The 72,089-nt window shown below is 48.7% G+C and overlaps 1 protein-coding gene and 1 pseudogene across 1 annotated transcript; both read left to right on the top strand.

Annotated features, from left to right (window-relative positions):
• Nucleotides 1–21,564: 21,564 nt before the first annotated feature.
• On the top strand, nucleotides 21,565–22,912 carry LOC136478326 (uncharacterized; annotated as a pseudogene).
• A 34,310-nt stretch (nucleotides 22,913–57,222) lies between these two features.
• Nucleotides 57,223–58,860, top strand: LOC136478327 (cinnamoyl-CoA reductase 1-like). Its single transcript, XM_066476733.1, has 4 exons — nucleotides 57,223–57,496; nucleotides 57,609–57,763; nucleotides 57,859–58,394; nucleotides 58,501–58,860. The coding sequence occupies exons 1-4, from the start codon at nucleotides 57,361–57,363 to the stop codon at nucleotides 58,673–58,675; spliced, it is 1,002 nt and encodes a 333-aa protein (XP_066332830.1). The 5' UTR covers nucleotides 57,223–57,360; the 3' UTR covers nucleotides 58,676–58,860.
• The last annotated feature ends 13,229 nt before the right edge of the window (nucleotides 58,861–72,089 follow it).

Below are 72,089 nucleotides of genomic sequence, written 5' to 3'. Positions count from 1 at the left end.
TTTGACGAAACTAGGTGTCGTGCGGCAGACGCAGGTTTTAGATTGGCTTAATCGTGTTTATCTACACGTTCCTTCTTCATGGACCCCAACTCGGCTGGATTGCTGAGCTTGGATATGCATTAACGCATAATCAATTTCACTTGCTCAAACATGTCTTCTCATGCATATGCATTCGGCAATCGGATCTTTATGCATGTCCATCCTACGATTAGCCGAATGATTTATAAACTTGTTGGCAGACGGCTTCCTATAGCTGTATGTCGTTGTAAGTGGCTTCAGGGCCGTATATACGGAACTGTCTGGTCTCACCCGACATGTTCCGGTTTGACAGTTAACTGTTTTATCCCTTGTCAGTTTCTTTCAGGTCAAACTGACTGGCACGTTCCGGATCACAAAGCACCCGGGCACCCGATTGAAGCTACGCTTTTTGGCTTGCTGTGTGTGCGGCACAGTGCGTCACATTTTGTGTCAACACCAGTTGACGAAAAACTAAGTCCTTCAGCCTTGCCCATGAAGGGTCCGATACAACCCCCCGGGTGACCCTATGCGAATCACCCGGGGGCTCGAGGGCTACACCCATCGGGTGCGCTCGTGCACACCCTCTGGCAAAGTAACTCCGATGGAATCAAAGGCACCCCTAGGTGATTCTATTTGAATCACCTAGAGGCTCTGGGGCTACCGTCAGGGACCTAATACCAGGGTACCCCAGAAGGTGAAACCAATAACCATCGGACGTTAAAAACATCTAGATGGACAAGGGCGCCGCTATGCTCCTTGCCCAAATGATGGGAGTTTGGTTCCGCCTCGCCCGATACCTTTGGGACGGCCCCGCCTCGCCCGAGGGCTACTGGCTAGTCTCCGTCTCGCCCGACGCCATTGGGCCGGCCTCGCCTCGCCCGAGGGCTACTAGCTAGTCTCCGTCTCGCCTGACGCCTTTGGGTCGGCCTCGTCTCGCCTGAGGGCTGAGAGATAGACTCCGCCTCGCCCGACCCCCGAGGGGTGGACTCGGTCTCGCCCCAGGGATAAAGACTGGTTCCATCTAACCTGACAACTTCTCCTCAATTCCTCGTGATGATGAGTACAGGGCCAGACGAGACGTTCGGGTCAACCACGGCTTCAAGGACCATACCCTGCGCCCTGGCAGGAAAGGTACTGCCAAGGAACGATGGGACGGGTGCTTTAGACCCTTCCGGGTGCCGTAGAGATTGAAAAGTATCGCGAGTACGTGCTCCTCGACCTGTAGAGTTGTAGGCGCCGCCTTCAACTCTAGGACACGGGACCCGATGAAGATATACGACAACCGCTACGCTCCAGAAAGGGATTTGAGATCTTCACGAATGATGAATATACCGTCCCCACGCTATGGACCCAAGGGAGCGGCACCCGCTTCCCGACCCCTCGGGTCCACCAAATCAGAAGACCTTGCCCACGGCGCTACTCTGGACCCCGACCCCGCGTCCCTCCGACAGGGACTCATGGGAACCAGAAGGCGTGTGGAGCAAGGCTGGGGGAGGCTCATAAGTCAAAACCACTATGCTATAGCCCATACCCTACGTAGGGTAGCATTCTGTAACCGACCTAACATTCTACAGAGGCCTCAACAGTATTGTAGGCACTTATCATCCTTTCACGCCCATCAGAATGGGTAACCGGGCTAGGTTGACGTGAGCCACAAGGCTAGGTAGAGCACGCATCCTAAGCCCTCACCCTTGTAAAGCCATCCCCTTCATCTATAAAAGGGGAGCGGCTTCCTCCAAAAGGGGGGGACCGAAAATAATGCAACACACACACATAGTCAAGTGGCTGCCAAGCTCTTGGCTTCCTTTTGACCCTTCCACTAGAGACTTGGGACCTGTCCCTCTTTCGATCGTTTGTATCCCCTACTTTGAACCATTCACGGTGCTAATAACACGAGCAGCAACAAACTAGACGTAGGGATATTCGGCCCAAACCAGTATAAATCTTGTGTCCTTTAGCACACCATCTGAGCCTAACGCGCATTACTATAAATTTACTTGCCGGTGCTTGTACGAAACACCGACACTGTCATTGTACATCCATAGGGTATAACGCGTACAACCGAGTAGTGGCATCAACTGATAAAGAGGATGGAGCCCCTTGCCGAAGAGAACAAGAAACTCCAAGAGGCAATGAACCTATACGAGAAGAACATCTAGAGGGCCCGACGTGAGCGAGACCTTGCAGAGTCCAATTCGCGGGACCTGGAATATCAGAAGGGGGTTCTGTCCGAGCAGTTAGCAGCTGCAACAGAGTAGCTGTAGAGGAAATCTGATCATCTGGCAGCAGCATCCGAACAGCTATAGAAGAAAACCGAGCAGCTAGCCGTTGCATCAGAACAACTGAAAAATGCTTCCGACCAGTTGGAAAAGAAAAACCAGCAGCTGAAAAGCTTAGCCGATCAGAACACAGGTATGATTATCGGTGAATTTACTTCGTATTTGTTTGAACAACCATCTTTTGGGTGATAACTAATTTGCCTACAGAGCGAGATGCGGAGCTCGGCTAGCTTCGCAAGACCATCGAGCAAATCCAACAAGAGAAAGCAAAAGAGTCGGAGTGAGCAAACAAACTGGCCGAGGAGCTGAAAGGTGAATACCTCCTGGTTGAAATTACTGCTGAAGTATTTTTTTGATATGATGAAACATTGTAACTTTTGCAGGTTATCATCGTAAAGCCAAGGCATAATTCGATGTGCTGGTGCAGGAAGCCCAGGTCCAAAAAGACAACTTCAATGTTGTAGTTTCTGCAATAAAACCAGTGCTTGACTACGTCGACCTAGAAACGGCACCCCGACTTGACGGTAGCAGGCAAGGTTCAGATACCATCATCCAGAGGTGCAAGGCAGCATGGGAGAATTTCAAGATCTTCAACCGCGACGCCATTATGACCGTTGCTACTCATGTCCTTGCGGTTGTTCGGTCCCACTACCCAACCATCGACGTTCAGTCGATAGGGGGCGGTTTCGCCGAAGGACTGAGCGATGCGGAGACCTAGAAGCTGGAGGATGAGGTGGAGGATGCAGCGAAGAAATTGGCCGGCGACATAGATCTGTTTGGTGAGACGGATGGCAGTGACGTAGCCCAATGATCTACTTGGCTGATATCATCTGTAATTTCTGCGCAATGCAATTAGAACGCGCGAAAGCGCAAGAACACTTATATATACGATAAATGTTATAAAGTGCATGTGTATATAGTTAGATTATATTTCGGCAAAAAATCTTCGTAGTTATGACCATAAGATATTTATACGGAGTATAAGTAGAGTCCGAGCAGTTAGTTTGCTACTAACCCCCATGGCCTCAGCTAGCCCATAGTCCATGACGTTGAGCGTGGAGCCTGAGCACGTGTAGGAGGAACAGGCGTGACCAAGGAACCGCAGCCGACCACCCATAACGCAGAGCGCGGAGCCCGTAGCACGTGTAGGGAGAGATCAGAAACTGGGTCTTCTCTATAGAGAAAAAAGCAAAACGTATTGTTGACACCGTTTTTTGTACGTGATAATGATCGGAGTGGACTAATCGGCAAGGGGAAAGTTACTGTGTACTTTGATAGCCGATGAAAGCCAGCTTGTAAAGATGGTTGCCGATAGCTGGTGATGGTCAATGGAAAGGTTGGTTTAGACTCGGGCGTTGCCGATGAGGTTGGAGGTGTTATTGCCGATGCAACAGTGAGTATGACGATGAAGGAAGGCTTGAAGACTACTGCCGATGCAGCAGTGAGTATGCCGATGAAGGAAGGCTTGAAGACTACTGCCGATGCAGCAGTGAATATGCCGATGAAGGAAGACTTGAAGACTACTGCCGATGAAACAGGGGATATGCCGATGGGAAGGAAGATGGCGAGATTTTCATCGTAATTGAGGCGGACAGGGAAATAGATAGGAGTTGATTTCCTTTTCTATATTTGTTAGAGTATGGTTCATGTAAGAGTCACGTGTTTCCTTAGATATGGGCTTGGTGTCCTAGTTGTGTTCGGTTGTGTCTCTTTAGATCAGGGTATAAATATGGAGTAAGGGGCAATGTAAGAAAGGATCAATCAATAACAAAACCAACTTTTACTCCTATTTGCATCTACTTACTTTTCGGCGACTTCGTCAATTTGCATATTTTTCCTTTTTACGAGTTCTCATTGATTCGGCGAGCTGCATCGTTTTAGTGCGACCTTCGGCGATTCTCGAGTTCCGCGTGAGCACCTCTTGGCCGTGACTTCCGGGCGTATCGCTGTTGTCAGGACCAAAGTACTCGTATCTTCATCCTTGTCGATTAGCAGGTCAAATCGACTGGCACGCTTTGGATATCGATTCGGGTATTAGCCCTTTGTGTTTGCAGATTCACTTTTGCATCAACACATCTTTTGGCACGCTCGGTGGGACCATCAATCAATATGTTCAATCCCGAGATCGATTCAGGGAACATTATCGCAGTATCAGAAGAAGATCTCAAGGAAGAACAGAGGCAGGCTATGGAAAAGGCTGTAGAAGAATACAAGCAGCTTTGTCTGAGATCGTTTAGCTTGAACAAGAGTGGACAAGTCATCCAGAAGCAAGATTTGCCGTTGCCTCGGCAGGTTACCTTTGACTCCAATCCTGGTAAACTTCAAGAGATGGTTAATTCTGCAGTAAATCATGCTTTGATTAATCATTCCAATATGCTGTCCAATACTGTTCATAATGCTGTGGTTCGAACTCTCAAAGAAGGACAAGCGGCACCACATTACGTTGGGCCTGCCTATCATCAACCAGAGCCGGCATCTGTCAAAACTCCATCGGCTCCCTCGGCCGTTGTGGGTATAGAAGTTACTTCCCCTCCAGTATTGGCAGGCTTACCTAATATTCAATCTACACCGATACGATCAGATCAGGTACTACCAGGAGGGCGAGTTCAGCTTAATACAGATCTATCAGCATCAGCTATGTCAGGCCCTGTGTCTCAGAATAGCCAGATTCCTACTAATTGGTGGGGATATGGTATGCCTCCGGAGTCATCTGCTTTCAATCCTAGATTACCTCAAGTGTTTGATGTAGTAGGAAAAGCTCCTATACCATCGGCCGTTTCACCGATGGCTCAAGTGCCTCAATATGCCGCAACTACTTCTGTGCAACCAACTCTAGGAGGTTTCCAGATGCCTATGGTTCAAACACTCAATTCAAGTCCATCGGCGAGCTTACTGCCGATGCAGCAGAAAGCCCCTGCTATGAGTCAAACTGGGGTTCAGTTCATGCCTCAAACCGGTTATAATTATCCAACAATATCAGCAAATTACCAGCCATCGGTAAGTTTTGTACCGATGAGTTCTAATAATGATTGGTCAGGACAGTTACCTGTTCAACATACAGTTCAGCAAAATCAGCAGGTTGCAGGGATTCAACAAGGTCATATGCAAGCTGGTTTCCAGAATCAAGCATCGGCAGCTCAGCCGATGAATCCTTTCCAACAGGCTAATGGACCACAAGTAACAGCAAATATGCCGATTGCTGGAGATCGTGGGCCACAAAGATATGTGGAGGGATATCAGCAGGCACTTCCTGTAGAAATTCAACCAGTTCGTCAGCAGGAGGCTGATGCTTTTTGGGCCGATAAGATAGCAGAAATTATGAAGGATCAGTTTGGGATAAAGCCCAAGGTCAATACTTATTCTTATCGGACTCCATACCCTCCTGCATATGATTTAATTCCTCTCCCAAATCGGTACAAGGTACCAGATTTCACTAAATTCTCTGGGCAAGATGATACATCAACAATGGAACATATCAATCGCTTCATTATTCAATGTGGAGAGGCAGCTAACAGAGATGAATTAAGAGTTCGATTATTTTCATCATCTTTGTCTGGATCAGCATTTACATGGTTCATTTCATTACCACCAAATTCTATTATTACTTGGGTTGATCTAGAAAAACAATTTCATAAGTATTTCTTTGCTGGAATCCATGAAAAGAAGCTTACCGATTTAGTAAAATTGAGACAGCGTAATGATGAATCGGTAGAAAGCTTTGTGCAAAGGCTACGAGATGTAAAAAATAAGTGCTACAGCCTGGTGCTGGATGATCGGCAGCTTGCCGATCTGGCTTTCCAAGGATTATTGCCACATCTTAAAGACAGATATGCTTCTCAGGAGTTCGAAAGCCTCAGTCATCTTGTGCAAAGGATCTCTGATCAAGACACTAGGGTTTTTGAATCTAAAAAGAATTGGAGTAAAAAGGTATCATTTGTTGAAGAAGTAGGAGATTCTGACTCTGATGAAGAACCAGTCATCGGCTTAGCTGAGTGGGTTAAGAATAAAAAGCCGATATCATGTCCCTTTGGTCAAAAAGAGCCAGAAAAGTTTACCTTTGATATCACCAAGGCCGATAAAATATTTGATCTTCTGCTTCAAGAGGGCCAAATTAAGCTGTCACCTAATCATGTGATCCCATCGGCAGAAGAGTTGAAGAAAATCTTGTACTATAAATGGCACAATGCAACTTCACACAGTACAAATGAGTGCAAGGTGTTCAGGCAACAGTTACAATCGGCTATTGAATCTGGGAGAATTAAGTTTAGTACTTCCAAGGCCTAGAAGCCGATGAAAATTGATCAACACCCTTTTCCAGCAAATATGTTGGATGCCAAAGGAAAGACCAAGGTATTGACGTCAGAGGCTGCCGAGAAAAACGCGTCAGTGGACCCCCAACATCGGATAACTACCAATGATGCAAAAAGTAAGGGTTTGCTAGGAGAAAGCAGTAGTTCCAAAAATCCTCCTCGACCTGGCATTGTGATTACTCATCGAAGGCAGCAGGAGGGTTGGCGTCAACGTAATGACCGATATCGACAACAGCAAGAAGTGAGACGTCAGGAAGAATGGAATCGACATAAAGATCATTGGAGGTGTCCGTTTTTCATCCATTGCTGGGAAGAAGGTATTAAATTGCCAACTGTTGAAAATTGCCCTGAGTGTAATGGTTATTACGGGGTCAATCGCTCAGAAAGGAGGTTTCAACTTGGTAATCAGGGTTTGTCTATCAATGAGCCGATCAGAGGCAGAGCATCAGTGCATGATCGGCTGGGGGGCAGACTTAGTGTACATGAGAGGCTTGGTAAACGCGCTGGATATTTTCCAAGGAATCAAGAGGAGCTTGAGGAGATGGCAAACGCAAGAGTTCCCGATGAGGAAATATTCTACAGGGACCCTAATATACGTCGTGTAGAACCAACTAGGACTTGTTATCAGCCGGTTTGGAAAACCAAGTTTCCTCGATGGTGCCCAGAGGGTCTGACAAAGACGCAGAGAAGGAGGATGCAACGTGAGCGTCAGGAGGATTTATACCAAGAGGAAAATTCCTCCAATGAAAGGCCCGGTCATCAGCAGTGGCAGGTAAAACACAAAAATAAGGGTCCATCGGCAGAAGTTAATATGGTATTCATGTTGCCGATGGAGTTTTTAGCACTATCTGATAATGAGGAAGAAGTTGTTCTCTCTGATCAAGTAGCTCAGTTAACACTAGATCCAATGATGGCTGTTTTTGAGAAACCTACCGATGACGAGAGACAGCATCTTAAGGCTTTATTTGTGAAGGGCAGAGTTGATGGGCAGCCTGTGTCTAAGGTACTTATTGATGGAGGGGCTGCGATTAATATTATGCCTTACGTGATGTATCGGAAACTTGGTAAGGGAGATCAAGACTTGACCAAAACCGATATGATGTTGAAAGATTTTGAAGGCAATGTGTCACCGGCTAAAGGGGCAGTGTGCGTTGAATTGACCATCGGCAGCAAAACCTTGCCAACGACGTTCTTTGTTATCAACGGCAAGGGTGCATATAATCTGCTTCTAGGGAGGGATTGGATTCATGCTAATTGTTGTGTTCCTTCTACAATGCATCAATGCCTCGTATAGTGGATTGGGGATAAGATTGAGGTCGTCCCTGGTGATTCTTCTTATATCATCGCATCGGCAGAATCAGATACTTATGAGCGAACTAAATGCATATCAGGAGAAGCTTGGGAAAAAGAGTTCCTTAGAGTTGCTGATTATGAAATTCCACCGATCCAAGCAGTCGGTTCTGAAGAAGAGTTTTAATGGATAGGTTTGCCGATGATGGAAAATTAGGTCAAGGGTTCACATCGGCAGATGATTTAGTAGAAGTAGATATTGGTGATGGCGATAGGTCAAGACCTACTTTTATTAGTGCTAAGTTAGATTCCAGGTGTAAGCAGCGAATAACTGATTTGTTAAAAAAGTATAAAGATTGTTTTGCTTGGGATTATACTGAGATGCCTGGATTAGACCGATCAATAGTTGAACATCGGTTACCTATCAAATCTGGATTTCGGCCACATCAGCAGCCAGCGCGCCGATGCAACCCTAATGTACTTCCTGACATTAAGGCCGAAATAACTAAATTAATTGAAGCAAAGTTTATTCGGCAATGTCGATACGCAGAGTGGATATCTAATGTGGTTCCTGTTTATAAGAAAAATGGAAAACTTCGTGTCTGTATTGATTTCAGGAATCTCAACAAAGCCACACCGATGGATGGCTATCCAATGCCGATTGCTGATTTGTTGATTGATGCTGCGGCTGGACATCAAATTATCAGCTTCATGGATGGTAATGCAGGTTACAATCAAATATTCATGGCTGAAGAAGATATTCCCAAGACTGTTTTCAGATGTCCAGGTCATGTGGGGTTGTTTGAGTGGATAGTCAATTATAATACTCTTATGAAGGATGAGTTGGAAGATGTGGCGGGTCATCGGTTAAGGGCTTTAGTTAGTATCGAAGAAAATAAGAAAAGAATAGCCAGATGGTATGACAAGAAGGTGAAAATAAAGGAGTTTGCCGATGGAGATCTGGTTTGGAAATTGATTTTACCGATTGGGACTAAAAGTTCAAAGTTTGGAAAGTGGTCTCCTAATTGGGAAGGTCCATATCGGATAAATCAGTCTGTTCCTGGTAATGCATATATTTTAGAAACCCTCGAAGGGGTTGTGTTTCCCAGAGCGTTAAATGGAAAATATTTAAAGAAATATTACCCTAGTATCTGGATAGATGCATAAAAGTATAAGTGACGATAATAGTACTATCGGCTAGAATTATGCAAGGATGTCAATGTCTCATAAAGTGCCGATACAATAAATAAGATTACAAGTTCAACAAGGATTGGATAGCTAATATCGCACGCAGGCGAATCTGGTCGGCTTCCTCCATTTCTTTGATATCGTCATCGGCAGTACCCTCCATAGGCTTGAGTTTTTTCTTCATGGCCAAAGCTTTGCGAGCCTGGATATCTCTTTCTTGCTGAAGGGCTTTGACGGCATTGGGTAACTGGCTTTCTTCTTGTTGAGCATGAGTCAAGGCTGCATCGACTTCTTTCAATTCAGCCAATAGAGCCATCTTCCTTGCTGATAAATCCAAGATTTTCTGCTTAAGTTCAGCACCCGAAGTCTGCAAGTTGCCGATGCCCTTGTGCTTCTCATCGGCAATTTGTTTCAGTTGTAGCATCTCTTCTTTGAGCTGAGCTTGAGCTGCTCTATCGGCAATGCGCTGAGCAGCCCATTGATATTGCAGTTGGTGGCTTTCTAAATGAGCTGCTGGGAAGAGTACTTCTTCAACATCGGCAGGGACCTGGCCACGAATTGTTTTGAAAATTGCCTTTGCGGGGTCCGAGTCATCTACCAGTTGGGCGGTACTCTGCTGTAGCAAGTTCAGGAGGGCTTCCAACTTGGATTTAGTTTCTGCCGATATTGTTCCCAGTGCAAGGGAAGAACTTGTCTCCTCTACATCGTCGTCAGAAATATCAATGGCAAAGGAAAATAGGCTGTTCGGGGAATCTTGTTCCTGAGAGAGAGAAAAGGAGATCAGTTAAGGGTAAGTATGAGTATTGTAAATCAGCTAGGTTGATCGGTTTACCTGTTTCAAGGCAATTTCCTGTGCTTGACTGGAGGAAACAACCTGGAGTATGTCATGTGGGGGATTGGCTGAGCTTACCGATGGGATATCCTCTGTGACTTCATCGGTGGTTGGCTCTTGAGGTATGATAACCAATGACATTGGGGCAGATGTAGGGATCGGCATAGACCTTTGTCGTTTTGGCTGTGCTTCAGCATCTGTTAAAGCTTTGCGCTTTGCTTGGGCATCGGCAACGATTGGCTGGGGGGCATCGACACTTGTTGGTTGTGAAGCTTGGACATCTGGTACGTTTGCCGATGTACCCAATTGTTGCTGCAAAACAAGTGTAAGATATGATATTTAACAGATAAAATGTAAAGTCAAGAAGCTACCTCTGAAGGTTCATCGAAAGAAGTGGTGCTTGATATCGGCGGAATTGCCGATGACGATCCAGTAGCAGCTCTTACCCCCTGATGATTAAGGTTAATACAGTTTGTGATCGGCATAAGTAAAAATAAACAAGGTTGTTACCTTGAATGCCTTGACCAAGGTTGAAGCAGCAGCCGATGGAGTAGCCCTGGATGTAGCCAATTTGGACTTGGAAGTGATGGTCTTGGTACGAATCTTCTGGTGGGTCAAAGCGGCTAAGGTGGGAGCGTTGTAGCCGATCGGCGATGTTGGGGAACAGGCCGAAGATTGAAGGGTTTCCCACTTTTGCTCACCGATGGTGCTGGATTGTTAACCTGTTACAAGAGAATCAATTACTGATATATGAAGGGAAAAGCAGAAGGGAGTTAAAAGAAACTTACTGCGTCGTCAGGGATGGCATATTCAGGGTCGATCATGTGCCGATATGTGTGAGCAGAAGTTGCGAACAGTTGTTCTTTCCACTCTCGCCACCATTGCTTATATGACTCGGTGATGAAAGATATTGGTGTCCAGGTGGATATATCAACATCTGTAGTATCGGCATCGGGGGAGAGTTGTACTACCTTGTTCCAATCTGTTCCGCAGGTGATTGTTTCCCTGGGTTTGATCACATCGGCAAAGCAGAGTTTGATTGGCAGTTGCCCAAAAGCCAATTGGCGGGATACTGCCGATGGGTTGTAAAATTCATACGTAATGTTGGTGTTTTTCCCGCTGCCGAATGTGTTTACTGGAATTGCCTTGGGAGTGATGATAGCCATCATGAGCTTATTATCTTGATTCAGAGTGTCATCGGCAAAGTTGAAAAGAAGGGGGAATCTGTTTTCTTCGTCAATATAAGGCACCCAGGCCCTATGATCACGAGAAAGACCATTGTAGAAGCTTTGAAAGAATCTGCCGATTTGGTCTTCGTTGGCTTCTGTTCCAGGAAGGACAATTATGGCTTCACCAAAATTGAGGGGTGAGCGTGTTGCCGATTCATCATCCCCAAGCACATAGTCTTCAGCAATTTCTCGTGGGAATTGTTGAGCAAAAAAGTCCCATTGCAAACGTTTGTGCATATGGGCATTCAGCCACATGTTGATAAACCACCACGGGCCTCCCAGGTTGCCGATGGGTTCGCCAAGCAAAAGTTTCTGAGACACTTGATGAAGAAGATGATAAGTGGAGCTCAGAAGGTATCGGCCAAGAGGAAACCTTACGCCATTAGCCAAAAGTTCAGCTGCAGGGAGGAAGGCGTTGGTTGGTCCTACTGATCGGCCACAGAAGATAAATTTTTCTAACCACATATTCAGGAATGTGGCATGTTCCCTCTGGTTAAGTGTCCCGGTCTTCTGGTATTCTTGAATGTATCCCGTCCAACCGCCGATGTTGCGGGTATTCACCCTATATTCAGACTTTCTACCATAGATGGAGCCTTCATCGGCAGTTGAAATGTCCAAGCCAGTAAGCATGTGGATATCGGCAAGGGTAGGAGTAGCTGGGCCATGTCCAAACATAAAAGTATTGGTCATGTCTGACCAGAAATAAGCAGCTGCAATTATCATTGATTCATTTTTCTGCATATCGGCAATAGATAGCCTAATGCATTGGTCTAACTTTCGTTCTGCCCAGTATACTTGCATCGATCTATTAACCCTCAAGTACCAATCTTTCCACCCTTTGGTGGTTTTGGGCCAAGATCGGAATGTGTCTTTCCACAAATTCAGAGAGAAATTTTGGGCTCTAAAGGGGATTCTGTTAACCTCTGCATTGATCAGATCGGTTGGATCTGGGTTGCCCATTGGTCCAAGGCATTGGACGTGCGGCTGATCGGTTGGGATAACTAATTTGTTGCACAGTTCCTAAGGTTATAGAATCCAGAGAATAGAAGAAAGGAAAAATCACCAACTGAATGAATTTGCAAAAAGATCAAAGTAAAAGGTAATGGAAGTGGAGCGAACCGCGGGGACGTCGAAGTTGATGGCCATTGTGTTGAGGAAGATGGAGGTACGAGCCGGGGACTTGAAGTTAGCGCCGGAGAAGAGTTCTTGTTGGTTAAGGTCGCGCAGTTGTTCGTCGGAGTCGCCGCCGGAGAGAGAGAATGCCAAGGATTGGAGGCTGAAGGTAGAAAATGAGGGTTCCGAAGAAATCTATTTATAAGCCGCCCGGAATAAGGGTATTTTGGACTTATCTCTATGTCGCGCGCATATAGGTCAAGGCGGTTCAGATGGATATGGTAACTGTTCGCGCGATAATCAGGGGATTGTACAGATGAGTTGATGACAAGTAATCATGACTTGGAAGAGATATCGATACAGAATATTTTAATTCTGAAAATGGCAGCATTATCATGTTAAGATCTTGCCGATGGGTTATTGTTTCGGTATCTTGACCATAATCAAGGCAAGAGTGGTTGGCGATTGTGCGATATTTACTGAAGTGCGTGAATCAAGATTAGATTTGATTGGATTTGATAACAAATCAAGTTTTGGCTTGGAGAATGAGTTACGGTAATCGGGCAAAGGCAAGCGTTATCTGGAATAAATTTCGGAGCATTAATGGTTTTATACTCCGAAATTGGGGGGCATGTGTTGACACCGTTTTTTGTACGTGATAATGATCGGAGTGGACTAATCGGCAAGGGGAAAGTTACTGTGTACTTTGATAGCCGATGAAAGCCAGCTTGTAAAGATGGTTGCCGATAGCTGGTGATGGTCAATGGAAAGGTTGGTTTAGACTCGGGCATTGCCGATGAGGTTGGAGGTGTTATTGCCGATGCAACAGTGAGTATGACGATGAAGGAAGGCTTGAAGACTACTGCCGATGCAGCAGTGAGTATGCCGATGAAGGAAGGCTTGAAGACTACTGCCGATGCAGCAGTGAATATGCCGATGAAGGAAGACTTGAAGACTACTGCCGATGAAACAGGGGATATGCCGATGGGAAGGAAGATGGCGAGATTTTCATCGTAATTGAGGCGGACAGGGAAATAGATAGGAGTTGATTTCCTTTTCTATATTTGTTAGAGTATGGTTCATGTAAGAGTCACGTGTTTCCTTAGATATGGGCTTGGTGTCCTAGTTGTGTTCGGTTGTGTCTCTTTAGATCAGGGTATAAATATGGAGTAAGGGGCAATGTAAGAAAGGATCAATCAATAACAAAACCAACTTTTACTCCTATTTGCATCTACTTACTTTTCGGCGACTTCGTCAATTTGCATATTTTTCCTTTTTACGAGTTCTCATTGATTCGGCGAGCTGCATCGTTTTAGTGCGACCTTCGGCGATTCTCGAGTTCCGCGTGAGCACCTCTTGGCCGTGACTTCCGGGCGTATCGCTGTTGTCAGGACCAAAGTACTCGTATCTTCATCCTTGTCGATTAGCAGGTCAAATCGACTGGCACGCTTTGGATATCGATTCGGGTATTAGCCCTTTGTGTTTGCAGATTCACTTTTGCATCAACACGTATGCTGCTCGGCAGTTATCGAAATGACTGTAGATGGCATAAACGGCGATCGAGCAATAAATTCTGCTCTGAGCTCTCGGCCTCGGATAGCCCATAATCTATAACGTCAAGCGCAGAGCCCATGCACGTGAAGGAAAAACAGGCGTGACCAAGGAACCATAGCCAACCACCCATAACGTAGAGCGCGGAGCCCATGGCACGTGTAGGGAGAGATCGGAGGCTGGGTCTTCTCCGAAGAGAACAGGAAAGAAAGTAGGCTGCTCGCTGATTGGCAAAATATCTTTAAAGGTTTACAGCGAATTATTCGGTGGTTTGGAGAAAAACATGTGGCAAGACACATTGGTGATTTGGAGGAGACGTGTTTGGAGAAAAATTATTCGGCGTTTTTTGGTGAAAATGTGTCGGCGTTTTGGAGAAAATGTTCGGCGTTTTTGGAGAGAACCGTTCGGAGATTTTGGAGATTTGGAGAACTTTATTGGGCGAAATCGTGGTCGTCGATTTGGAGAAATCGTTCGGCGATTTTGGAGAAAACCATTCGGCGATTTTGGAGAAAACTATTCGGCGATTTTGGAGATCGTTATGGAGTATCGTAATACTTGGTGACCATACCTGGAGATCGAAAGTTAAAGGGGAAACAATGGAGACAAATTATGGAGACCAAAACTTTATTCATCATAAAATGGAGAGTACATATCTGGAGCATTTCAAGGGTAGAAACGTATAAGGTGCTCGATGTGCCATGAGTTTGGAACATCAATCCCATCTAAGTCACATAAGCGATAAGATCCTAGTCGGGTGACCTCTTTGATGACGTAGGGCCCTTCCCAAGGGGAAGAAAGCTTGTGCAACCCTTCGGTCTTTTGTTTTCTGCGGAGAACGAGGTCGCCGATGGTGAATGAACGACCTTTTACGTTGCAATTATAGTACCTTCGCAGATCTTCTAGATACTTGGTTGTGCGGACGCAGGTGATCAGGCGTTCTTCCTCGGCCCGGTCAATGTCCTCTGTCCGAACAGCCGCGGCTTGCTCTTCAACATAATTTTCTACCCTGGGTGCTCGAAAGGCAACATCTACTTGTAGTATGGCCTCTGAGCCATAGACCAAAAAATATGGAGACACACCGGTACTGCGACTAGCTTGAGTGCGCAGTCCCTAGACCACAGCCGGTAGCTCTTTGAGCCATCTGCCCGGATGCTTTTCTTCTTTCTGATATAGCCTCTTTTTGAGGGCGTCAAGGATCATACCATTAGCCCGCTCAACCTGGCCATTAGCTCTAGGATGAACAACAGAAATCTATTTAATGGAGATGCACCGGTCTTCACAGAAGTCCCAAAAGTGATGGCCGGTAAATGTGGTTTCGAGGTCGGTGATAATGCTGTTCGGGAGACCGAACCTATGTATGATATCTTCAAAGAGGTCGACTGCTTTCTTTGCAGTTGCTGAAACAAGCGGTTTGTACTCGATCCACTTGGAGAACCTATCAATGGCGACGTATACATACCGGAAACCTCCTGGCGCTGGCTTGAAAGGCCCAATCATGTTCAGAACCCAGCATGCGAAAGGCTAAGAAGCTGGGATGGTCTGCAGTTCTTGTGCCGATACGTGTATTTGCTTGGCGAAGAACTGACATCCTTCATAGCGCCGGACGAGGTCTTCTGCGTCAGAGATGACCGTGGGCTAGTAGAAGCCAGCTCGGAAAGCTTTACCAACCAGGTTTCTTGAGGCCGCGTGATTGCCACAGGAACCAGAATGAATTTTGTGAAGCAGCTTCACTCCTTCGTCTTGAGGGACACACTTCTGCAATACCCCTTCCTTGGCACTCTTCCTCATCAAGTTACTGTCTACCAACATGTAGTGCTTACTTCGGCGGATTAGGCATTTGGTGTCGGTCTTGTCGGCGGGTACTTCAGAGTTGGTGAGGTACTTGATGAACTGCTCCCTCCAATCGACGACCGGCGAAGGCACCGCAAGTACCAACTGCTCAGCAGGGGGAACCTCCTCAACTTCCTTTTCTTCTTTAATGATGGCACTAAGAGATCTTGAACGAAGACCCTCAGCGGAACCGCGGCGCGAGACGAACCTATTTTTGAGAGCTGGTCGACTAATTGATTTTGATCTCGTACCACGTGGTGGTACTCGACACCATAGAACTTCCCTTCAAGCTTCCTGATTTCAACGCAGTATGCGTCCATCTTCTCACTAGAACATGACCAATCTTTGTTGAGCTGGTTGATAACCAGAGCGGAGTCCTCGTACACCATAAGTCGTTTGACGCCGAGCTCGACAGCTATTCATAGACCATGGAGATATGCTTCATATTCCACGGCGTTGTTGGAGGCCGGAAAGTGTATCCAGAGGACATAGCGGAGCTTATCTTTGGTCGGCGTAATGAATAGAATGCCCGCACCGGCACCGCTGATGTTAAGGGCGCCGTCAAAATACATCACCCAGTGCTCGAGGCAAGTGACGGCAATGGGTTCTTGGATCTCGGTCCACTCAGCGACGAAATTAGCAAGTGCCTGTGACTTAATGGTAGGTCTGCTTCTGAATTCAATGGAGTAAGTGCCGAGCTCAATAGCCCACTTAGTGATGCGGCCGTTGGCCTCTTTGTTGCGGAGAATGTCCCCTAGAGGGAACTTGGTAACTACAGCGATCTTGTAATACTCAAAGTAGTGTTGGAGCTTTCGTGATGTAATTAGAATTGCGTATAACAACTTCTGTACCTGAGGATAACGAGTTTTGGGCTCATTAAGCACCTCGCTGATGAAGTATACCGGACGTTGCACCTTGTAGGTGTGCCCGGACTCTTCGCGTTCGACGACAATAGCCATGCTGACGACACGAGAAGTGACGGTGATGTAGATCAATAGAGTTTCATCTGGCCGTGGCGCTGTCATGATCGGAGGTTTTGTTAAGAACAACTTGAGTTGCTCAAAAGCTGTGTCTGCCTCCTCTGACCAGGAAAAATGCTCGGAGGCTTTAAGGAGCTTGAAGAAAGGTAGCCCTTTTTCACCGAGGCGCGAGATGAAGCGACTTAACGCAGCCATGCAGCCTGTAAGCTTCTGTATATCCTTGATGCATGTCGGCCGCTTCATGTTGGTGATGGCAAAGACCTTGTCAGGGTTTGGTTCGATGCCTCGAGCACTAACGATGTAGCCCAGCAGTATACCGGATGGAACTCCAAAGATGCACTTTGAAGGGTTCAGCTTCCATCGGTATTTGTTCAAGTTGGAGAAAGTTTCTTCAAGGTCGGCGATAAGATTGTCGGTGGTTTTGGTCTTGACGACCACATCGTCGATGTAGGCTTTGATGTTGTGGCCGATCTGTTGGTCGAGGCACATCTGGATAGCCCTTTGATAGGTCGCCCCAGCGTTTTTGAGTCCGAAGGACATAGTGGTGTAGGAGTATGCACCAAAAGGTGTGATGAACGACGTCTTGACCTGGTCTTATTCCTTGAGGGAGATCTGATGATAGCCAGAGTAACAGTCAAGAAAGGAGAGCAGTTCATAGCCGGTGATGGAGTCTACAACCTCGTCTATCCAAGGCAGGCCGAAGCGGTCTTTAGGATAGTGTTTGTTAAGATCAGTATAATCAACACACATTCTCCATTCTTTATTCTTTTTTCAAACGAGAATAGGATTAGCTAACCAATCTGGATGATACACTTCTTTTATAAATCCAGCAGCTAAGAGCCACTTTATTTCTACCCTAATAGCCTCCTTCTTGTCTGGCGCGAATCGGCAGAGTTTCTGCTTGATCGGTTTGGTGGTCGGCGAGACATTCAAGGATGCTCGATCTTCTCCCTTGGTACCCCCAGCATGTCAGCAGATTTCCAAGCAAACACGTCAGCGTTGGCACGTAGGAAGGAGATGAGCGTGCTTTCCTATTTGGGGTCAAGGTGAGCCCTGATCTTCACAGTCTTGGAGGGGTCGTCGTGGCCGAGACTGACCTCCTTGTCTTCCTTGGACTTGGCAGAAGCACGAGGAAGCTCTAGCTTTGGGATCTCCATGTCATCAACAGGAGCCAACTTTGCTTCAGTGACTACGCTAGCCATCTGGATGGAGAGGTCGGTGGCTTCGGCGAGGGCAAGACTCTCTATCTCGCAAGCGTAGGCGACAGAGAGGTTGGCGCGCAGAGATAGGACTCCTGCAGGCGAAGGCATCTTTAACACCAGATACGCATAGTGCGGTACGGCCATGAACTTGGCCAGAGCCGGCCGACCAAGTATGGCGTGGTAGGCGGTGTCGAAGTCGGCGACGTAGAAGTTGATATGCTCGACGTGGTAGTTGCTTGCCGTGCTGAACTGTACTAGTAGGGTAATCTCTCCAAGTGGTCTAGATGCCCTACCAGGTACCACGCCCCAGAAGGAGGAATCCGAGGGCGTGAGATCTGTTGTCCTGAGACCCAACTCTCTTAGGGCCCCAGCGAAGAGTAGGTTCAAAGCGCTCCCACCGTCGATGAGGACTTTTCTGAAGAGTACCTTCTGGACAGTCGCATCGAGGACGAGGGGAAAACGCCCTGTGTAGGGTATGTCCGTCCATTGGTTGGCCCTGCTGAAGGTGATGGGGACCACAGACCATGGGCGATAGCTCGAATTGGCAGTGGTGTCTTCTGGAGTGACGGCGAGCACTCGTCGGGCAGTGAGCTTCCGTTCCCTTCTACTCTCAGTGGAGGCGAGGCCCCCAAAAATAGTGGCGACCACCTTGTCGTGGTCCTAGAAGGCGTTGTTGTTATTCCCAGGCTGTCGGTGACCCCCGGCTCCATCGTTGGCATCATCATCAAGCCTCTTGCCCTGGAACTCCCTGGCCAGACCGATGCAGTCCTTCATCTTGTGTTTGGTGTTCTTGTGAAGAGGGCACGGACCATCGAGGATTTTTTGGTACTGTTCGTCGTAATTACGCTTGGTGTGAGGTTGACTAACGGCGGTGAAGATGTGTTCTGGTTGGCGGTGGCGATTTTGACCAGGCCTGTGTATTGTTAGATCACGGCCGCTATCACGATGATAGCTGTGGTCGTTAGGGCGGCGGTTGCTGTGATGTCGGTCGTCGGGGCGATCGTCGTAGCGGTGAGGTGGTCGCTAAGTGCCTACATCCTCATTGAAGCGCACCTCGGCTTCCTCGGCGTCGGCATACTGGTTGGCGGTAGTTATCATTTCGCCGATACTGGTCAGTGGCTTACGGTTGAATTTGGAGCGAAGCTCACGATGGTGGAGTCCTCGGATAAAGGCGGTGATGACTTCAGTTTCCATGATGTTGGGGATAGAGTTCCTCATCTCAGAGAAACACCGGATGTAGCTGTGGAGGAGCTCGGATGGCTTCTGGTTGATGCGGCTAAGGTCATGCTTCGTGCCGGGTCGAGTACACGTGGCCATATAGTTGTCGGTGAAGACTTTCTTCAACTCTTCCCATGAGCCGATGGAGTCTGGCTCAAGGCTAGTGAACCAGCTCATGGTGGGTGGCGTGAGCATGATGGGGAGATAATTTGCCATGATGCTAGTGTCTCCTACCATGGCATGGACGGCAGTGGCGTAAGCCTGCAGCCACTGAGTTGGGTTCATCCTTCCCTCATAAGGCTCAACCCCGGTGATTTTAAAACCATGGGGCCACTCGAGTGTTTGGAGAGCCCTGGTGAAAGCTGGAGGACCTTCCGGGTTGTTGGCGCCATTGTCGGCTGCGTTGTCGACGGCGATCAACTCTAGAGCTGAGTCTGGATCACCGTACTCTCGCTCGTACTCCTGACGGCGACGTACTTCGTCTTCATGGTGGCCAAAGCGACGCTGCTCGATACGCCATCGTGCATCCCAAAGGTTACTAAGGTGCACTTGAGCGTCCTATTTGACTTCCTAGTCATGCTGGCGATGGTGCTCGGCGCGATGACCCCCAACTCCACCCTGGAGAGGTAGTGACTGGTGTTGATGCAAAATGTGGATCTGCAAACACAAAGGGCTAATACCCGAATCGATATCCAAAGCGTGCCAGTCGATTTGACCTGTTAATCGACAAGGATGAAGATACGAGCACTTTGGTCCTGACAACAGCGATACGCCCAGAAGTCACGGCCAAGAGGTACTCACGCGGAACTCGAGAGTCGTCGAAGGTCGCACTGAAACAATGCAACTCACCGAATCAATGAGAACTCGTAAAAATAAAAGATATGCGAATTGACGAAGTCGCCGAAAAGTAAGTAGATGTAAATAGGAGTAAAACTTGGTTTTGATATTGATTGATCTATATTTTACATTGCCCTTCAATCTATATTTATACCCTGATCTAAAGAGACATAACCAAACATAACTAGGACACCAAATCCATACCTAAGGAAATACGTGACTCTTACATGAATCATACTCTACAGAAAAGGAAATCAACTCCTATCTATTTCCCTGTCCGCCTCAATTACGACGGAAATCTCACCGACTTCCTTTCCATCGTCATACTCCCTGTTTCATCGGCAGTAGTCTTCAAGCCTCCCTTCATCGGCATCGACAATAACACCTCCAACCTCATCGGCAACGCCCGAGTCTAAATCAACCTTTCCATCGACCACCACCAGCCATCGGCAACCATCTTTACAAGCTGGCTTTCATCGGCTATCATGGTATACAGTAACTTTCCTCTTGCCGATTAGTCCACTCCGATCATTTTGACACGTGCAAAAAACGGTGTCAACACATGCCCCCCAATTTCGGAGTATAAAACCATTAATGCTCCGAAATTTACTCCAGATAACGTTTGCCTTCGCCCGATTACCGTAACTCGTTCTCCAAGCCAAAACCTGATCTGTTATCAAATCCAATCAAATCTAATCCTGATTCACGCACCTCAGTAAATATCGCACAATCGCCAACCACTCTTGCCTTGATTATGGTTAAGATACCAAAACAATAATCCATCGGCAAGATCCTAACATGATAATGCTGTCATTTTCAGAATTAAAATATCCTGTACCGATATCTCTTCCAAGTCATGATTACTTGCCATCAACTTATCTGTACAATCCCCTGATTATCGTGCGAACAGTTACCTTATCCATCTGAACCCCCTTGACCTACATGCGCTCGGTATAGAGATAAGTCCAAAATACCCCTACTCCAAGCGGCTTATAAATAGATTCCTCGGAACGCTCGTCTTCTACCCTCAGACTCCAATCTTTGACATTTTCTCTTCCCGGCGGCGACTCCGACGAACAACTGCGTGACCTCAACCAACAAGAACTCTTCTCCAGCGTTAACCTCAAGTCTCCGGCTCGTGCCCCCATCTTCCTTAAGATAATGGCAATCAACTTCGACGTCCCTGCGGTTCGCTCTACTTCCATTACCTTTTACTTTGATTCCCCTAGTTTTTGCAAATTCATACAGTTGGTGATTTTTTCCTTTTTCTTTTGTTTTCCGGATCCTTTAAACTTAGGAACTGCGCAACAAACTAGTTATTCCAACCGATCAGCCGCATGTCCAATGCCTAGGACCAATGGGCAACCCAGATCCAACTGATCTGATTAATGCAGAAGTCAATAGAATCCCCTTTAGAGCCCAAAATTTCTCTCTGAATTTATGGAAAGATACATTCCGTTCCTGGCCCAAAACCACCAAAGGGTGGAAAGATTGGTACTTGAGGGTTAATAGATCGATGCAAGTATACTGGGCAGAATGGAAGCTAGACCAATGCATTAGGCTATCTATTGCCGATATGCAGAAGAATGAATCAATGATGATTGCAGCTGCTTACTTCTGGTCAGACACAACAAACACTTTTATGTTTGGACATGGCCCAGCTACTCCCACACTTGCCGATGTATACATGCTCACTGGTTTGGACATTTCAACTGCCGATGAAGGCTCTATTTATGGCAGAAAATCTGAATATAGGGTGAATACCCGCAACATCGGCGGTTGGACATGATACATCCAAGAATGCCAGAAGACTAGGACAGTTAATCAGAGGGAACATGCCACATTCTTGAATATGTGGTTAGAAAATTTTATCTTCTGTGGTCGATCAGTAGGACCAACTAACGCTTTCCTCCCCGCTGCTGAACTCCTAGCCAATGGTGTAAGATTCCCTCTTGGCCGATACCTTTTGAGCTCCACTTATCATCTTCTTCATCAAGTGTCTCAGAAACTTCTGCTTGGCGAACCCATCGGCAACTTAGGAGGCCCGTGGTGGTTCATCAACATGTGGCTGAATACCCATATGCACAAACAGTTGCAATGGGACTTCTTTGCCCAACAATTCCTACGAGAAATTGCTGAAGACCATGTGCTTGGGGACGAGGAATCGGCAACACGCTCACCTCTCAATTTTGGTGAAGCCATAATTGTCCTCCCTGGAATAGAAGCCAATGAAGACCAGATCGGCAGATTCTTTCAAAGCTTCTACAATGGTCTTTCTCGTGATCATAGGGCCTGGGTGCCTTATATTGACGAAGAAAACAGATTCCCCCTTCTTTTCAACTTTGCCGATGACACTCTGAATCAAGATAACGAGCTCATGATGGCTATCATTACTCCCAGGGCAATTCCAGTAAACACATTCGGTAGCGGGAAAAACACCAATATCACATATGAGTTTTACAACCCATCGGCAGTATCCCGTCAATTGGCTTTTGGGCAACTGCCAATCAAACTTTGTTTTGCCGATGTGATCAAACCCAGAGAAACAATCACCTGTGGAACAGATTGGAACAGGGTAGTGCAACTCTCCCCCAATGCCGATACTACAAATGTTGATATATCCGTCTGGACGCCAGTATCTTTCATCACCGAATCATATAAACAATGGTGGCGAGAGTGGAGGGAACAACTGTTTGCAACATCTGTTCACACATATCGGCACATGATCGACCCTGAATACGCCATTCCCGATGACGCAGTAAGTTCCTTTTAGCTCCCTTCCGCTTTTTCCTTTCATATATCGGTAACTAACTTTCTCGTGATAGGTTAACAACCCAGCACCAACTATGAGCAAAAGTGGGAAACCCTTTGATCTTCGGCTTGTTTCCCTGATATCACCGATCGGCTACAACGCCCCCACCTTAGCCGCTTTGACTCACCAGAAGATCCGTACCAAGACCATCACCTCCAAGTCCAAATTGGCTACGGCCAGGGCCACTCCATCGGCTGCTGCTATGACCCTGGTCAAGGCATTCAAGGTAACAACCTTGTTTATTTCTACTTATGCCGATCACAACTGTATTAACATTAATCATCAGGGGGTAAGAGCCGCTGCTGGATCATCATCGGCAATTCCTCCGATATCAAGCACCACTTCTTCTGACAAACCTTCAGAGGTATTCCCTTGATTTCACATTTTATCTGTTAAATATCATACCTTACACTTGTTTTGCAGCAACAAATGGGTACATCGGCAAACGTACCAGATGTTCAAGCTCCACAACCAACAAGTGCCGATACCCCCCAGCCAACCGTTGCTGAGGCCCAAGCAAAGCGCAAAGCCTTAACAGATGTCGAGGCACAACCAAAACGACAGAAGTCCATGCCAATCCCCCCATCTGCCCCAACGTCTGCAAGCCGACCAGAATCAATCGATGCAACTGAGCAAGCAGTTAATCCTCCTATACAGGACATACCATCGGTCATCATACCCCAAGGGCCAACCACCGATGAGGCCACAGAGGATATTCCATCGGCAAGTTCAGCCAATCCTCCACACGGCATACTCTAGGCTGCTTCCTCCAGCCAAGCACAGGAAATTGCCTTGAAACAGGTAAGCCAATTGACCTAGTCGATTTATAATATTCATACTTATCCTCAATTGACCTCTTTTTCTTTTCCTCAGGAACAAGACTCCCCAAACAGCCTATTTTCCTTTGCCATTGACGTTTCTGACGATGATGGAGAGGAAACAAGTTCTTCCCTTGCACTGGGCACAATATCGGCAGAAGTTAAATCCAAGTTGGAAGCTCTCCTGAACTTGCTACAGCAGGATACCGCCCAACTGGTAGATGACTCGGACCCCGCAAAGGCAATTTTCAAAACAATCCGTGGCCAGGTCCCTACCGATGTTGAAGAAGTACTCTTCCCAGCAGCCCATTTAGAAAGCCGCCAACTACAATATCAACGGGCTGCTCAACGTATTGCCGATAGAGCAGCTCAGGCTCAACTCTAAGAAGAGATGCTACAACTGAAACAAATTGTCGATGAGAAGCACAAAGGCATCGGCAACTTGCAGACTTCGGGTGCTGAACTTAAGCAGAAAATCTTGGATTTATCGGCAAAGAAGATGGCTCTACTGGCTGAATTGAAAGAAGTTGATGCAGCCTTAACTCATGCTCAACAAGAAGAAAGCCAGCTACCCAATGCCATCAAAGCCCTTCAGCAAGAAAGAGACATCTAGGCTCGCAAAGCTTTGGCCACGAAGAAAAAACTCAAGCCTGTGGAGGGTGCTGCCGATGACGACATCAAAGAAATGGAGGAAGCCGACCAGATTCGCCTGCGTGCGATATTAGCTATCCAATCCTTGTTGAACTTGTAACCTTGTTTATTGTATCGGCACTTTATGAGACATTGACATCCTTGCATAATTCTAGCCGATAGGACTGTTATCGGCACTTATACTTTTATGCATCCATCCAGATACTAGGGTAATATTTCTTTAAATATTTTCCATTTAATGCTCTGGGAAACACAACCCCTTCGAGGGTTTCTAGAATATACGCGTTACCAGGAACAGACTGATTTATCCGATATGGTCCTTCCCAATTAGGAGACCACTTTCCAAACTTTGAACTTTTAATCCCAATCGGTAAAATCAATTTCCAGACCAGATCTCCATCGGCAAACTCCTTTACTTTCACCTTCTTGTCATACCATCTGGCTACTCTTTTCTTGTTTTCTTCGATGCTAACTAAAGCCCTTAACCGATGACCCATCACATCTTCCAACTCATCCTTCATAAGAATATCATAATCATCAGCTGTCAGCTGATCTTGAGAACGTATTCGCCTAGATCCAGTTTTAATTTCCCAAGGCAATACTGCGTCGTGTCCATATACTAACTGATAAGGCGTCACTTTGGTTGCACCATGATATGACATCCGATATGACCACAAGGCTTCATTTAATACTGTATGCCACCTCTTAGGATTTTCTTCAATTTTGCGCTTAATGAGTTTGATAATCCCTTTGTTAGAAGCCTCAGCCTGACCATTAGCTTGAGCATAATATGGAGAAGAATTTAAAATTTTAATTCCCATACCTACAGCAAACTCATCAAATTCTCCTGATGTAAACATAGTGCCCTGATCGGTAGTGATAGTCTGAGGAATACCAAATCGGTAAACAATATGCTCTTTCACAAAATCAATCATATTAGCCGATGTCACCTTTTTTAAAGGAATTGCCTCAACCCATTTTGTGAAATAATCGGTAGCAACCAGAATAAATTTATGTCCTTTGCTCGATGGCGGATAAATCTGACCAATGAGATCGATAGCCCATCCCCGGAACGGCCAAGGTTTGATTATAGGGTTCATAGCCGATGCAGGCGCTCTTTGAATATTACCAAACTTTTGACACCCCGGACATCCTTTAAAATACTTAAAACAATCTTCAAGAATAGTTGGCCAATAGTATCCATTCCTTCTGATTATCCACTTCATCTTGAAAGCCGATTGATGCGCTCCACATACTCCCTCATGAATTTCACCCATCAAACTTTTTGATTCATCACTGCTAACACATCTGAGTAAAACTCCATCTATAGGTCGATAATATAATTCATCATCGAGGAGCACATACTTGGTAGCTTGGAACCTTATACGTCTTTCAACTTTTTTATATGGATCCTTTAAATAATCGACAATCTCCTTTCTCCAGTCATCGGTATCGACTGCCGATGTCAACACTTCCTGAATAGGCTGATACCCTGAAGCATGCTGAGCTAGTCGATTAGCCTCCTCATTATGTAGTCGAGAAATATGTTCAAGACGAAAATCTCTAAATCCTTTCAACAATTGCAAACATCTTTCATAATACGAAATTAAAACTTCACTTCGGCATTCATAAATTCCAGCCAATTGATTTATAACTAGCATAGAATCACCAAAGATTTCAACAGCATCGGCACGTATCTCCTTTAGTAATTCTAGCCCTTTTATTAAAGCCTGGTATTTAGCCTGATTGTTTGTTGATGTAGCAACAATCGGCAATGAAAACTCATACTTCCTCCCCTGAGGTGAAATCAACACAATGCCGATCCCTGCTCCTTCACCACATGTGGACCCATCGAAGAAAAGTGTCCAAGGAGCAACCTCTAGAGAATCCACTGTATTACAATGCTGAGTGACAAAATCAGCCATAACTTGCCCCTTAACTGCCTTAGTTGATTCGTAACGTAGTTCAAATTCTGATAATGCTAAAATCCATTTGCCGATTCTACCACTTAATATCGGCATCGACAGCATATACTTGACTACGTCGTCTTTACATATGACCGTACATTCGGCAGATAACAAATAATGTCTTAATTTGACACAAGAAAAGTATAAACATAGACATAATTTTTTGATGGCCGAATACCTTGTCTCAGCATCCACTAATCTTCTGCTCAAATAATAAATAACACGTTCTTTCCCTTCAAATTCTTGAATAAGAGCTGAACCGATAACGGTATCATCAGTTGACAAATACAGCCTGAAAGGTTTCCCGTGTTGAGGTGGAACTAGCACTGGAGGATTCGTCAAATATTTCTTAATTTCATCGAGGGCTAACTGCTGCTCAGCTCCCCATACAAATTCCTGATTGGCCTTCAATTTAAGTAATGGACTGAAAGCCTTGATCTTACCCGACAAATTAGATATGAATCTTCTAATGAAATTAATCTTACCGATCAAAGATTGCAATTCAGTCTTATTGGCAGGAGCAACCACCTTGTTAATTGCATCAATAGACTTCCTACTGATTTTGATGCCCCGCTGATGCACCATAAAACCCAAGAATTGTCCTGCCGATACACCAAATGCACATTTATTAGGATTCATCTTTAGTCCATGCTTCCTTGTGCACTCCAATATCTTTCGTAGATCGGCTAGATGTTTTGTGATATCTCCAGACTTAATCACTACGTCATCAATGTAGATTTCCACTAATGTGCCGATGTATTCATGAAAAATAAAGTTCAGAGCTCTTTGATAAGTAGCACCGGCATTTTTCAAACCAAACGTCATGACTATCCACTCAAACAGCCCTACATGACCTGGACATCTAAAAGCAGTCTTGGGAATATCTTCTTCAGCCATGAATATTTGATTGTAGCCTGCATTACCATCCATGAAGCTGATAATTTGATGTCCAGTTGCAGCATCAATCAACAAATCAGCAATCGGCATTGGATAGCCATCCATCGGTGTGGCTTTGTTGAGATTCCTGAAATCAATACAAACACGAAGTTTTCCATTTTTCTTATAAACGGGAACCATATTAGAGATCCACTCTACATATCGACACTGCCGAATAAACTTCGCCTCAATTAATTTAGTTACTTCGGCCTTAATGTTAGGAAGTATATTAGGGTTGCATCGGCGCGCTGGCTGCTGATGTGGCCGAAATCCAGATTTGATAGGTAACCGATGTTCAACTATCGATCGGTCTAATCCAGGCATCTCAGTATAATCCCAAGCAAAACAATCTTTATACTCTTTTAACAAATCAGTTATTCGCTGCTTACACTTGGGATCTAACTTAGCACTAATAAAAGTAGGTCTTGACCTATCGCCACCACCAATATCTACTTCTACTAAATCATCTGCCGATGTGAACCCTTGACCTAATTTTCCATCATCGGCAAACCTATCCATTAAAACTCTTCTTCAGAACCGACTGCTTGGATCGGTGGAATTTCATAATCAGCAACTCTAAGGAACTCTTTTTCCCAAACTTCTCCTGATATACATTTAGTTCGCTCATAAGTATCTGATTCTGCCGATGCGATGATATAAGAAGAATCACCAGGGACAACCTCAATCTTATCCCCAATCCACTGAACGAGGCATTGATGCATTGTAGAAGGAACACAACAATTAGCATGAATCCAATCCCTCCCTAGAAGCAAATTATATGCACCTTTGCCATTAATAACAAAGAACGTCGTTGGCAAGGTTTTGCTGCCGATAGTCAATTCAACACATACTGCCCCTTTAGCCGGTGACACATTGCCTTCAAAATCCTTCAGCATCATATCGGTTTTGGTCAAGTCTTAATCTCCCTTACCAAGTTTCCGATACATCACATAAGGCATAATATTAATCGCAGCCCCTCCATCGATAAGTATCTTAGATACAGGCTGCCCATCAACTCTGCCTTTCACAAACAAAGCCTTAAGATGCTGTCTCTCGTCATCGGCAGGTTTCTCAAAAACAGCCATCATTGGATCTAGTGTCAGCTGAGCTACTTGATCAGAGAGAACAACTTCTTCCTCATTATCAGATAGTGCTAAAAACTCCATCGGCAACATGAATACCATATTAACATCTGCCGATGGACCCTTATTTTTGTGTTTTACCTGCCACTGCTGACGACCGGACCTCTCATTGGAGGAATTTTCCTCTTGGTATAAATCCTCCTGACGCTCACGTTGTATCCTCCTTCTCTGCGTCTTTGTCAGACCCTCCGGGCACCATCGAGGAAACTTGGTTTTCCAAACCGGCTGATAACAGGTCCTAGTTGACTCTACACGGCGTATATTAGGATCCCTATAGAATATTTCTTCATCGGGAACTCTTGCGTTTGCCATTTCCTCCAGCTCCTCTTGACTCCTTGGAAAATATCCAACGCGTTTACCAAGCCTCCCATGTGCACTAAGTCTGCCCCCCAGCCGATCATGCACTGATGCTCTGCCTCTGATCGGCTCATTGATAAATAAACCCTGATTACCAGGTTGAAACCTCCTTTCTGACCGATTGACCCCGTAATAACCATTACACTCTGGGCAATTTTCAACAGTTGGCAATTTAATACCTTCTTCCCAGCAATGGATGAAAAACGGGCACCTCCAATGATCTTTATGCCGATGCCATTCTTCTCGACGTCTCTCTTCTTGCTGTTGTCGATATCGGTCATTTCGCTGACGCCAACTCTCCTGCTGCCTTCGATGAGTAATCACAATGCCAGGTCGAGGAGGATTGTTGGAACTACTGCTTTCCCCCAGCAAGCCTTTACTTTTCGCATCATCGGTAGTTATCCGATGTTGGGGATCTACTGACGCGTTTTTCTCAGCAGCCTCTGACATCAATACCTTGGTCTTCCCTTTGGCCTCCAACGTATTCGCTGGAAAAGGGTGTTGATCAATTTTCATCGGCTTCTGGGTATTGGAAGTACCAAACTTAATTCTCCCAGATTCAATAGCCGATTGTAACTGTTGCCTGAACACCTTGCACTCATTTGTACCGTGTGAAGTTGCATTGTGCCATTTGCAGTACAAGATCTTCTTCAACTCTTCTGCCGATGGGATCACATGATTAGGTGACAGCTTAATTTGGCCCTCTTGAAGTAGAAGATCAAATATCTTGTCGGCCTTGGTGATATCAAAGGTAAACTTTTCTGGCTCTTTCCGGCCAAAGGGACAAGATATCGGCTTTTTATTTTTAACCCACTCAGCTAAGCCGATAATTGGTTCTTCATCAGAATCAGAATCTCCTACTTCTTCAACAAATGATACTTTTTTATTCCAATTCTTTTTAGGTTCGAAGACCCTAGTATCTTGATCAGAAATCCTTTGCACAAGATAACTGAGGCTTTCAAACTCCTGAGAAGCATATCTGTCTTTAAGATGTGGCAATAACCCTTGGAAAGCCAGATCGGCAAGCTGCCGATCATCCAGCACCAGGCTGTAGCACTTATTTTTTACATCTCGTAGCCTTTGCACAAAGCTTTCTACCGATTCATCATTACGCTGTCTCAATTTTACTAAATCGGTAAGCTTCTTTTCATGGATTCCAGCAAAGAAATACTTATGAAATTGTTTTTCTAGATCAGCCCAGGTAATAATAGAATTTGGTGGTAATGAAATGAACCACGTAAATGCCGATCCAGACAAAGATGATGAAAATAATCGAACTCTCAATTCATCTCTGTCAGCCGCCTCTCCACATTGAATAATGAAGCGATTGACGTGTTCCATTGTTGATGTGTCATCTTGCCCGGAGAATTTAGTGAAATCTAGTACCTTGTACCGATTTGGGAGAGGAATTAGATCATATGCAGGAGGATATGGAGTCCGATAAGAATAAGTATTGACCTTGGGCTTTATCCCAAACTGATCCTTCATAATTTCTGCTATCCTATCGGCCCAAAAAGCATCAGCCTCCTGATGACGAACTGGCTGAATTTCTACAGGGGGTACCTGCTGATATCCCTCCACATATCTTTGTGGCCCACGATCTCCAGCAATTGGCATATTTGCCGTTACTTGTGGTCCATTAACCTGTTGGAAAGGATTCATCGGCTGAGCTGCCGATGCTTGATTCTGGAAACCAGCTTGCATATGACCTTGTTGAATCCCTGCAACCTGTTGATTTTGCTGAACTGTATGTTGAACAGGTAACTGTCCTGACCAACCATTACTAGAACTCATCGGTATAAAACTTACCGATGGCTAGTAATTTGCCGATATTGTTGGATAATTATAACCAGCTTGAGGCATGAACTGAACTCCAGTCTGACTCATAACAGGAGTTTTCTGCTGCATCGGCAGTAAGCTTGCCGATGGATTTGAACTGGGTGTTTGAACAAAAGGCACCTGGAAACCTCCTGGAGTTGGTTGCACAGTAGTTGCGGTGGCATATTGAGGCACTTGAGCCATCGGCGAAACAGCCGATGGTATAGGAACTTTTCCTACTACATCAAACACTTGAGGTAACCCAGGATTGAAAGTAGATGACTCCAGAGGCATACCATATCCCCACCAATTAGCAGGAATCTGGCTATTCTGAGACACAGGGCCTGACATAGCTGATGCCGATAGATCTGTACTAAGCTGAATTCGTCCTCCTGATCGTATCGGTGTAGATTGAATATTAGGTAAGCCTGCCGATACTGGAGAAGAAGTAACCTCTGTACCCACCACGGCCGAGGGAGCCGATGGAGTATTGATAGATGCCGGCTCTGGTTGGTGATAGGCAGGCCCAACGTAATGCGGTGACGCTTGTCCTTCTTTGAGAGTTCGAACCACAGCATTATGAACAGTATTGGACAGCACATTGGAATGATTAATCAAAGCATGATTTACTGCAGAATTAACCATCTCTTGAAGTTTACCAGGATTGGAGTCAAAGGTAACCTGCTGAGGCAACGGCAAATCTTGCTTCTGGATGACTTGTCCACTCTTGTTCAGGCTAAACGATTTCAGACAAAGCTGCATGTATTCTTCTATAGCCTTTTCCATAGCCTGCCTCTGCTATTCCTTCAGATCTTCTTCTGATACCACGATAATGTTCCCCGCATCGATCTCGGAATTGAACATATTGATCGGATTGATTGGTCCCACCGAGCATGCCAAAAGATGTGTTGATGCAAAATGTGGATCTACAAACACAAAGGGCTAATACCCGAATCGATATCCAAAGCGTGCCAGTCGATTTGACCTGTTAATCGACAAGGATGAAGATACGAGCACTTTGGTCCTGACAACAGTGATACGCCCGGAAGTCACGGCCAAGAGGTACTCACGGGGAACTCGAGAGTCGCCGAAGGTCACACTGAAACAATGCAACTCACCGAATCAATGAGAACTCGTAAAAATAAAAGATATGCGAATTGACGAAGTCGCCGAAAAGTAAGTAGATGTAAATAGGAGTAAAACTTGGTTTTGATATTGATTGATCTATATTTTACATTGCCCTTCAATCTATATTTATACCCTGATCTAAAGAGACATAACCAAACATAACTAGGACACCAAATCCATACCTAAGGAAATACGTGACTCTTACATGAATCATACTCTACAGAAAAGGAAATCAACTCCTATCTATTTCCCTGTCCGCCTCAATTACGACGGAAATCTCACCGACTTCCTTTCCATCGGCATACTCCCTGTTTCATCGGCAGTAGTCTTCAAGCCTCCCTTCATCGGCATCGACAATAACACCTCCAACCTCATCGGCAACGCCCGAGTCTAAATCAACCTTTCCATCGACCACCACCAGCCATCGGCAACCATCTTTACAAGCTGGCTTTCATCGGCTATCAGGGTATACAGTAACTTTCCTCTTGCCGATTAGTCCACTCCGATCATTTTGACACGTGCAAAAAACGGTGTCAACAACTGGTCAGTGAAATGGCTTTGGCTAGGGCGGCGATAGGATCTTAGCGTGGCTGACCGATGGATCGTGCTTGTTGAGCACGAAGGTCTTTGATCCTGGCGGATCTCGTTGACCTGGTAGTGCGCCGCTTTGAGCATGGTGGTGACCTTGGTGACCTCGGGAGTTTGCATGAGCTAGGCGAGCTCATTGGCGGCCATAGCCAAGTTAGCGCTCAGAGTTTTGTAGACATCGTAGCCATCGACACAGAGAAATTCTTCGTCGAGGTTGCGATGGAGCGGCCTTCCTTGTGAGTTGAATTGGTTGTCGCGAGTGGCCTCAGCCATCGCAAGAGCGCGCTCGTTTTCATGGCATTGCGCGCGGTTGACGTTTATGTTTTCACGAGCGGCGCGTTCCTCATCGGTTTCACCATTCCGAGGAGGGCTGTCGATGCTGACATTGAAAATTTCGCCACCCCAGAAAGGTGGGAGAGGGATTTGCTCGATGAAGGTTTTGGCAAGGGCCTCCGTAGAGCCCTGGGATTTAGAGTCCGGATTCTCCTCTAGGATGGTTTGGAGGGATGCTCCGGGGCATCGACTGAAGTGCAGCATGTTGACCGTCGGTGGGAGCTGGTCGGCGAGAGGATGGATATCCCCCACCTGGTCGGCGAACTTGCCCCTTAGGGTGTCTTGATACGTAGCGGCGGTGTTGGCGAGCCTGAAGGGTAGGGTCGTAACCCCTGGAGTTTGCTGAGCAGCTTCTGATAGATCCGTATTGGAGAGTGGTCGGCGCCGAACGAAAGTGTCCAGAGCCGATTTGGCGACGGAGAGGCAATCGGCGAGCTTCAGGCCGACCCGATCGATGGATTCGATCAGATCGTCATTGTTGATGCGCCTCCTCTGGTAACGAGGAAGCGAACGGCGAGTTGTTGATGAAGGTGACCTCAGAAGTGGATCTAAGATCGGATCTGCAGTTGCAGGTGCAAGGGTGGTCGGCACAGAACAGATCTGCACCGGTTCGAGGAGCTCTCCGACTTTGTCAGCGTTGATGACCCATGAGATGGATCCGACCGTGAAGATCTAGCTAGGATGCGGGAGGGACGAAGAGCCAGCGGAAAAAACCATCTTGTTCAACGAGGAAACAACACGCACACCCCTACCTGGTGCGCCAACTGTCAACAGAATATCGTCGGTAGTCCTCCGAGGGGTATCCCACGAAGGTAGATTGATCGGTAGAGGAGCACGAGATCAAGAACAAGAAGGCAACAGAGACACACGAGTTAGATAGGTTCAGGCCGTCAGTATAACGTAATACCCTACTCTTGTGGTCTGTTGGTTTGTATTAGCTATCGTATGATATGCTGTGATTTTAGAGGGGGTCCCTGCTTGCCTTATATAGTCTGGGAGGTAGGGTTACAAGTCGGTTAGATCTGAGAGATAACCGGAAAGTAATAACTGATTACAGGAATCTTGGGATCATACATATCCTAACAAATCTCGTAGTATCTTCAGGATATCTTCCCAATGTCTTACGGAAGGCGCTGAGTAGAGTCGTGTCTCGCAAGGCTTCTTCTTGTGGGCTGGGCCACCCCTAGGGGCGCAGCCCATGTGGTCTGCCGTGGGTATCCGGGGTCACACCCCCACACCGATGGAACCAGCAGTGCTGGTGCTCAGATCTTACCGAGCCTCGCTGACCTAGTTGAACTCTAACTGATATGTAGTGCGGCCACAATCTGTATAACTATGACCACCAAATGTCTGCAGATGACGCTGTCGTCAATGTTGTGGATGACGACGTTGGTGAGGACTAACTGCTTTATCTTGGCCTAAAGGTAAACTATGGTGATGTGCAAAGCGCATCCTGAAGGATCGCTCCTCTGCCGACTCTCCCAATTACTAGACACAATAGAGAGACGAGGGAAAAAAGTAATGAGAGACTGGAGAAAATCGAGCTAATTGACTATCTTAGGGATTCCCAAAATGTGAGACCCCACTAATGGGCCAAGTTGGGCCGGTTTGATGGGTTGGGCCGTACTGCAGCGAGTACTATAGCTATGGGACTTTTCCATACTAGAAGTTGAGGGAAAATGAACCAACTTAAAAGCCTGAGCTCCGGGAAAGAATTAACTCCGGTTTGAACCTTTTACGTGAAGCGAGGATGAAAGATCAAGAGAGTTAATTAGCAGGTGTGGTCCATTCAACTGGTAGAGTGGATCTTAGCCGTCTTTCTGGGCTTGGGCGTTACAAAATGGTATCAGAGCCAACTCTCGCGGTTTCACGGACATATGGCTCGGGAGCTCGGACAGGTTGGGAGCTGGGAATATGGATGTGGCTAAGAGAGTTGATCTAGGACATTTGTCTCGTTTTGGTAGGTTAGTTCAACCCTCGATGAGGACATCGAGTCCTAAGGGTGGGTGTATGTGAGACCCCACTAATGGCCATGCAAGAGAGTTAATTAGCAGGTGTGGTCTATTCAACTGGTAGAGTGGATCTTAGCCGTCTTCCCGGGCTGGGGCGTTACAAAATGGTATCAGAGCCAACTCTCGTGGTTTCATGGACATATGGCTCGAGAGTTCGGACAGGTTGTGCATGGCTCCTGTGAGAGCATGGCACTTGGGTCGGGGAGCTGGGAATATGGATGTGGCCAAGAGAGTCGATCCAAGACATTTGTCCCATTTGAGTAGGTTGGTTCGACCCTCCACGAGGACATCGAGTCCTAAGGGTGGCTGTATGTGAGACCCTGCAATGGGCCAAGTTGGGCTAGTATGATGGGCTAGGCCGAATGGACGAGTATTGCAGCAGCAGGGTGATGCGAGTACTATAGCATTGCGGAACACTATTGCTATAGGACAGCCTGAGCTCTGGGAAAGAATTAACTCTGGTTCGAAACTGAAAGCATCTAGGCCCCTAGTTGGGTTTTGGTGATTAATGACAATACATGATTACTGTGACTAACATGTGTTTTGAAGAGGCAATTGAGTTAGGTCATGGTAATGGAGATCGATTGGGCTATAATGATGGTCATGCCCCTACGATGGAAATTGTTTCGGTTTTTAAAGGATGGACGACAAGGTTAAGGATGGACTAGTTCTAAGTGTCGATTGGAGTTGGAGTGACACTCAGAGTAGTTTAGGACTTTGTTTTTCCTTTGGCCATACTATTAAGGGGGGTATGGACGGGTAACTTGACCTAGGTGAGTCTAGTGAGTTAGGTGTGGTGCACACTTGTTAAAACTAGCACTAGGTAGCTCCTAAATATGCCTAAGATCCTATGGAGCAAACTTCATTCACATATGATCGAGAGTTGGAAGTGAATGGAGGGTCAAATACCGACTGGACGCTGGCTTCGGTGCAACCGGACGCTGGCGCAGAGTCTGGTCAGTTCATTTGACCGAGGAGATTATGTTCGGTGCGACCGGATGCTAGAAGGTCAAGTGACCGGACGCTGAGAGCCAGCGTCTGGTCGTTTATAGTAAGGTTCCAGAGAGGGAAAATTGCGACCGGACGCTGCCAGCATCCAGTCACACTATAAACACTGGAACTCGGGGAAAACTGACCGGAGCGTCCGGTCAACATGACCGGAGCGTCCGGTCACCCCACAGAGGCACATAACGGTTCATTTTTCAGCCCATGTTATAAATAGAAGCTCCACTCGTGTGTGGGGTTACTTTTGCTCATTCCAACAGCTGAAAAACACCTTAGAGAGTGTCAAGAAGAGCAAGGTCCTAGTGAGGTGATTGAGATTTGAGAATCCCAAAGAGAGCCCTCATTAGCAAGATCAAGAGTAGCAAACTGTGCATCCATCTTTCTCCCTAAGCTTGTTGTGGTCAAGTGAGAGTTTGTACTTGTTACTCTTGGTGATCGCCATCACCTAGATGGCTTGGTGATGATTGGGAGCTTGGTGATCATCCGGAGAGCTTGTGGATGACCCAACTCACATTGTGAGCAGTTGTGGGTGATTCACTGCAACGGAGTGTCAAAGAATCAACCCGTAGAGAGCACTTGATCCTTACGTGGATAAAGGGGGAGCAACACCCATGCACGGGTGCTCCAACGAGGACTAGTGGGGAGTGGTGACTCTCCGATACCTCGGCAAAACATCGTCACGTTCCTCCTTCTCTATTTACTTTGAGTTAGGATTGGAACTTAGTTTGCAAATCTTTTGTCCGGTAGAACAATTAGTAACACTTTCTAGGCACAAGGGGTTAATTGGACTAACCATAGGATTTTATTATTGCATAGAAATTTAGAATTAGCCCAATTCACCCCCCCCCCCCCCCTCTTGGGCATCTTGATCCTTTCAATTGGTATCAGAGCCTCGTGCTCACATATTTAGGCTTAACCGCCTAGTGAAAGATGTCTCACGGGGATGGACCTCCTCCTATCTTTGAGGGGGACGATTTTCCATATTGGAAAATTCGCATGGAGGCGTATCTAGAAGCTTTAGACGTTGGAATTCTTAGAGCCGCCTCACAAGATTTCCCAAAACCTCGGGATACCGCACACCCACAAGGCGATGAGTTGAACTATGAAAAATGGAATGCAAAGGCTAGAAACACCATATTTAGAGGCATTTGTAAAGATGTGTTCAACCGAGTGAGGAACCACAAAGACGCCCTTGCACTATGGTCGGACATTTGTGCGCTCCATGAGGGAACAAAGAGTGAGCGTGAGGAACGCTATCATCTTGTCATGAAAAACTCAACTCTTTTGAAATGCTTCCTAAAGAATGTGCTAATGAGATGTATTCATGTTTGAATGTTCTTGTAGAGGAAGTTAATGGGCTTAGACTCACTTAAATGCAACCATCCGATGTTGTAAGAAAGATCTTGAGTGTCCTCCCCATTGACAAATATGGGCATATTATGACCGTGCTACATTAAGGTGATCTTTCCACCGCTACACCGACACAAATCTTGGGAAAGATCAATGCTCATGAGATGTACATGCACATCACACCTCAAGATGGCTCAACCTCTACAAAGAAGAAAGAAAAAGACTTAGCATTCAAAGCTAGCCAAGAGAAGGGCAAAGCAAGGCTTGAGTATGAGAGCTCAAGTGATGATGAAGTTGATGATGAAAGTCTTGATCTCATGGTGAAGAAAACCATCAAGATGCTAAAGAAGCTCAACAAGAGTGGCATCAAGTTTGATGGCAAGAAGAAGAAGTTCTTCACAAGCTCTAGAAGGAGGCCAATCTCCGAGATGGATTGTTACAATTGTGGAGAACTTGGTCATCTAGCTCACCAATGCACAAAGCCCAAGAAAGACAAGTTCAAGAACAAGAACAAGGGCAAGAAAGATGACTCAAGCAATGAAGATGAAGATGAGAAGAAAAAGAACAAGCCATACAAGAAGAGAGATAGCAAGAAAAAGGACTTCCATAAGAAGAAGAAGAGTGGAAAGGCTTACATCGTCGGTGATTGGCTCACGGACATTGATTCATCTAGTGGATCATCCGATGATAATAGTGACGACGAGAAGGTGGCCGCTATTGTTATTGATTCTTCATCATCTTCACTGCCACCACCGCCATCATCCTCTACACACCTATGCCTTATGGCTAAAGGTGAATGAAAGGTATCACATGATGATGATAGTAGTGGTGGTGATCATGCTCATAATGATGATAGTGATAGTGATAGCGATGATGATGAATATGAATCACCTTCTTATGATGATCTTACTAAATTGCTAAAGAAATACACTAAGATCATTATAAAGACTAGAGCCAAAAATGAAAAGCTTGAGATTAAGAATGATTCTCTCTTAGCTAAATGTGACATGGCTGAAAAGTCTAGTGTTGAGCTTAGAGAAGCAAATGAAGCTGTCATCCAAACTCAAGGAGCTCAAATCTTCTAAGAAGGAGCTCAAAGATAAACATGATAAACTTGAGTGGGTGCACAAAGAGCTCATCACTAGCCACAATAAGCTAAAAGAAGAATATACTACCCTTAAGATTAATCATGATAGTCTTATCATTGCTCAAGAATTTTTACCCAATGAGTCACATGATGCTACTTACCATGTTGTTAAGATTGATATAGCTATATCATGTGATGATTTAATTGATGAGAGCATTGAGCAAGGATCTAGTAGCAAAGGCAAGCAAGTGGTTGAGTGCAATGATTATGATGAGTATGTCAAGCTCAAGCAAGAGAATGAAAAGCTTAAGAAAGAGTTTGAAGTGTTCAAAACCCACAACACCATTGTGCTAGAAACCCTTGATCATGATGGTGATTTGGCCCTTGAGAACAAGAAGCTAAAAGAAGAAAACAAGAAACTCAAGGAAGAGAGGAACAAGGTTGCACTCAAGGAAGATAAAAGTAGTGATGCACTCAAGGAGGAGAACAAAAAGCTCAAGTTGGAAAAAGAGCATCTTAAGATTGGATTGAGCAAGTTCACAAGAGGCATGCACCTTCAAAGTGAGCTCTCAATGAACATCGTCATGAAGATGGATAGAAGTGGCATTGGATATGTGGCAAATGTAGAGAAGAAGAAGAATCAAGCTCAACAACAACAATCAAAGCCAAATCCAAAGAGATGTTTTGAGTGTGGACAAGAAGGCTACTTTGCTCATGAGTGCCAAACTCCACCACCACAACCCTTGCCCAAGCATGCTAGACCATTTGCCTTCAATGCTCACTATATGCTTAGAAAGGATTCTAGTGGAAAGATGAAAGTGATGTTCTTAGGACCTCCAAATAAGAATAGGCCTAAGAAAATTTGGGTTGCAAAGTCACTTGTTGAGAAGGTGAAGGGCCCTCAACAAGTTTGGGTTCCTAAAGCTTAATCTCCTGTGTGTAGGTGAACTACAAGACCGGTGGAAGTCATTGGGTTATTGATAGTGCTTGCACACAACATATGACCGGTGATCCTTGTATGTTCACCTCACTAGATGAAGAAGTAGATGGATAAGAAAGAATCACATTTGGAGACAACTCAAAGGGCAAGGTTAAAGGATTGGGCAAAGTGGCAATATCAAATGATCATTCGATTTCCAATGTGCTATATGTTGCTTCCTTGAGTTTCAACTTGCTATCCGTTGGACAATTGTGTGATCTTGGCTTCCAATGCTTGTTTACCGAGAAGGAAGTTGTTGTATTCAAGAAGGATGATGATCAAGTTATATTCAAAGGATTTAGATACAACAATTTATATCTAGTGGACTTCACCTCCGAAGATGCAAATTTGAAGACTTGCCTATTCACCAAAACAACTCTTGGGTGGCTATGGCATAGAAGACTTGCTCATGTTGGGATGAGTTCACTCAAGAAGCTAATGAAGAATGACTTAGTGAGAGGGTTGAAGGATGTGAAATTTGAGAAGGACAAGCTTTGTAGTGCATGTCAATCCAGCAAGCAAGTTGCAAATACTCATCCAACCAAAGCTTTCATGTCAACCACAAGAGTGCTAGAACTCCTTCACATGGATTTATTTGGACCAACTACATACAAGAGTTTGGGAGGAAATCTTTTTTGTCTTATGATTGTTGATGACTATTCAAGGTATACATGGGTATTCTTCCTTCATGACAAATCTGAAGTTGCATCATGCTTCAAGAAGTTTGCCAAGAGAGCACAAAATGAATTTGAAGTGAAGCTCAAAAAAATTAGAAGTGACAATGGGAAAGAATAAGACAACACAAATATAGAAGCTTATTGTGATGAAGTTGGAATCAAACATGAAGTCTCCACAACTTATACTCCTCAACAAAATAGTATAGTTGAGAGGAAGAATCGAACATTGATCACTCTTGCAAGAACAATGCTTGATGAGTACAACACCCTCGAAGCTCTATGGGCGGAAGCTATCAACACCGCATGCTATGCATCCAACCACCTATTCCTTCAAAAGTTCCTTGGCAATACACCTTATGAGTTGCTCAATGGGAAGAAGCCAGACGTCTCCTTCTTTAGGGTGTTTGGTTGCAAATGCTACATCTACAAGAAGCGGCAACACCTAGGGAAGTTCCAAAGACGTTGTGATATTGGTTTTCTTGTTAGTTACTCATCAAAGTCCAAAGCATATAGAGTATTTAATCATGCCACTGGCTTGGTTGAAGAAACATATGATGTATAATTTGATGAATCTAACAGCTCCCAAGGAGCACATGAGAATCTTGATGATGTAGGTGATGAACCATTGAGAGAGGCTATGAAGAATATTCTGGTTGGAGACATCAAGCCTAAAGATGATGTACAAGTCATTGATCCACCTTCTTCAAGTGTGCCACAAGATGGTGATAAAGATGGGAGAGTTGAAAATGAAGACACTCATGTCTCCCATGATCAAGCGGTGGCACAAGCACAAGATGTTGATGCTCCACAACCTCCTCCTCAAGTGGTCAATAGAAGAAATACACCTCTACTACAAGATCATCCACAAGATATCATCATAGGGAGTCCATCAAAGGGTGTAATGACTCGCTCACAAAAAACTTGCTTCATTTATTGCTCATCACTCTTTTGTCTCTTGCAATGAAGTGTGGACTCTTAAAGAGCGACCTAAATGTGCAAGAGTCATTGGAACAAAGTAGGTGTTTCGAAACAAGCAAGATAATCAAGGCATTGTTGTGAGAAATAAGGCAAGACTAGTTGCAAAGGGGTTCTCTCAAGTTGAAGGTTTGGATTTTGGAGAGACCTTTGCACTGGTTGCAAGACTAGAAGCCATTCGTATCCTCCTTGCATATGCATCACATCATGAAATAAAATTATTTCAAATGGATGTGAAAAGTGCATTTTTAAATGGCTTTATTAATGAACTAGTCTATGTTGATCAACCTCCTGGGTTTGAAGACCCTAGATATCCTAATCATGTTTATAGGTTGTCCAAGGCACTATATGGGCTTAAGCAAGCCCCAAGAGCTTGGTATGAGCACCTTCGGGACTTCCTCATTGAGAAGGGCTTCACCATTGGGAAGGTCGACACCACACTATTCACCAAGAAGCTTGATGGGCATATCTTCATTTGTCAAGTGTATGTTGATGATATCATCTTTGGATCATCAAATGAAGATTCTTGCAAAGAATTTGGTAAATTGATGTCGAAGGAGTTCGAGATGTCCATGATTGGTGAGCTTACATTCTTTCTTGGTTTTCAAGTCAAGCAAATGAGAGAGGGGATCTTCATCTCCCAAAAGAAATATACAAAAGATCTTCTCAAGAGATTCAAGATGGATGAATGTAAGCCAATTAAGACACCAATGCCAACAAATGGACATCTCGACCTAGATGAGGGAGGTAACAAGGTTGATCAAACTCTCTACTGCTCTATGATTGGTAGCTTGTTATATTTAACCGCATCTAGGCCCGACATCATATTTAGTGTGTGTATGTGTGCTAGATTTCAAGCCAATCCTAAGGAAACACATTTAATTGCCATAAAAAGAATCCTTAGGTATCTTAAGCGCACACCAAGCATTGGCCTTTGATATCCCAAAGGAGCTATATTTGAATTAATTGGCTATTCTGATTCGGATTATGCCGGAAGCAAAGTTGATAGAAAAAGCACATCCAGAGGGTGCCTGTGGGTGTATGGCCCCCAAGACATGGGTTGCGCCCCTAGGGGTGGCCCAGCCCACAAGGTTAAGGCATGCACGGCGCTGCTCGACGTGCACCGCAAGATATTGTATAGTACCAAATATGCTACTTTACTTGTAACCCTACCTCCTCCAGAGTATATAAGGAGAGGTAGGGGTCCCCTAGCGGGTAGGCTACATCAAGCTACTTGGTCGTCCAGATCAATACATATACCAAAGACATAGGACGTAGGGTATTATGTCGACCAGACGGCTCGAACCTATCTAAATCGCTGTCTCTGCGCCTTGTGTCACCATCTGGTTCCTGATTACGCGCATCCCCACCAACAAATCTACCATCGTGGGATACCCCTCGGTGGACTGCCGAGCATACTCTGTCGACAGTTGGCGTGCCAGGTAGGGGTGTGCGCTTGATCCATTGCAATCCAGATGGACCTCAAATCAACAACGCGTTCTCATCATCAATCTCGTGGAGATCCATGCCGGTCTATGACAACGATTCATTGCTGCTACACCAGCCCCTACGATAGCAGATCTGATCTCAGAACCACCTCCGAGGTTGCCTTCACCAACAACTCACCGCCCACCAGGTGTTCGTCATCAACGTCGACCAAGACAACGCCATACGCCACCGACCAGACGCTCCGTCCAAAGCTAAGTCACGCTTTAATATTCTTCTAAATATTCTCCAATCTCCGTATATCGCCATAATGTTTCTCCGAACTATTTTCTCTATGTTTGCTCTCCAAACAATTTTCTGAACCCCTGAACAGTCCTGTTGATGCTCGGATGCCTCCAGAGATGGCCCTGTCTCTGGCTCCTCCCTACATGTGCTACGGGCTCTGCGCTCTGCGTTATGGGTAGTCGACAGCGGCTCCTTGGTCACGCCTATTCCTCCTACACCTGCACGAGCTCCGCGCTCGATGTTATGGACTATGGGCTAGCTAGGGCTGGAGACTCAGCTACACACTAACTGTCCAGGTGGTTTATATTAAACACAAATATATTTTCACACCAACTGATCGCCGAACTGCATACGTCGTTTCATCACCATTGCTGATTTTTCTCCGAAGTTTATTTATTTGTGCGTCATGTACTACCCGTTCTATATATTTATATTGCAGGATCATCGTCCAGGTGATCGGACCACCTGGTGCTCGGACTTCTCCACTAATCAACTGGTCGGAGCGCTTGGTTCATGGACTCCGTTGCCGACCAGTTGATCAGACTGTTCGTCGCTCGTGCTTCATCGCCAGCTACGCCGGTTACTCCTCAGCGCTTGGATTCTTCGTGCTTGAGGACTAAGTGGGCACACTTCACCGCACGGACATCGTCAGCTATGTCGGTGCTCGGACCTCGCTGCCTACGTCGAGGACTCCTCAGTGCTCGGACATCGCCGCCTACGCCGGGGACTCCTTGGTGCTCAGACATCGCCGCCTACGCCGGGGACTCCTCGCTCCTCGGTGCTCGGACATCACCGCCTATGCCGAGGACTCCTCACTCTTCGGTGCTCGGACATCGCCGCCTATGCTGGGGACTCCTTGCTCCTCAATGCTCGGACATCGCCAGCAATGCCAGGGACTCCTCGCTCCTCGGTGCTCGGTCATCGCCAGCGACGCCGAGGGCTCCTCACTCCTCGGTGCTCGGACATCGCCGCCTACGCCGGGGACTCCTCGGTGCTCGGACATTGCCGCCTACGCCGGGGACTCCTCGCTCCTCAGTGCTCGAACATCGCCGCCTACATCGGGGACTCCTCATTCCTCGGTGCTCGGACATCGCCAGCGACGCCGGGGACTCCTCGCTCCTCGGTGCTCGGTCATCGCCAGTGACGCCAAGGGCTCCTCGCTCCTTGGTGCTCGGACATCGCCAGCGACGCCGAGGACTCCTCGGTGCTCGGACATCACCAGCGACGTCGAGGACTCCTCGCTCCTCGATGCTCGGACATCACCAGCGTCACCAGGGACTCCTTGCTCCTTAGTGCTCGGACATCGCTAGCGATGCCGGAGACTCCTTGCTCCTCGGTGCATGGTCATCGCCAGCGATGTTGAGGATTCCTCGCTCCTCGATGCTCGGACATCGCTGCCTACGCCGGGGACTCCTCGCTCCTCGGTGCTCGATCATCGCCAGCGACGCCGAGGACTCCTCGCTCCTCGGTGCTCAAACATCGCCGGCTACGCCAGGACTCCTCGATGCTCGAATCTTGCTACGTCTCATCGGTGTGCTATCAAGCTGCTCCATGCTGTTCGGATCAGGGTGCTGATCTTGGGTAGCACATCTGGGGTCTTGATATGCACATGTTGGACGACGTCGGCAAGCTTTCAGACTTCTTTTTCTTTGACCCTGCTACAAGATTCATTCTTCATCTTCTAGTAGGCTCGGGGACTAAGCGGGCACACTTCACCTTGCGGTGAATGTGCTCATTCTCATCTCAAGGCTATGCCCGGGGACTGGCTGCCTGCTCGGCTGGTCTTCTATTTTCTAACCCTGGCACCACATGACCACGTCACCTACTATCAGGCTCGGGGACTAGCTATGGGGGTATGGCCCCCAAGACATGGGCTGCGCCCCTAGGGGTGGCCCGGCCCACAAGGTTAAGGCATGCATGGCGCTACTCGGCGTGCACCACAAGACATTGTATAGTACCAAATAGGCTACTTTACTTTAACCCTACCTCCTCCAGAGTATATAAGGAGAGGTAGGGGTCCCCTAGCAGATAGGCTACATCAAGCTACTTGGTCGTCTAGATCAATACAATACACCAAAGACACATGACGTAGGGTATTACGTCGATCAGACGGCCCGAACCTGTCTAAATCGTTGTCTCTGCGCCTTGTGTCACCATCTGGTTCCTGATTACGCGCATCCCCACCGACAAATCTACCATCGTGGGATACCCCTCGGTGGACTGCCGAGCATATTCTATCGACAGTGCCATTTGCTTGGTAGATCACTTGTGTCTTGGTCCTCCAAGAAACAAAATAGCGTGACTTTGTCCACCGCCGAAGCGGAATACATTGTCGTGGGTGCTTGTTGTGCACAAATAATTTACATGAAACAAACTTTGCTAGACTATGGTGTAGTTTTAGAAAAAGTACCTCTTTTGTGCGACAATGAAAGTGCGGTAAAACTTGCAAATAATCCGATTCAACACTCTCGCACCAAGCATATAGATATCCGCCATCACTTTCTTAGAGATCATGTTGCTAAAAATAATGTATCACTAGAAGGTGTAAGGACCGAGCATCAATTGGTGGATATCTTCACTAAACCGCTAGATGAGGCAACATTTTGTAGACTGCAGAATGAGCTCAATGTGCTTGATTTTAGCAACTTTACTAAAACATGAGCTTGTGTTGTCCCTTGCATTGCATTGTAATATACTACATGTTTATTTTATGGCAATGCACATAGGGCTTGTCTAACATGGTTAAGATAACTGTCAAAAAGCGAGTGAAGAAGCTTAACCTTGGATCAAACTTGACAAGCAACTAGATTTACTTTCAAGTATTGCATATGCATGAATGTTGTATTGTCGTTTATCTTAAATCGCCCTTTATTGCCTATTTTTTTAAAAAGAACTATAGCCTAAGGCAAAATATTTTGAAAATTTTGAGGGTTTGAGAGAGGTCACTCACATCAGTCACAATTGGTGTTTATTTGGATCTTATTTGAGTTGGGACTTGATTGGGAACAGGCAGCACGACGAACTTTGAAGAATTGCTGGAAAAGGAGTGACCGGACGCTGCACCAGACTCTGGTGTCCAGCATCTGATCAGTTCACAGGAGGTGAACTTGCTATGAAGGAGTGATCGGATGCTGAAACAGTGTTTTCCCAGCGTCCGATCAGAAGGAGCTTTAGCGTTCGGTCGATCATGAAGGCATCAAGGCTAGGTGACCGGACTCTGGCTGCGTCCGGTTGGTGTCCACCAGACGCGTCCGGTCACGATTCTAGAGGATTTAGACCTCTCTAGAATCGATCGGACGCTGGGTGGTAGCGTCCGATCGCTACCACCAGAGCGTTCGGTCAGTAGAAATCGTGCGGCTTTAGGTTTCTTTCTCCGTTTCCTTATCTAACCCATGGGGGCCACCTTATTTATTCTCTGCGCCAGGGTTTGACCTAATCTATCCGCCAACATCGCCGCTCCTGTGCCTCCTCGCTGCCATCCCATGCCCTAGCCACCGCAAGCGCCACCGCACGACCCACGTGCCAGCCTTGCTCCAGCGCCGCCGCGAGCCCGCACTGCTCCTGATGTAGACTAGGCCTGATCTTCCGAAAGGTATGATAGCATCGATTGGTGGAGACTCAACGTTCATGATCTAGGCTTCGAACCAAGATTGATTTGGACCCCCACAACCGTTACACCACTGCTCTGTTGGTTATCAACCACGCGAACGCGATTGACCTCGCTGAGAAGGCTGTCCTGCAAGCGAATCGAGAACACAAGCAAGAACGGGATGAACGCAATCTAAAATTGCAAATAAATATGAGGCTTAAGATAACGAGAAGGAGTTCAAGTCTTTATTCGAAAGGACTAATCGTCACAGGCGAACAAGATCAATAACTGGGGCCCTGGTTCACAGCAAGCAGCATTGGCGGCACAGTTGCAGCAAAACGATGTCTGTTTCACGAGAAAATCAAGAACTAAACAAAACCCAAACCCTAAGGAGAGCGACGGCTGCTATTTATAGAGTGTTGGGCATCACCCCCCCTGGACGCGCCCCTAATGGGCCCAAACACGATACACGGTCCAACGGACCAAAAGACGGTGTCGCAGCACCCTGGCAGATTCTGGACGCTGAATTGTTTCGATGATTCCCGTTGATTCCGAAGGTTTTTTGATGTGAAACCAATTGGGTTGGCTTCCTTATCCAATTAGCTTTCCATCCATATGTGGATCATCGAAAACGGAGTTCGGATGCGTCCTGGGTGACCAATTTATGGCAGACTGGTCCTGGAACCCGAGACAGACTCGAACTTGAGTTGCTTTGGGCCTCCACCTCGGGGACTCGAACCGAATTAGCCTCGGACCTACTTCTTAACTTGGACACCCTTGCTGGACTCCTACCTCTCCATACCATGTGCCAAACATGGTCATATGCATGGATGTCATGTCCTCATCAGCTCCACCGCGCCTCCCCACGTCCATGCGCCGACAGCTGAGCCGCTTTGCTCCCGTGCTAGCGCCGCCGTGCCCCTGCAGTGCCCGCGCCACCGCATCACCCGCGCGCCTCCTTGCTGTGCCACCAGCGCCATCATGCCCTAGCAGTAGCACCGTCCACAACCTGTGCTGGCAAGGTTCTGCTCTAGCGCCGCAACAGCTCGTCCGTCTGCCAACAGCATCACCAGCACCGCCACAGTGCCCTAGCTCATGCCGTGCCCAATCCATAGCCATGCATTCCATTGTTGGGTCGCCAAAGTTCGTCGAGCCAGGACCCTAACTGTGGGGGATATACCCCCAGGTACCACAAGATGGTACCTGGGCCGCACCATCCGAGGTGGCCCGGCCCATAAGATCAAGGCGTGCACATCAAGATTACAAGTTGTACTAGATATTGTAATAGTACCAAATAGGATACTTTACTTGTAACCCTCCTCCTCCAGAGTATATAAGGAGAGGCAGGGGTCCCCCTCAGGGACAGATCATACAATATACATCTCAATACAATACACCAAAGACACAGGACGTAGGGTATTACGTCGACCAGACGGCCCGAACCTATCTAAATCGCTGTCTCTGCGCCTTCTGTCACCATCCGGTTCCAGATCACACGCATCCTACCGATAATCTACCACCACGGGCACCCCCCTCGGTGGACTGCCGACCTTATTTCGTCGACAGTGGCGCGCCAGGTAGGGGCCCCCTCTAGGGGTTGTGCGCGCTTGATCCATGGCAAACCAGATGGGATCTCAACATCGACGCCGTCCGTGGCAACCTTTCCCGAGGCGGCGTTCTTCAGCAGCCTTACAGGCTCGACGTTACGGCAACAACAGCCTTGCGGCTACCTGCGACGGGACTTCACGTCTCAAGCAGATTATCACAGCGACAACAACCGTCCGGCTACCTGCGACGGAACTTCACCTCTCAAGCATCCAGCTCCGACTCGCTTGGATTTTTGCCGGGACCAACACCAGGAAGCAAGTCGGCAGAAGCCAGGCGACATCAGCTGCAGCAAATTTTATCAGATCTGATCTTAAAACTCGTGACGAGATCGGAATCTATCCCGCATGCATCTCGTGTTGGCGAATACGAAGTCAAAGCTTCAGCCACGGCATGCATCAACGACGAGACTTGAAAGCAGCGTTACGACATCACGTCATGATCTACACCACCATGCAAGCTAATTATAGCTTCTATGTACGTCAGACAAGCAAGCAACGTCGCGCTCGATCAGGAGCCCACGGCCACGATGCTCTCGCTCTCGCTCAACACTACGCCTCCGTCGGGTCACCTGGCCGGTCATGAGCGCGTGCAGCCCCATGGCAAGAAGGTCGTGTCCGAGGCATACAACGCCATTGTCGACATGGTAGCCTGGCTCAGGATTGCCACGGGTGCACGGGATTGCGTGGTAGAGAGAGACGGACTCTAGTCGGATAAGAGCCGATCAGCAAACAAGGACTACGTGATCAACATGGCTACGTACGCAAGTTAATTAGGCCTGCATGTATGTGCGTGAGCCGCATACACGCATACGACGGCATGCAAGCTAAGCCAATCAATCTATACATGCCTCATGTACATACGAGAAGACATGCAAGCTAATTAAGTATTGAGGCTTGTATGCATGTACACATGCACGGATGCATCTAACATGCACGTAGCTATCTACGTATGTCTCCCCACGCGACGGACCAGGATGACCACGTCAAGCCCCGCCGAGTCGCTGAACACGCCGTGCTCCGACCACGTCGACCGCAACCACGTCGACCACGTCCTGAGCAGCTCCACCGAGCTCCGACCACGTCGACCGCGACCACGTCGACCACGTCCCGAGCGGCTTCGCTGAGCTCCGATCACATCGACTACGGACCACGTCAACCACGTCTCGAGCGGCTCCGCCGAGCTCCGACCACCTCGACCACCTCGACCACAAGACTACGTCGCAATGATGATCGCCGCGAAGAACGGCGCTATGACAATCGCGACCACAGTCATGAAGACAGGTCGAAAAGCTCGAGGACCGGACAACTTCATCGCCAACGACACGTCAAGCCATCTCTCGAACATCGCAACACGCCGACTACTCCCACCGGTCGTCAATAAAGCTAAGTATTATTTTTAATTGAAAATTTCTTCGATCATCGTACACCTCCGCCGACCACCCTAAGGGTGCGCTCCGCGTCGAATTTTCTCCATACATACAATCCAAAACATGTATAAGTTTTTACAACGGTTCGCCGATACGTTTTCCTTCCTGCTTGAGAATCCCAGAGCCGGCACTGTCTCCGGCTCCACCCCACGCGTGCATGAGAGTCCGCCCTCTGCGCTACGGGTAGTCGGCAGTCGCTCCCTGGTAACACTGGCACTCTACGCGGGGCAGCGTTCCGTACCTTGCGCTACGAGATGTTGGTCAGCCCAGGGCTGGCGCATTCTTCAGGACAGGTTAATACATCGCGCTACACCTCTACATAACAAAAGGGCTAAAAACAGCTAATGTTATTTTTCGAATATTACACCAAGTATAATTCATCGCCAACCGAACACCAAGTGTTTACTTCACCTCCTATAGAGAGGTCAATATATTTCGTACACCATCATGTACTACCGCTCTCCGTGTTTATTTTTCAGGAACACAGTTCGATCAGCGAGCTCATGCTTCAGGGTTCGCCAAGACCACTACGGTGCTCGAGGACTCTGGCCAGACCACGCTCGTGCTCAGGGACTCTGGCCAGACCACGCTCGTGCTCGAGGACTCGCCAGACCACTCCGTGCTCTGGGACTTCTCGCTAGACCACTCCGAGCTCCGACCACGTCGATCACATCTCGAGCAGCTCCGCTGAGCTCTGACCATGTCTCGGGGACTTCGTCGGTCGCTCCTCGACCTGTGCTCGGGGACTGCCTCGATCGCTCTCCGACCATGGCTCGGGGACTTCGTCGCTCGCTCCTCGACCTGTGCTCGGGGACTGCCTCGATCACTCTCCGACCATGGCTCGGGGACTTTGCGTCTCGACTACATGTGACTGGCAACTCGCATACAGTTGGGATATTTTTTCTTGGACCTTGCTACAAGGCTCATACCTCGCCTTCCAGCAAGCTCGGGGACTACATCGGTACGATGCACCTGCCGGTGCATCTCGTATCGCCTGTACGACGATTGGATTCTCAACTTAACTGGGAATTCTTTTTAGACCCTGGCACCACGTGCCTACGTCACCTACTACCAGGCTCGGGGACTAAGTGGGCACACTTCACCTTGCGGTGAATGTGTTTGTTTTTCGACCCCTATGCCTCTGATGATCAAGGATGCTACGCTTCAAGACGCACTTACATTTCTTTTCAGAAATACAAGTGGGCACACTTCCTGGGACGGAAATCTTTTTCTTTCTTCTTAAGAGCACCATACATTCTTCGGACAACCTACTTCTCCAGCGACAACGGTGGTCAAAGATGTTAAGAACTCAAGCCTTACTGTTCGGAGAAGGTTGAAACGGCGTGTCGCATCAGAATACATGGTGCTCGGGGACTAGCTGTGGGGGATATACCCCCAGGTACCACAAGATGGTACCTGGGCCGCACCATCTAAGGTGGCCCGGCCCATAAGATCAAGGCGTGCACATCAAGATTACAAGTTGTACTAGATATTGTAATAGTACCAAATAGGATACTTTACTTGTAACCCTCCTCCTCCAGAGTATATAAGGAGAGGCAGGGGTCCCCCTCAGGGACAGATCATACAATATACATCTCAATACAATACACCAAAGACACAGGATGTAGGGTATTACGTCGACCAGACGGCCCGAACCTGTCTAAATCGCTGTCTCTGCGCCTTCTGTCACCATCCGGTTCTAGATCACACGCATCCTACCGATAATCTACCACCACGGGCACCCCCCTCGGTGGACTGCCGACCTTATTTCGTCGACACTAACCCTAGCCGATTCGGTGGTTCCCCGCGTGTTGCTTCTCTGTTCTTCGGATCATAGGCTTCAGGTAGCAAGCCAGTCGTTTCAATTCCGTATCTAAATTGCTTGCTTCCTAGGGTTTCGCATCTATTAGATATATTGTATTTATTTGTATATCCTATCTATTCCATCATGCAGCGAGTTGGTGCCGCTGAGGTGTCAGTGGCAGTTGTCAGTTAACTCAGAGCCAAGCTCGCGAGTACGGATCGAGGCCAAACCTCGGAAGCGACAGATTGATAGTTGATCTTTATCAGCGGCCATTTTTCTTTAGATTATCAGATGGCTCGCGTGAAAAATGTTGGAGGTGGTCCCAGTGATGAGGATCGGAGGCCCCCGCCTCGTCAGCCCGCAGATCCTAAAGGCAAGGCGACAAAGAAGACTGCAACAAAAAAGCGCAAGTACCCAAATGCAGAGATAGCTAGAGCAGCAGCAGTTGCAGAGGCAGTAGAGTGTGCCGAGAGAGGAGGTGCTCATAGTGGAGTTGTTATTGCTTATCAGCTTTCACCAAAAGCGCAGGCTAGACTTGAGCATATTGAGCGTCTTCATGGTGGTCCACCTAAGACTCTCATGATGGGGGGACAACGTCTGGCTATTGAGGAGCCTCAGCAGCAGCCCCAGCCGACAGAGCCGACAGAGTAAGTGCAGGAGGGTGAGTAGACTCAGGAGGGTCAGCAGGCCAAGGAGACAGCAGGCACCACAGCCACAGCTTCATCGCTCTGGTCGTACCTGTGCTCCTATCACATTGAGGGCAGACACACAGAGGAGGGGTTCTCGTCCACCGCCTAGACCATAGGGTCCTCCTCCAGTGACCCATCTTAACTTGAGGGCCGCCACGGCCAAGCAGGTGCAGCAGCTGAGGTTTGTGGACTTTGAGGTGTGGTTCCCGCCGAGGAGGGATGACAGAGCATCAGAGGGTTTCTACACACCTCTGCCGGAAGATTTCTACAATGTCTATCTCAACAGTAGGGCAGTTTTTAGATCTTAGAGAGTCTGCAGCATTGAGTCGATAGTTGCAGCAGCCAGAGACCACATTCGCCCCTACCTTGCATATCTGCTGGGGCTGACAGATTTGATTGGATGGACCAGATTATATGTTCCATCTTGGGTTCATCAGTTCTATGCTACTCTCTGGATTGACCCACATCATAGATATATTCATTTTGCTTTCAGAGGCAGGGATTATCGGTTGACGAGCACTAGGGTTAGGGAGATACTCAGGCTTCAGGAGCAGCCTATCAGATTACATGAGGTTTGCTATGGACAGACAACTCCTCCCAGACGCCCACATGGTGGTATGGTGCCCCCTATGGACTTGGTTCATCACTGTTTCACAGAGCCTTTTGGCGAAGGGTCGAGGAGGAACCCTAGTGATCTTAACCCAACTGCTCGTGTGCTTAAGGCTATTATGAGGAGGACATTGCTATCGAGGATAGGGTATCGCGAGGGCTTGACTCGCATACAGTTGTGGCTTATCAACTCTCTGATGCAGCAGACAGTTTTTGATATTTGGGATCTTATTCTATCAGAGATGGAGGATACGATAGCTGAGGGTTTCAGAGGTCACAGGCAGCTACCCTATGCTCATTGGATCACATTCCTTATCCATAGAGCAGTCACAGTCAGGCCGCCAGAGATGCTTGCTGAGTACAGTGGTGCCACCACAGAGTTCCTTGCTTATAACATGACACAGATGATCAGGCACAGTACACCTACAGCACCCAGTCAGCTGCGTCGATGTCCTGAGGTGCCAGAGACTACAGCCCAGTAGGATGATATTATCAGGGGCATAGCAGCTACTGAGGAGGAGGAGCTTGCTCAGCAGGAGGGAGTGTCGTGTGCGACCCCAGTGACAGTTCTGATGATGACTACCAACCCGTCCCTCGAATGCCTCCCCAGCGACATGACCATGAGGCCAACAGCTCTAGTTCAGCGCCACCTACCCTATAGACTGACCCCGCTCTCCTTGCTATACTTGAGCGGATGAGGCAGGACCAGGCACGCCATGCTCAGGAGATAGCTGCTACATTTGCACAGTTCCAGACTCGGCAGGATGAGTTCTAGCAGTAGCAGCTTGCCATTCAGCAGCAGACATAGGCTCTACAGCAGCAGCAATTGGCCATGCATCAGCAGCAGATCCTCATGCAGCAGTAGCTTCTTGGATTTATGCAGCATGTAGTGACAGCTATTGGGGCTCCACCGCCACAGTCTTCGCCCTTGCTTGGTCAGCCTACCACCACTTCCATGACTCTAGCGTTACAGCCTAGTGGGCTTCAGAGTCATGGACAGCCACCAGCATAGTTTGCTTCTCCTACAGAGCAGGTGTCCCAGTGGTTTGCTACGTCAGTGCCAGCCCCGCAGTTCACACCGTTTCGTACGGGCTTCACACCGACTGAGACGTCCTCGCTGCTAGTGCCAGAGACCTCAGTGTCCAGGAGCCTTGGTGCTTCCTTTAGTGAGTTGACAGGGCATCCTACACCGCCAGACCTACATGTCCCTGTACCTACCACCATTGCTCCAGTGACAAGCATGACAGAGACGCTCCCTTCCTTAGTGGCATCATCAGAGCCAGCAGCTTCAGTCGCACCAGCACAGCCTACAGCAGCTCCAGTCCCTGATCCAACCTAGACTGCTTCAACATCGCTTCCTGCTTCAGAGGGTCAGATAACTTAGAGCTTCGGATCAGATGATGATGGCACCCAGTTCCAGCTCGCTCCTCGTACCTCAGCGCTCAGCTCATCCGCTGCAGCCCCACCGACCGACCCTTAGGTTTTGGTGTTTGACGCCAAAGGGGGAGAGGGATCGAGTATGTAGACTTAGGGGGAGCGATGTATCTAGGGGGAGCTTAGTTATTATATTTGCTTATCTATTACATTTAGAGTTTTATGTGTGATACACTATTATGCATTCGTCGTGTGTTTACTCATATGCATTAAAACTATATCTACATGATAGTGATATCTACGTGATCGTGATATATGACATGTGTGCTCTCTACTTTGGATTATTTATATGTCATATCACTTGTGTTATGCTCATTTGCCTTTGCTTTCGCGTTTTACTCCGATGCAAATGAGCTTTATTACTTGTACTCATGCTTATTTTATATCTTTTGAGTACATCATGTTGGCTTGGTTCATATAAGCTTGCCTAACCCTTTTGTTCTTATTGACAAAAGCTTATATGATCCAAGCATGTTAAAAACCTTAACTCTTTTACATACTTGAGGTGGTATTGTCATCAATCACCAAAAAGGAGGAGATTGAAAGCATCTAGGCCCCTAGTTGGGTTTCGGTGATTAATGACAATACATGATTACTGTGACTAACATGTGTTTTGAAGAGGCAATTGAGTTAGGTCATGGTAATGGAGATCGATTGGGCTATAATGATGGTCATGCCCCTATGATGGAAATCGTTTTGGTTTTCAAAGGATGGACTAGTTCTAAGTGTCGATTGGAGTTGGAGTGACACTAAGAGTAGTTTAGGACTTTGTTTTTCCTTTGGCCATACTATTAAGGGGGTATGGACGGGTAGCTTGACCTAGGTGAGTCTAGTGAGTTAGGTGTGGTACACACTTGTTAAAACTAGCACTAAATAGCTCCTAAATATGCCTAAGATCCTATGGAGCAAACTTCATTCACATATGACCGAGAGTTGGAAGTGAATGGAGGGTCAAATACTGACCGGACGCTGGCTTCGGTGCGATCGGACGCTGGCGCAGAGTCCGGTCAGTTCATTTGACCGAGGAGATTACGTTCGGTGCGACTGGACGCTGGAAGGTCAAGTGACCGGACGCTGAGAGCCAGCGTTCGGTCGTTTACAGTAAGGTTCCAGAGAGGGAAAATTGTGACCAGACGCGTCCGGTCACACTGTAAACACTAGAACTCAGGGAGAACTGACCGGAGCGTCCGGTCAACATGACCGGAGCGTCCGGTCACCCCGTAGAGGCACATAACGGTTTGTTTTTCAGCCCATGTTATAAATAGAAGCTCCACTCGTGTGTGGGGTTACTTTTGCTCATTCCAACAGCTGAGAAACACCTTAGAGAGTGCCAAGAAGAGCAAGATCCTAGTGAGGTGATTGAGATTTGAGAATCCCAAAGAGAGCCCTCATTAGCAAGATCAAGAGTAGCAAAGTGTGCATCCATCTTTTACCCTAGACTTGTTGTGGTCAAGTGAGAGTTCGTACTTGTTACTCTTGATGATCGCCATCACCTAGATGGCTTGGTGGTGATTGGGAGCTTGGTGATCACTCGGAGAGCTTGTGGATAACCCAACTCACATTGTGAGCGGTTGTGGGTGATTCACCGCGATGGAGTGTTGAAGAATCAACCCGTAGAGAGCACTTGATCCTTGCGCAGATAAAGGGGGAGCAACACCCTTGCACGGGTGCTCCGACGAGGACTAGTGGGGAGTGGCGACTCTCCGATACCTCGGTAAAACATCGCCGCGTTCCTCCTTCTCTATTTACTTTGAGCAATTCAATTCTTGTCTTTACATTCATAGAATTGCCATGCTAGAGTAGGATTGGAACTTAGTTTGCAAATCTTTTGTGCGGTAGAACAATTAGTAACACTTTCTAGGCACAAGGGGTTAATTGGGCTAACCATAGGATTTTATTATTGCATAGAAATTTAGAATTAGCCCAATTCACCCCCCTCTTGGGCATCTTGATCCTTTCAGGAACTTTTGCGCGAAGAGAGGACGAAAGTGCAAGAGAGTTAATTAGCAAGTGTGGTCCATTCAACTGGTAGAATGGATCTTAGCCGTCTTTTCGGGCTGGGGCGTTACACAAATCTAGTCTAGGGGCTCCTTATATAGATGTACCTTTACCAAGTAGGGTTCGTGGCTTGGTAAATATGAATAGGGAGAAGAAGAATCTCCTTTCTCTACATGAACTAACAATGTGGCACTTATTTATGTCGCACCTTTCACTTGCACTTGTGGTTTTAAACATTAAAGCTTATTAGGGAGCATATGTACACAATGGGCCTTTGAGATTTATTATTAGAAATTCTGTATATTGGTTGGGGACTAGCCCATAAATAAATTCTAACACAAAAGGCTCATGCAGGACTGTTTTGCATCGTCCTCATGCAAACGTTGTTCAGCAGGCAGAGCATCCCAGACGTCGGATTTTAAATGCTTATTAGGACCATATGGTTGCCTGGCTGGTTCCTTATTTGGAAGGCTTGCAACCAAATACGTCCTAATGACTTTATCGGTCTCGAGATGTGCTAGCCCAGGTTAAAAAAAAAAACAGAGAGAGAGACGTGCTAGCCCGATGTGTTAAGAGGTTTTTCTTGGATATAGAGAGAGAGCATGCGCGGGCGCACGTCTAGGGTGGATAACTGACTGCGTGATATGATATTGGGCGTTTACGGGTCTATTTCATTGGTAGGGAAGGGAAAGCGGCCGTGGCGCAGTGCCGAGCCCGTAGCATGTAGCCCAGCGAGGGCCAGGCCTGTCAGTTGCTTCTCAGCGGGCCCGTGGAGAAACTGGGCCGGGAAGCGAGTGTCGGCACGTCGCACGTAGCTTTACCCCGCCTTCCCAGGTCCCGAGTCCCGACGCCGACCTGAGCGCCCACAAGAATGGAATCGGGCGCGGGCCGGTTGCGGAGCCCATCGGTGGGCGGGGCCGGGGCCCGCATCCATGTCGGCCCGCGAGAGGTCCACCGAGGAGAAGAGAAGCACGAGTTGCTTGCTTGCTTCTCTCGCGCTGTCGTCAGGTCAGCCGTCAGCCGTCAGCCGTAGTTTCTATTAAAAAAAATACAACTAGTTACACGTGTTGCTTCAGATTTAACCAAATTTCTATTAAATAATATTTAAATTTATAGCTTTGGATTAATTTATTATAAATATGCATTTCGTAATTAATCTAATGATGTTTATTTAATATTATAAACATTTATATTTTTATCCATAATTGGTTAAACTTGGTATCTAAAACATGACACTATTTCAGAATTCGTTCTTTGGGAGGTAGGGAGTACTATTTGCCGTTCTGCTGTACCTGCCGTTCACGCTCTTGGTCTGTTGGTCAGCCCTGGCGAGTCATGCCATTTCCGGACACATGCTCTGCTCGCACCTTGCACCACCGTTTCGTTCCGACGGCGACGGCGGCAGGGCTAGGGAGACAAAAGCAAAATATTCTCAAGGTTTTTGACTGCACTGTAGGAACAAGACACGTGCCAAAGTTGGCCTTGGTGATTGATGATTCTCAGCAGTCCACGCCCCGGTGGCCCCACACTCCAGCGTCCAGAGCAGGGAATCTCCCTCCGCAACCGCATCTGCGCGCGCTCACCACGCGGCTCCCACGCCCCTGAATTCTCCGAAACCGAAACCCGCCTCGCGCCTCGCCGCCTGCTGCTGGCCCCCCGCCGCTGAATGAACAGAGGAGGAGGAGTCCCGGTGCTTCGCGCGAGGTCGGTTGCAGTCGCGCCTCCCCCAACCACGACCTCTTTCTCTTTGGCTCACCGCCTCGCGGTATAAATACGGGCTGCCACCATACCATACGTGCCAGGGTCACCACACAAGGCAACATCTGTCGACGGGTAGCAGAGAGTGAGAGAGATCGAGGCACAAACACACACTGAGAGTCGAGTCTGAGACTGAGACTGGCCCATTCCAAACACATTCCACTAGCAGCTTGAGCATCGGAACTTGTTGGGCAGGATCACCATGTCGTCCAAGTCCAACTGCGGTGAGGAGAAGGAGCTGGTGTGCGTGACCGGCGCCGGCGGCTTCATCGGCTCGTGGGTGGTGAAGGAGCTGCTCCAGCGCGGCTACCGTGTCAGGGGAACTACGAGGGACCCTGGTGAGTGACTGACTCACATCACACCATCTCCTGCACTGCAATGCCCTTCTGCAAGCTCAGAGAACTTGCTGTCCTACTCACCTCTGCTTTGCGCGCACTTGCTGACATGCAGCGGACAGCAAGAACGCGCACCTGCTGGCTCTGGAGGGCGCCAAGGAGCGCCTCACCCTGTGCCGCGCCGACGTCCTCGACCGCGACTCCCTCCACGCCGCCTTCGCCGGCTGCGACGGCGTCTTCCACGTCGCCTCCCCGATCTCCAACGACCCGGTCAGTCGTCGCTGCTACCTCTTTCATTTTCAGACTGAACAGCAATGCGCTATGTACTCTGCTGCTGACGCTGCTTGCGTGCGCCCCGCCTGCAGGAGCTCGTGCCGGTGGCAGTGGAGGGCACCAGGAACGTCATCAACGTCGCGGCGGACGAGGGTGCGCGCCGCGTCGTCTTCACCTCCTCCTACGGCGCCGTCCACATGGACCCCAACCGGAGCACCGACACCGTCCTCGACGAGACCTGCTGGAGCGACTACGACTTCTGCAAGCGAACGGAGAACCTGTATTGCTGCGCCAAGATGATGGCGGAGATCACAGCAACGGAGGAGGCGGCGGCGCGGGGGCTGCAGCTGGCCGTGGTGCTGCCGTGCATGACCATGGGCCCCATGCTGCAGCAGACGCTCAACTTCAGCACCAACCACGTCGCGCGCTACCTCATGGGCACCAAGCGCTCCATCCCCAACGCCGTCGCCGCCTACGTCGACGTCCGCGACGTCGCGCGCGCGCACGTCCTCGCCTACGAGCGCCCCAGCGCGTACGGACGGTACCTCTGCATCGGCACCGTGCTGCACCGCGCACAGCTCGTCGCCATGCTGAGGGACCTCTTCCCGCAGTACCCCGTCACGGCCAAGTAAGCACAGAGCGCCCCTCCTCCTCGTCTTCCTCTGTTGTCGTCATCGCCGCCGCCGAGCGATGAGCTCTGACAATCTCGCGCGCTCGTCTTTGATGTGATGCAGTTGCGAGGACGATGGCAAGCCATTGGCGAAGCCGTTCAAGTTCTCCAACCAGAGGCTCAGGGATCTGGGCTTGGAGTTCACTCCGCTGAGGAAGAGCTTGTACGAGACCGTGGTGTGCCTGCAGCAGAAGGGACACCTGCCTGTCATCCAACAGCAGCAGCGCGCGAACTTGTAAACCAGAGGACATGCCGGGATTTCACAGATAAAAATGAACGTGGCAAACAACACACAGAAAGAGAAGCACAAGAAGATGATATGAGGATTTTGTAAACTTCGTATATTCATCCTTTTCTTTTCTTTTCTATACAAGTGCATTTTGTTGTTCAAAAAAAAAATCTACAGTTGTATGATCCATTCTTATTCTGTTTTTTTCGAAAGGACGGCAAAAGTTTGCCGCGATTTCTATTAGACGAAGAAAAGAAAAAGAAGGCAAGTGCCCCGTCCAGTTCTTTAAATGGAAACTGGGCAAAAAACCATACAACTGAGAAGAGCCCCGCTCATCCTACACAACTTGATACAACAATTCAGCACCAACTTGTCGAATCGACCCCAGCTAACCAACTATCTCAACTCACGCCGCCACTTGCAGCTGGTCGACGTCCACTCAACTCGACTCTACTAGAACAAACTCTCCACCACTGGCACCACCCACGCAACACAACAGCGAAAACGACGCACTAGCCCCGCCACGAGCCGTCCCGGCCGAGACAAATTCCACAACGACGCCTTCAAGAAGGTAACGACGTCCAAGCGCCGCCGTCGCTCGTCCAAGGCCGGACTGGGTTTTCACCCGTGGAGAGCGCTGTGGACGCGACGCCCTCAACGGGGGGAACGGCACCCGCAGGTGTCGCCGTCACCAGGCCTTCGCCCAAAGAAACCACAGCACGGTCGTCGGTCAAGATGCCGGGTCACTGCCAGGCACCAAAGACGTCGCCGCCAGACCACCGGCCGAGGCCACTCCGAGGGGGTCGACGCGCCGGCCACACAAGCAGCCGCAAAGCTGCGCCAGCACCCCCGCCGACCGGACCACATGCCGAAGAACCAGGCTTCCGCCGCCGTGTACGTCCACCTTGGGCACCGTCCCATGCCCTGAAGATCCCGGATCTGGGGCAAGGCCCCAGACCAGCACCCCCGAAGACGCCGAGGCCTCCGTCCTCGCTGCGACCGCTCCGCGCCGACAGCCAGGATCATGTGGGGAAGAACGGCATAGAAGGGCCGCCCCCCAACGCCGGCATGAAACCCAACCACCGCCACAAAATGGCCACCATCGAGAAGAAGGAGAGGGCGAGCAGAGAGGGAGGGAACCCCGCCGCTGCCCCCTGCGCCCGCACGGGCACACGCGTCGGCAAGCCCCAACAGGGAAGTGTGGCCTCCACCGGGCCCGGCAATGCCGGCAGCACCACCACGGCACCGCAGGCCTGCCACCGCCACGGCCGGCCACGCCACCACGGCATCGCCGAAGGAACCACACCGCCACCGTTGGATTGCCGCCCAGACGCCGAAGACGCCGCCCAGCCGAACCACCAAGCAGCCGATCCACCTCCTTGACAAAACCGCCGCCGGTGCCCAGCCGAACACCAGCGCCGGTAGTCACTACCACCGCAGGAGCACCAAATCCGGCCCAGTGAAGGCCGGATCCAGCCGCCAGAGCGCCAGATCCGGTAGCCGGAGCCGCCACCGCCGCCGCTGTTGCGCCCGCTGTAGACGCCGGCGAGGACCAAGACGGCGAGCAGCAGCCTCCATCCCGCGCCCACTCCACCTCCGAGCGCAGCAGCAAGCTGCCGCGCCCCCTCCGCCACCTCTGACCTGCTGTCGCTGCCGGCCATCGCCGGACCAACGGAGGAGCACCACCACCACCACCACCACCTACGGGCCAGGGCGCCACCGCACCAGCCTCGCGCACAAGCCACACCGCCCACCGCCACGGACACCACCGTCAAACCGTCGCACCGCCATGGATGGGCGGCGCAGCCGAGCACCACCATGGCAGCCAACGCCGCCCCGCACGGCCACGAGGCCCACCAGCGTAGATCCGGCATGGGAGCTGCCGGATCCACCCTCCACGGCGTCGGATCTGCCACCTCCGTCGAGGATGGGGTCGTCGCAGCCGCCGCCGTTGCTCGCAAGCTGCTGGCGCCGTCGCCTCGCGCCCACCAAACGGACGGGGAGGGGACGAAGAGCCCCGCCGCCACCGTCATTGCGACTTCACGGCGAACTGCCAGAGGGCTCGGGCGGCGGCGAGGATGAGGGCCGCGAGAGAGAGGTGTGCGGCGGCGCAGGCTTGGTCCGCCCGTGTCGCCCTTGGCGAGCGACGCGGGCGTCTGTTGGTGCCTGGAGGATTTGCTTCGCCCCATTCTTATTCTGTATCATGGCACATGTAAAGTCGTTATTGTGACGAATTGTATAAGTATTATATAAGTTAATTGCTTTCCTTTCTCATCAAATTACTACAACTCGAATGTAGTGTGGAGACGTAGACCGAGTTTAAGACGCAGGGGGCACGCGTTAGTCACTTGTTCACTTTAAGGCCCTGTGTCAATTAGCTGGGAATGTGGTCAGGAATTATTCCAGCTCATCAAAGGCTATATAAATTAGGCAAACATTCCTGATGAGAATCCACACAAGTATGGGGGTGTTCGGTTCTTTAGTCGTTCCTAAAATTCATGTTACATCGAATGTTTAGATACTAATAAAGAGCATTAAATATAGATTAATTACAAAACCAATTACATAGATGAAGGCTAATTTACGAGATAATTTTTTAAGCTTAATTAATCTGTCATTAGCATATGTTTATTGTAGCACCATGTTGTTAAATCATGGACTAATTAGGCTTAAAAGATTTGTCTCGCAAATTAGTCGCAAGTTATGTAATTAGTTTCGTAATTAGCCTATATTTAATACTCCATACATGTGTTTAAACATTCGATGTAACAGAAATTTTAGGAGGACCTATACAAACCAAACAGAGCCTATTTCAGCTCAACCGAACGATGACTAAGCCAATCTGGTGGAGGAGAGGGTCCACTTAGTGCGCCGCAACGGGAGGTATGTCATATCACGGCTTTAAGATTTATTCAAAATTAACGGTGTCATACATATTTTAATTTTTCATAGGACAAGAGACTCTCAACTATGTCTATACACACCACACACCAGAGGACGAAGGGACACGAGAACTCTGATATAAAAAAAAATAACACAACCTATAAACAAAAAATTAGCCCATGTACAGTAAAGATAAAACGATAGAACAATAGCAAAGATCATAGTAAAATATCTGAGAAGTCTCCATTTTCATGAACACAAGGCTAATAAATCCTGGCCAAAACAAGATTTTTCGACTTTTGTGGTTGTTAACCAATTGCTTCTGTCTACAAGCTTTTTAGATAATGGAATAAACATTCGGCTTCATTCTCGCTCATAAGTGAGGAATTAGACCATATTATTACAAAGAAATTATCACTCTTATATTTAAAGCAGACTCATAAAAATGAGACAAAATCAGTTCGCAATCCTAGACGTAACGGGTCATCCACGGGAGGAAAAAAGCCAAAGCTGATATCTCAATCTGAACTAATGAACCAAAATTGAAAATAAATACCAAATGAATAGAATATGCATGGTAGAAACAGTAAAATATTGTTAGACTCCTTGGCCTGAAGTTCATTCCAATACGAATATTAGTATAGGAGCACTGGTGCGTGGGTCCCACCACTTGTTCCTTAAGGGCGGTTGGTCCCGTTTGGAGTTGTTTTGTACTAAATGGGGTAAAATAAAACAGCTTCACCTAAGGAGCCTCTTAAATTATGCTCTCACAAAGGATATGTGGAGGGTGGAGCTAAAAATAGTGGCTTCATCTAGCTTCACCTAGCTCCGGAGGGCCTTGCATAGGGTTTTGTAAGAGCGTGCTTTAAGATGCTCTATATGTGGAGCTGTTTTATCAAATAGTTTACTAAGGGCTCGTTTGTTTTGGCTCCCGCGGCTCTGGCTTCCACCGACACTGCACTGTTCATGGAGCCGTTTTCTCTCTCCTATATTGTAGCAACACTGTTCGCTGAAGTCGCTTTTCTCTCTCCTACTTTATCGTCTCACTGTTCACGGAGCCGGCGGAGCTCGGTTTTCTAGCTCATGCGGCTCCAGCTACAGTGCGTGAACAGTGACATAGTCGGAGCACGCAGGAGCGCTGCCAAAGAGGCCCTAAAACAGCTGCAGCTCCACCGATGGAGCTGTTCGTGGAACTGAAGCAACAAATATATCGACGCCAACAAAAAAATGTCACGTTAGGGGAGAGGTTGCCAAAGGGTGCTTACCATATCTCGCCTGCTGAAATGCAAAATACGAGACAAAAAAGTTTGTCTTGCAGCCAGATGCTAGCTAGGAGCCACCGCTTCGTTCTCCTTCCTAGTCACGTGCTCGGCTCCAACTGCAAAATATCGATCGCGCGTGTATATTTGATACAACTGATCTCCTAGCCAACATGTTATATGAATAGACTATATTGTTTACTTTTGAGATATTAATACAGATGAAAAAAGTACATGTGACATAGCACCTGCATTTAGCCAGCAACAGGTTAAATTATTAGCCTTGCTCTAACTCATTATGTGTACCCTTCATTGAACAACACGATGCTTGCCATTTTCGAAGAAGTTCAAGTCTAGTTTTCGAAGAAGTTCAAGTCTGAGAATAAGAAGGATCTAGTTTTTGAAGAAGTTCAAGTCTACCGTTGGTTAGTTCGATCTTAGGATTCACGAAGTTTGACTTCTCAGTCTCCTGTTTCTGGATCTGTTAGTCATACGACATGTTTTGGATAATCATTATCTTGTTGTTTCTCCATTGTCCACGTCTATCTTGACTTCTGGATTAAGCCTCGGTTGTATTAAGTTGCTCTTAACCATGTAACTTTAAATCTCGGTGTAATTTAGCGTTCGACGTCGTGTAATCTTTCGTGTAATTTCTGATCTACGAAATGTGTCGGGTTCATAAACCCGGGGTCCCTCATGGACTGGCTTCCCAACAAAGACTCGGCCCAGCAGACAACGTTGCGAGCAACGCGCAACTCATGGGCCGGCCCAAAACACCTAAAAACGATAGGCCAGAAGGACAATCCAATCTCTGACTGGAAGGCTTGACCGAGGAGGAACGACGTCCGCTTCCGACTCTGGCCCGCCTCTCCGACCGGAAGGCCTCGCGAAGAAGGAACATCACTCGCTTCTGACTCTGGCCCGCCTCTTCGACAGGAGGGCCTGGCCAAACACCACTTCCGACTCTGACCCGCATCTCCGACTGGGGACGCAGCAAACCCCTGCTCACTGCTCTTCTCCAACTGGCGCGATCAGTGCCGACTGGGACCAATCGACCGGGGACACTCGCTCGGTAAGGACTAGGAAACAGACGGAGAAAATAAGGTAGGGCACTCAAGTCAACCGTAATACCAAGGATCGTACCCTGTACACCTACGGGATAGTACCATGTGACCTCCCTAGCATGACAGAACCCAAACAGTGTTGTAGGCGCCGACATTTTCCCCTACAGTGTTGTGGGTGCCATCAACTCCTATACCAGACAAATACGGTAAGGCTCCCCCACGTGCCTCTGAGGCATCAATAGTGTTGTGGGCGTCGGTATTTACTATACCAGGCGAACATGGTAAAACTCCTTGCATGCCTCTAGGTATCAACAGTATGGTAGGCACCGACGTCTGCCATACCTGAAGAAGACGACGCAACCTTTCACGTGCATCTGACACTAAACAGTATTCTGGGCGCCTACCATCATCTTGCACCCGTCGGCGTGGGCAACAAGACTTAGCAGCATACATACTCTCTCCCTCTAACTTGTAAGGCCATCCCCTTCATCTATAAAAGGTGATGCGCTCTCTTCCAATAGATAGATGGATCAGTTCACTAGTACACAACAACAAAACCACCAGGTTCAAACCACAAGCACATGCTCGAATACTGAGCACGTAGCGGGGCTTCCATCACTCTCGGTCCTTCAGACCAGAGTTCAACCGGACCTCTTGTACCCCATATCTTTCTCCTCCTCATTTGTAACCTCACTGCAAACTTCGAGCACCTGGGCTCAGGAATAAAGTCACCGACTGACTCAAACAGAACGTAGGACATGTTGCCTGAACTAGTATAAACCCTGTGTCATTGAGTGCTAGGCCACATTCGATCACAACATACAGCAAAACTACAAATATTTACGTGTTGGTCACTTTCTGCACTGATAGTTGGCGACGTCCGTGGGGAAGACGTTGTACGTTCAACACTTTTTGGTCATCGGATGACCCACTTTTCCGCCACCTTCGCCATGACGAGCTCAAGCGATACGACTCGCTTTGGCTCACTGGAGTTTCCCGCACTCCCACCTATTGGGATGTGGGTTCCACCCGTCTTCGAGCCGTCCCATGCCTTTCTCATCAGAAGCCTGGACTACGTCGCCGACCGACTCGGCGTACTACACCTCCACAAGGAGGCACTCATTCTGGCGCCAGTCAGAGGGGCGCCCTCCATCGGCTCTGTGACGCACGATGACTTCAACGACAAGGCGCATGCGCTTCATTTTGAGCAAACTCTCTACTCAAACCCCCGCTGTGAGTAATGTACATACTGTTATTTACTCACTATTTGCTATCTTCCATCGATTATCTAGAGGGACCCTGTTGTCCTTATCACGACCAGCATGCGATTGGTTCCCCTATGGCCTTGCGTTCCCCATGGATGCGTACGCCCGAGGGCTCCGAAGGATGCCGGCACCGCCCCCTCTCACGTCCGAATTCATGGGGATGGTGAGCTATGCTCCCACCTGTTTCCTTGACCTCATGGATGACGATGTTGAGAGTGATGGCTCCAGCATCGACGACGTGGCACCTAGCCACCGTTCGTCCTAGGCGTTAGCTATGACGGACGCTCTAGGACAACCGCCAGTGGTAGTGGAGTCCTTTTAGACTCACACCCCTCTAGACCCTCGTGCGGGGACCCTCGCGCTCACACGGGAGCACGGCGAGGAGCTATGACAACGGCGGTCGAACCAGTCGCACCTACGCTGGTGCGCTCGACGCACCGCACTGCGCCTCGTGCGCATAAATCGGCAAGCGGCGCCCGGGGTCACGCCCGCTAGGTCTAGCGCAACATCATGGATGGGGGGAACGATCCCCCATAGTTTACTCGGGCTGACCAGAACGTCGCCGTTGCGGCAAAGCTTCTGCGTGGCCTCCCCGAGTTGAATGACCCCCAAGAATAGGTGATCCACTGGAACCTCGGGGCACTGGTATAAACTGCTGCCATTCAACAGGCGAAGAGCTCCATATCATGACACCGACTCATGGCCTCTCTCCCCACTAGGGGAGTGGGGACACACCAGACGAATCGCTCCACCCGCTCACCACTACAGCCGCCGAGCATGGCACAGGAGGCCACATCTATGCCCCGGCTTGACTTGGCGCCCACTCCACACCTACTGCCTCTACGCGAGCGGCTTGGACCGAACCAGGATGCTCGCAGCGTCATCAGCAACCGGCATCAGTCCCGGCATGATGATGGCGTCCATTGAGCGACAGTGATGGCAGGCGACACAGACCCCGGTCGAACCATCGCGAGGAGTGGTGAAACGCACCCTAGGCGCGGTCACAAACCCGGACGACCAGAGTCCCAGCCCGGATGGCCCAGGAGCATGGGCCTTTGCCCGACGCATCCAGAGAGCACCGCTCCTGCAGTGCTTCAACGGAGGCCGAGGCAAAGGCAAGGCCAAGCGCCAGGTTCAGGACGAGGGCCCCTGCACGTAGAGGGGCAAAAAGAACAAATAAGATCGTCTCCGACTGGCCAACTCTGTGTTGGTCACCATGGCTGATCACACGGACAAGCAGCCCCAGCATGGCCTTTCGGACCATTTCAATGAGCTCATGGAGAGTCCATGCACCAACCACACCTACCCCATCAAATACCTCTACAAGGACTGTGAGCTCCTCAAGCGCCTTCTGCGATAGGCCAACAGGCCAAAGGAAGGAAAAGGCAAAGCAGCGGCCAAGAAGGGGGGCGTAGCGGGCAAGGATCCGGACGACTGAAGGTCCCTATATGGCGACTGAGGTGATCCGACTGGATGCCTACCGACTAAAGGACAACAACGACAACATTCTCACCAACACTTGGAACAGCGAACAACTACATCGTTTCTTCCTTTAAAATTCAGTCTTATCATTTTTTACTTAACGTTCGCCCCTATAAAGCGCCCTGACCTGAACACTTTTGGCCTGGGTCACTCAGGGGCCCCACGGGGATGCAACGTCACCCCTCTTTTTACTTTCACATGATAAATACATTTTTCCCCGAACGAAAGGGTAGTCCATTCCTTCAATTTCCTTACGTAACTTTGCTTAAAATATTCCGACCGATCGCACCCCGCCTCTACCTACGGTTACGAGCGACTTAGCCTCGTGGGCCATGCCTGAGCTCTTAAAGTTGCATCCTACAGTGCGAATGGGCAAGTGCGAAAAAGAAGAGAATAAAAAACAAAGTTATGCTAAGGTAAAAATAAGGAATGGACGGAACAAGCTTCCCCGAATGGAGTAGTTCCATCACAAAAAACAAAGTTACTGTATTCATAAATACACAAAAATGCTTTACATAGGGGGCTCCCCCATGACATTATCTTCTAACAACTGCTAAAGTATTTCTACTACTTCTACTATGGCTCCACGGCGGCATCGAGCACCGGCTCTACTGGCGAGGGAAGGGGCTGCTCATCCTTCGACTAGGCAACATTTGGCTCGGTTGGAGGCGGGGCGATGTCCACTTCCGACCTAGGCTCCATGCCATCCACAGGCTAGGCGACATCCTCCTGATGCATGCTTCCAGCCATGTCCGCACGGCGGCCATCCATCACCCACTGTGCGGAGACTTGCTCGGCCAACAACTTTGCGTGTGGCAGCAAGCTCTCCTCGAACGACTGGATGTCACCCGCTATAGATGGTGGCAAAGTCCAGGTCTGGGTGGTGCGTCGCCACCGAAGTCAACACCCCCGATGACCTGTAGAACACCCGTTAGTGATGAGGGCCCGAACCTCATCCGGAACCTCCGCCAGCCGGATGATGGGCGCACTGGTACTTGGCACCGACCCGAAGACCTCTGACACAATGAGCTGGGCAACATTGCGTATCTGGTCAAGCTCCCCCTTGAGACCACATCGTTCTTCAAGGGACTTGGCCAGCGCCTCTGCATTTTGGCCAAATGTCGCTTTGGCCGTCTTTAGGTCCTCCTCCAATGACTCCACCTTTCCACCCAACTCTAGAAAAAGGACGATAAGCTTGGAATCAAGCTAAAGGAAGAAACCAACACATCGAAAGCAGAAAAGGTACTTACCAAGGTGGATGTTCTTGAGGATGGAGAGTCCCTCCGCCTGCCGGGTCACCTGCTCATGCAGCCGAGCGTTCGCCTCCTCCGTCCCCATCACCTGACCTCGAAGTGCGAGCACTTCCTGGTCAGCCTCCGACAGGGCCTTTCGCTCTAAATCTAGGGTCTCCAGGGCTCTTTGGAGCGCCACCTCGGTGTCTGCTAGGGACTTCTACAGTGCTGCCTTGGTCTCCGCCTAGCGGGCCTTCACCACCTCAAGCCCCCGCTCGGTGGCGGTCGCCCGTTCCACCGCAAGCACTTCCACCGCCCGCACCTCGGTCACCTCCACCATTCGGTCCTAGGACTCACGGTGGGTGGACTCCAGCTGATGCTCAAGCTCGGCCATCTAGAGGAAAACGAGACTTGTGGCACGACATCTCCTTCAGACCCTACAAAAATGAGAAGCAAGCATGCTAAGGCAACCAACGAAAAACCAAGGGGTCAAGGATGAGCGTGGGAAACTCACCATCGTGGCACAGCACTGCTTGACCTTGACCAACCGCTGGACGGACTCAACCTGCTCCTGGCCTTCTCAAGCTTCATCGATAGCTTAGCGAGATTGGACTCCATGGTGAGTCCTCTCCCCCCAAGGATGTCCTAGAGCTGACACTCCTGTGAATCTCAAAGGATGAAACGAACCTTCGTCGAGTCCTTAGGATAGGGCCACTCCAGGTCAGTCTCCTCTGGCCTGCTAGAGGGCCCAGCCCCCGACCGGACCACTGCCAGCTCCTACAACGGCGTGGGCAGCTCCACCACATCATCTGCTTCGTCGTTAGAAGGGATCTCCACCACCTCGGTTTCATGGGCCAGCGATAGGCGTTCCGGCTCTGTCCCGACCGCATCTCTTAGCACCTTCAGCTCCAGCCAGGAGGGTGAACCGTGTGGCCCTCCGCCCGCTGAGGCAGGGAACTCGATCTCCCTATGCTCTTCTGCCGCAGCCGGGGGAGGAGGGGCCACAAGGGTTACCTCCGACGCGACCTTCGCCGTCGCCACCAGGATTGCCACCAACATCGATGCCGCTACTGCTGCCATACTAGCGACCGATCCAAGGGGCGCCGCCCCTGGAAGGGAAGGATCCACCGCCACCACCCTGCTCTTCCCGCCGCTCACCACGGCGCACTGCAAGGTGGGCCTCCAAACCTCCTGCACGGGAGTTGGGGCGATGCTTAGCCCTGTCAGCATCCGGCCGCTGTCGAAAAAGCACAGGTTAGTCATACTCCAAAAAAACTCAACAGCAAGATCAAAAAGAAAACAAAAAAAGGCATACAGGGATATAAGCGGTACGACTCTAAAGCCCTGACCCGACGACGATGGGCCCATAGGGTGAGGACCACTCCTAGGCTGCGACCCATGCCCCCTCGCTTCAACTGGGGGAGTCGACCCAATCGGCTCCTGCACAGCCTATGAAACACCACGACCTTCAGCTCGGGGCACACCGACTAGAGCAGCTGGCAGGCCATCCTCCTATTGCGGGTCGCACTCTAGCGCCGGCCTCAATGATGCGCGGGTATGGGCCCGCTCCTCTAACCATCGGGCTTGTCCTACTGCATCCACAACAGGCGGGGATGAGGCCAGCGACACCGCCGAAGGGCGCGGGACCGCGTCCACTTCGCTTCCTATTCGTCGACGGCGTCCGTGCTCACAGCATGCTTCGTTGGCGCGAGAACATCGCCGCACCTCTCTGCCTCCTGCTCGCCGCTAGCTTTCCTCCTCCTCGGAGAAGATCATGTCATCCCCCGCCTCTGTGGGGTCCTCCTACTCGAGCTCTGACTCGACGTCGCTCCTATTTTCCCTGGCCCGCACGCACCGGGTGATCTCCTTATCATGCTTCCACCGAGCCTCCTCAGCTTTCTTCTTCTTCCTAGCATTCGCCACCTCCTTCTTGGTGGCCTATCGAGCCGCGCCCTCCGGCCCCTTTGGAAGGTGTGGCCCGGACTTGTAAACTCCAAGTCCCTATGAAACAGATGACTCAATCAAAAAAGCGGGAGAACAAAGGGGAAAAGAACACGGAGTAAAGAAAGGGGAGCATACCTGTTCAGACACCACCAAGGAGTTAAGAGGTTTAGGCTTTCCATCGACATTCTCCTTAGGCCTCAGCTGCAGCACCCGGTCAAGGTGACTCCAAACCTCATTGTTCGGCAGCTCCTCTGGCAACGCACGGTCAGGGTCTATCGGGCCGCTGTACTTCCACATCGGCTATGTCCTCTCCTCCAGCAGAGCAACCCGATGGTGGAAGAGGGTGTGGAACACCTGCACCCCATCAAGGCCGCGTCGCATGAGCTTCTAGAGCTCTACATTGATGATCTCCATCTTATGCTTCTGCCGACAGGCAGGACCCCATGACCAGTTGTCTAGTCGCTTCAGCCTCCTACCGGTGAAAGGAGGGAACGACGCCTCCACTGGGTTCTTGATGTAGAACCATTCCCCATGCCACCCCTGATTGGAATCGCAGGGGGTATACATGGGGTACGAGCCCCCCGTGCTCGGTTTCTTCTATAGCGTGAAGCCCCCCATCGGCGTGGCCTCGGGCAGATTCCCCATCGACAAAGTTTGCTCAGAGAACACCCACCGAAAGAAGTCCACATGTGGCTCCATCCCAAGGAAGGCCTCGCACACGGTGACGAAGCTGACGATATGCAGCACCCCAGTCGGATTAAGGTGCTACAGCTCTCGGCCCCACTCATTTAGGAGCCCGCGTAAGAACCAGTGCGCGAGGTATCCTAACCCACGCTCATGGAAGGCAAGGAAGGAAACAACCTCGCTGGCCTGAGGTTGCAGGAAATCCTCCCTCTTGGGAGCCCTCCAGTGCGCCACCTCCTTCGGTGGTAGAAACCCCTTCTCAGCGAAGGCCTCCAGCACCGACTCCCTCACAACGGATGACCTCCAGCCCGACATTTCGCTCTGGATTCATGAATGGATTTGTGAGCTTTCCCCTCTCCCTCGCTCTCCCCTTTTTCTCCCCTAGGAATCGCCGTGGCACTCAGACGCTCTTGGCAAGAAGGAAGAAAGAGAAGAGACAACATATGAGGAATAGGCGAAGGAACAGGGCGAAATCCCTCTCCCCTCTCCTACTTAAAGAAAGGGGCACAACAGTTGGGAAAGGCACGACGATCGGGGAAAGGCAAAATGATGGGGGAGAAAAAACCTCTCCCTTGCCCATTCAGTGCGGATGGGGTACGATGGGATGCGCCCTAACCAATAAGACGCACCCTGCCTGATGGAACGACGCCTGGTGAGATGGGACATGGCTTGGGTGTGGCCCACCACTACCACACGCCGAGCATGAGAAACAAGGTGCCACTATGCGTAGGTGGCTCTCCACCTTCCCAGGTGGGACTTGGAAAGACCCAAACAACGGGATCTCTGCTAGGAGAGACCATTGGGCTTCCTAAATTCAATCGAACGACTCAAGAAAACGTCGAGAGTTAGGTAAGGAGCAATGGGATGCCCCATATGGGCCATGCCGACTCTATCACGAACGACGAGCACGGATCCCGGTCGGACATTTCTGATTGGAGCTCTTCAAACCCCGTCACTCGAGTCATCAAGGTAACATTACCAAACCCCACTATTTCTTTATATAAACAATCATACATCCATACACGCATTCATTCCATATGCCCGTGCCCCTCGGATGATTCTACCCGAATCACCCCGGGGCTCGGGAACTAAGGCATCGCACATGTGGCTAAATGCATCACAACGCTCCGTGTTGCGTCACAAAGCGACAGTTGCCTCATTCAACATGAGCAGCGACTGACTAGGGTTCAAAGGCCAGCCCCCAAAGGGCTCGAGGCCACCTCACGTCAAATAGAGCTAGGGGAGAAAATGCAGATGAGCCCTAAGCGGCCCTCACCTAGTCTGCCCTGAAGCAGACAGGGTCATCTCAACCTTCTCGTTCGATCCTAAATCTTTCCAAACCCAAAGAATCTCCCTCTAGGGGAGGCCAGCGGGCCACCCGGGTCAGTCTCTGGAATGACCTAGGCATCTGCCGAGTTGTAGGTTAAGGAGCAGTGGAGTGCCACATGAGGGCAATGCTGAGCCCATCATGAACGATGGACCTAGACTTCACTCGATCATACCCATTAGCGAGCTCACCGAACACGTCACTTGAGCCCGAGCCATCGGGCAAGCAACGTTACCTCAGCCCCTCCAGTTGTGAGAAACCAAGGATGGGGTAATGCACAAAAC

Source organism: Miscanthus floridulus, chromosome 8, assembly GCF_019320115.1.
Source record: "Miscanthus floridulus cultivar M001 chromosome 8, ASM1932011v1, whole genome shotgun sequence".
NCBI lineage: Eukaryota > Viridiplantae > Streptophyta > Magnoliopsida > Poales > Poaceae > Miscanthus > Miscanthus floridulus.
Note: the sequence above shows the minus strand (reverse complement) of the source record. Positions and strands in the feature narration are given on the sequence as shown.

Coding starts and splice junctions, on each gene's coding strand:
- LOC136478327 (XM_066476733.1), top strand. CDS start 57,361: ATGTCGTCCAAGTCCAACTGCGGTGAGGAGAAGGAGCTGGTGTGCGTG. Junction 57,497..57,608: donor GGGAACTACGAGGGACCCTG/GTGAGTGACTGA, acceptor GCTGACATGCAG/CGGACAGCAAGAACGCGCAC. Junction 57,764..57,858: donor CCCCGATCTCCAACGACCCG/GTCAGTCGTCGC, acceptor CCCCGCCTGCAG/GAGCTCGTGCCGGTGGCAGT.